This window comes from Patella vulgata, chromosome 4 (genome assembly GCF_932274485.2).
Source record: "Patella vulgata chromosome 4, xgPatVulg1.2, whole genome shotgun sequence".
Classification (NCBI taxonomy): Eukaryota; Metazoa; Mollusca; class Gastropoda; family Patellidae; genus Patella; species Patella vulgata.
The window spans coordinates 63,281,510-63,346,861 of NC_065882.2; the positions used below are offsets into that span (position 1 = coordinate 63,281,510).

Below are 65,352 nucleotides of genomic sequence, written 5' to 3' on the forward strand. Positions count from 1 at the left end.
AAATGAAATGAAATGAAATGGAGTTTAACGTCCTACTGTTCTGCTCCTAACCTGGGCTAATGAAGACGGGCATACGCCATACAGTGTTCTATGAGGGAAATTTTGCCCGGACAGCGGCACTACGGCCTGCTCTTATATCGAATTCCAACTGCGAGGGGATCTTTTACGGGACCTCGGTTTTTCGTCCCATCCGAACGACTAGACAGCTTTCCTTGTCAGCCCCTCCGTCCTGCATCACTGATAAGGGAGAACCACGCCGGAAAATCTTGATGAACTTTCTCGGCCAATGCAGGGATCGAACACCCGACCTCCAGGCTAGCGAGCTAGCGTCTTACCCACTTAGCCACGTGATCCCCCGATAGGAAAGTAATCGGAATTGTAGATCGTTTGTGCTAAATGGTAAGGTCATCTCAATTTTTCGTCATAGGTCATAAGATGTAAACATGGCTAGCGCTAATTCCACCCTAACCCTAACCATAGCCCCAATGCTTACCATAACCCTAACCTATAATCTCGCCAACAATCACGTGCCCTAACCTTATTTACATCTCAGCACCTTTGACAAAAATTGAGCTCGCCATAACAAATAGAATTAGCCTCACCGTTGTAGATGCAAAAAGTTTTGTCCTATACATACGCAGAAAATAGACGCCAGATGAAAGGTCGATAGTCAAAAATACCTTTGATCTTGTTTAAAACTCATTGTCTTATAAATGGGAAACAAAACCTGATATTCATATTAGGAGGCGATGGGTATCTTTATGTAAATCAGAACTACAGTTGGATTTTGAAAGAGATCAACTTTAAAGTGAAAGTCACTGGCTGTAGGAATCCAAGAACAAATTTAATGCGAACATTAAAGAAGAAAAAGGAACGGTACCGAAAGGGCGAATCACTTCTAACTTTATCTTATTCCTGGAAATCGTGTCTATACATGCATTCGGTATTTTAGAAACACAAAAGATGGTAGCCTCTTTTAATTTACAGAAAGTTATTCAACAACCAATTAATTGCCAATGTCTGAGATGTAACCGATTTTCTGTTTTACCAAACCCACAGTGATCACGCAGGTGGGTGGTACCGTATTCTGATAAAACGCGTTGATGCTAAGAAAAAATACACACATAAGAATTTATTAATATGCAAATATCAGCTGGTTTACAATATGTTCACGATGAAGATCATAGAAATGGCGATAATCAACCAGTCTTGGTATTTCACACCTTTCAACCCCATAAACAACTTTCTTGGAATAATTAACAAAATTGTTAGGTATTTTGGAGATTTTAAAACTTTGTTCTGGTTTTAGATAATGACCACCAATGTTGAAACATAGAGACACGATAAAGACGTACGAGCTGTCAACAATAACATTCTGGAAGATCAGAAGATTTAGAGGTGGATTTTAACAGATATTTCTTAGATAACCGGTGAATTATTTTGACATTATCACACTTGAAATATTGACCAGAAGATATGATAAGACTACTGATTGATAGTTCGTTTCTTATCAAACTCAACCCATGCAACTTGGTTTATTAATAATTGCATAAAATCAGTTCATGTATTAAACATTTTTATATAACCATACACGTGCACAATAACATCTAAACATTTCATTTATTAAACATTTTTATATAGCATCCAAACATTTTGTCAGGTACTGTTTTCAAAGTGCCATGCATCCTTTAAAATGTATTTGAAAAGTAGGTACTACTAAGCACCGACAAGAGCACTTCTTTGTCAGTAGCGCCCAAAGCATTGTAGCTATGACTGATAAGGAAAGATATGTTATTGATATGTACATTCTACACATCATATCCGTAATTTAAGTGATTTGCTAAAACATTATCGATTAGTGAAATGCTGGCACACTAGCACACAATGAAGCATATTATAATCGCGATGACTTTGTTGGAAGCTCTAACCTAGAGTAAGGGCTCATTAATCTTCTGTGTGATGTGCATGAATGACAATTTGCAGAAAAAATATCAGTTCACATAACTAACAAAATTTTGGCTGCCTAAGCGATTTATCCCATTAACAAGTTACATGATATGTATCATGTCTGACAGTTCATAGATCATCTTGAACAGGGTATAATTTAAGGAGCTACCGATTGTGCACGTTGGTGTCTAAAGAAGATGGATAAATTTGGGCTGAGTGACAAGCTTTGAAGAATGTAACATGTTAATCATGAAATTAGACAGAAATCATCCGAAATATTTCTACTGGAGGATATCAAAGTATTAACTAGTCAATTACCATCATTATTGATTTTTTATTATAAATATTAAAATAGCTTATGAATTGTGCTCCGGCATGGGCTCTAGAGGAATAGCATGAGTTATGTATGGGTTCGGTTCTGTGTTTTCATTGTAGAGTCAATTTGATATATAAGATTTGCTTCTCCCTTTTTCATCTTTAAGAACCCCCCCCCCCCTTGCTAGAGAGCTTCAACAGCAGTTTAATATGTAATTTAATTGATTCAGTTTTGTGTTTCTTTTTATTTCGTTTACTTACCAGTATTATGTCTCGGCCGATATGGGTCTTTTAACTATTTTCTATTGTGCTTGTCTACAATTTTACTTTCTTTTTGTATAATTAAAACATGTAACTGGGTAACAAGACGAACAGCGACAACTGGTTCGGTATGCCCTTCAAGTCGAATGAAAAGGAAATCATAAAACCGGTTAATCTTCTAGAAGATTATTGGTGTTAGATTTTAAGCTTCATTAAAGATTAGTTAAAACAAACATGTGCATGAAATGAAATGAAACGAAAACCTCTCATGGCACCATTGATCATAACTTCCGTCCCAATCCCCTGGTATTGGTGACGACTCGAGTGTATTCATTGATTGGCTACTAGCTGGTGAAATATAATCTCTAATCAAACATATTGTCTAGAGGAATTTTCATTAATAAAACCGTGAGTCATAAATTTGACACTTTCAGTTTTACGAAAATGGCAGGAAATCGCCTCTCTGTTCGAGTGTATTATTGCAATTATAATTTGGAACATGAACAAGTCAATATGGATTACAAGACATTTTAATTTGCACGGTGGAGCAGTGAATAAGACGCTGTGTTGGCAGAGAAAGCTCTCTTAGTATTTTTCAGCGTGGTTTCCTCCAGCGTCTAGTCGTTCGCATTGTACGAAAGACCGAGGTTCCATGTACTCGCTTCCATGCACTTAAAACAGCCATTGGCGGTTGAAATTCGACGAAGTTTAGGCGGAAACCCCGCGGTCCGGTCCAAATGTCCCACATAGCACACTGTTTGGCGTATGCATTAGCTAAGTATAGGTGCAGAAAAGTAAAACGTTAATCTCCGCTTCATTTCATTTCTTAATTTGCACATCATATGTTATAGCCATCGGCGGAACCAACATCCCTGCTTTGATCGTCACAGAAACTGGAGGCACACTTGCCATGAAAATGTAAATTCAGGCATCAATAACATAACACATCAATATTTGTCCAGCTTAATTAACCGTAAATCCATTATCACGTATAGATTACCTGTTCGATGATATCGTTATAAACTCGAATTTACAAGATCAATTAATTCAAAAGTATATCGATAATTGCTTTGTGTTTCCTTTTAGAGAGGAATATGTTTTGGTCATAAACTATTATTCCCCAGTGGTACGGCTATTTGGTATAATCAAAAGATGAATATATATATTCTTTTGGCGGATTAACAGCGGATGATGTCACGCGTAAGGCAAATGTTGTGTATCCTGAAAGCATTCCAGCACATGATTCATTTCTCATGCAATGAGACCATTTGCTTTATATACCCTAGTGTTGTTTTACCCGAACATAGGATTTTGTCTAATGGACGAATTCAATGGTAGGCCTACTTTTATTTTAAATTGTACCTTATAGAAATTCAACTATTGACAATAAGTTGTCTCTCCATTGATCAGTGCTGGTATTTGTGTCGACCTTCAGCACAAATATATTCACCAAAGTATAAAGGTCCCGGAAATGTCTTAAAGTTACAATTTCATATTTTTAAGTTATATTTTTAAAATGTATTAAAATAAAGCCCTAAAATAGATGGTATCTATAAACAGTCCTACCTTGTTAAAGAATAGTCCTATTAATCCTATAATTCACTATTGCCAGTTGAGAAATTGGCAAAAATATCATTTTTTAACTTCAAATTCAAACGTTTGAAGATAGCTATTTCATGGTGGGGAATAGGATATTATTTCCGGTGTAAATATTTTTAAGTGTGAGAAAGATAACCTATGATCGTATAATAGTGAGTTGACAACCTATTGACCAAAATACATAGAAATAATTATGTTTTGACTTTCTTAGAAAATATGAAATTATAACTTTAAACTGAACAGAGGTTCAATTGACTGGACTGGAATAGATCTTGAGGCGTGCAATTCTATACATCTTCAATAGAAGACTTGATCTCGCTTTAACTCCTTAAACGTAATACCCTATATTTTTCGTCATTAATTTCGATTGTTTAGTGACCCAGCTGGAGACCGCGCAGATTCCTCGAGAGAAAATGTCATTGCGAATACCAAGTCGCGGGTTTTCCAACTGAAATGTCTAGCTGTGATAATAGAGTTTCAAAGTTCAAGGTTTATTTAATGTCAAAGTTGCTGGAACTTTCTGATTTTCGACTATGATTATGCTATGACTCACTTCACATCATAGTCCAAACTTTTCAAAGGAAGATAATGTTTCAGACAAATCTAGCAACGGCTAAATGTTGTAAAACTCGCATTCGTTACTTCAGGAACATGAATTATATGTGACATTGGCTGCAACCTAGTTAGGTTTCGTCAATAAACTGAAATAGGGTTTTACTATATATTTAGTCAATCCGTTTCGGAAATGGCGTAATTATTTAAATGTATCCTCGATTCTAAACTTCTAAACAATTTCGTGTAGAGTGAGTAACAAGATTATATCTGGAGACAGACCACCAATAAACCCCCTATTTCAGCCCGAATGTTGTTCCTTTGAAAAATTGTGTCGGACATATATCTATAAAAATAGTGTACCGTCTAAAGTGGATTATGGAATTGTTGTGTTAAATCTGACCAATCCCTCTGCGAAGCAAACTATCTTCGTACACATACAATAATTGGATACTAATTGGATACTAATCCCACTGTGAACGCAGTTGGAAATGCGGATACGTTAAAACGAAACATGACCATTGACGAATCATTTGTATAGACGAGGATGGTAAATCACATGTTCTGATACCACTTTATAGAGCATAGACTGTAGACTTTCCAGATAATTGACTGACCATGAACCTTGATATCGTTTTGTATTTGGTAATATTGACTATCAACACTATCTCAGTTCCATTGTGGTGATATCAAATGAGAGATTTACCATCCAAATAGTTAATCTAATCCCAGGAATGAGATATAATGTTTACATTGGTTGGAATCAATTGGTTGTAGATTGTGTGATCAACTGGTAGAAAGTAATATATAATCAATTATTTACTTCAGATTCTCGTGTTAATCGAGAGCTATAAGACTAGTAAAATAAATGATAATAACACTTATGTCAGTATACATTTATTTACCTATTGTGTTAATCTGCAACTTGTAGAGATTAAAATTTGTTTAATGTTCTAAAATAAATCAGCGCGTACTTCAAATCACCAGATACATTAAGGAAGTTCATTTATCTCATTATGATATATATTAACAAAGTTTAAAGTTACGTATCATTAACTTATAGATGTGTCTAAATCACCATGGCAAATATGTTAACAAAACGACAAAAATGTTGTACTAAAGAAATAAAACCATAGCCAAACTTAATCAAAATCTATCTAAATTTATGGCCATTTAAAATTAAAATAGGTTTGTCCACGGTACCACCACACCCATTGCTCACGAAGTGTTTTTTTTTAATACCAGAATGCGCATAGTTTCTTGGTAACCCAACAATTGTTACATTAAGATAGTAGGCTACATATCTGAAATGAAATATAGCTGGCTTTCTGTGCCTGACAATTAACGAAACATATAGTTATAGCCCGGAGAAACACATTCTCTTTTCATATCCGAAAGAGATAAAGGATTATGGGTGTAATGTAACAATGAGAGTGTTGAGGAACAACTCACCCAAGTGTTAATAATCTTTTAATTACTAGTTCTAAGTTGTATATAGAACAGTTATTATCTTTTGCCCTCAGGGCAAGATTTCTGAAGATTTAAATCAACTCCTAAATTATCTGGTATTGCCTTATTTAGAATGGAAAGTGATAAATCTGTCGAATGTCCAAGGGTGGTGTTAAATTTATTGTTAAATTAAATAAACATTGTAGGAGTAACGATTAGTTAGTGGCATTAATTATAGAGTATTTATATCTGTCTTTACCGTGTTAACGTTCTAGAAGATTTAGCTGACGAATTGAAGCCACTACAGGTTATATAATGCAATTCTATGTAATTAAATCCTCACAGCCTTCATTTATTACCTATCATAGCCATTAAGTGTTGGCTCATTGGGAGCCACGGTGGCTAAGTGGGTATGACGCTGGCTGGCTAGATAGTCAGGTGGTCGCGGGTTCACTCCCTGTGTTGGCCGAGGCAGTTCACCGGGATTTTCTGGCGTTGTTTCCCCTTGCCAGCGTTGCAGGACGGAGAGCCTGTCAAGAACAGCTGTCTAGTTGCTCGGATGAGACGAAAAACTGAGGTCACGTGTACACATTGGCATGCGCGTAAAAGATCCTTGGCAGATGGGATTCAATATAAGAGTAGGCCTAAGCGCCGCTGTCCGGGCAAAATTCCCTCATAGCACACTGTAGAGCGTATGTCCGTCTTCATTAGCCAAGTCGGAACATCGGCTATAACCTTTTGGGAAGAGTTATATGGAATATTTAACCCCCGTCGTCTTGGTGTATAACCAATGTTTATCTTTAATCGTGTCTTGAAATCAACACGGTTGACAATAATAAGCAATAATAATCCCTAGTTACAATTTTACAGCCCAATTAAGATGCATTGGGCGGTTACTAATCAAATGATAGCTGGTCAGCTTAACAGTAACAAAAGCCTAAAACGAATAATCGTTTTATATCAACTGTCGTTCAATCAGAAACATTTCAGTTCCCTGTCTGTAAACGACAATATGTAGATATCTGGACAAACGATTTAGTAATTAACGTGGAAGTAGACGTTAAATAGCAATGACCAGAAGAAGTGTTTAACATAAAAATTATCCATTATTGAAGCCATTTTATCAACACCCCCGCAAACAAAATATTCCCTGTATACATACTGTATAATATAAAGTCGTTGACATTTGCTAATATCTGGTTATTCTCTATTTGGGATATCCTCAAGACAATCATTCTTCCTGTTTGTTCCAAGGAACGAATAGATCTATTATTCAATATTCAGTCACCATTACCAAAAGTAGTATTGTTATAAATATTCGTCTAGAGTTTGACGTCTTTTAATTATTTCAACGACAGATGCTATTTAATTACCTTGTTTAATTAACCCGTCAGAATGATGCCGTTCATCTGTCTGGCTATTTACAATCACTAATACATTTGCAAATCAATTGTGAATAGCCTATAGTTTCTCCAATGTCTTCGCCTTTGGTATTTTAACTGTTACCTTTACGAACTTAAAATTAGAATTTAAAAATCCTAGTTGTAATTTTCTTTAGTGTTATAGGGAGCCGCAGTGGTTCCTTGACTATGGAGTGGACTCACGAACCAAGAGGTATCGGGTTCGATGTTGTCCGAGAATGCTTCCTCCGGATTTGCCATCCTGGTTTCCTCTCTGCAGAAGAAACCTTCAGTTATCTGGATGGTTCGAGGCCCCGTGTATATGTTCGTAATGTCCATAAACGAATAAGAATAAAAAAGCTTCCATGAGTTCGGTCGAGATAGAAAAAATCAACCCCATTTTAATAATAGAGTGCGGCATTGTGTCCTTCTCATCAATTACAACTAGATTATTGATAAAAAAATTTGATTGTAGATAATCAATACTCAAGTAAACTTTGTGTATCAACAGCCAGGTGTATGTATAGTCACGTACGTCTTGAACTAATGTCCAATATTGACCATTCAACTGAACTTGCCTCTATCAATGACTAGTTATTGTTTGAAAAATTAAAATAACCAGATGAAGTCATGTTGTAAGTATAATGTATATCTAAAGCCAAGTGTTAAATGTGATAGCTTAGACATTATCTAAATTGTAATTCAAACCTGTTATTCGGACTGAAAGTCTGGATTCATATCCCTTGAGGAATCCAGATTACACCTATTGCAGATTGTCGGGAGCACTAACATGATTAATAAACAAGTTTACAGTAATATCGTGTGGTGTATGTGTATAGAATAATGAGATTGCATATTCAATAATTTTAGGCTGACCTACATGAAACCATACCCACGGGGTCCACTTGGGTTTTAAAAACAATTCTGACTTTAGTTCTTAAAGGGCCAATCCCGGTAATATTTTGGAGAATAAAACTGCTTAATTTTGTATTAAAATCACTTAGAGTCCTCTACCTTAGGGCCGAGCAACTAACTCAATATATGTGATGCGTTTTCAAACAACTTGAACCCGTCAGTCGTCATCTGGAAATGGAGACCGGTGTCCCAAGCTGTATTATGCGGTGCCTGGATAAAATCAGACTTTTATTTTATAAATATAATGTGTAGGTGAAATTTACCTTCCGTTATCAAGTACAGCACATGGGTCATTCACTGCATAAACCTCTAAGTGAACAGGAATCGATTATCAGGTCAACCAAGGAAAAAATTGACCCGATATCTTAAAAGGGTTATGTGTCCGGATAAGCAGTTTTGACGTTCACGTCCAAACGACTTAATATTTTGAGCTGAAATTTTGAGACAGGGTAAATACACCATTCCTCTATATTTTGGCGCTTAAATTTTATAGGTACTCAGAAGTTTATTTTTGAGACTCTGTTCAAATCGGGATAGTCCCTTTAACTCTTAGGATGATCACAATCGCCGCCTCGCAAACATTTATTGTGAACTTGCAAGAACAAAGTATGCAGACTTATTACTTGATTTGATTTGAAGCTAGATTAAGTTGAAGTGAAATAATGTTAGGTTAGTCCTGGGGCCGAAGTTGAGTGAGAGGCATAAATTGTATTCAAGTTCCTTGAAGTAGTCTAATATAAACGTTACATCACGATTAATCACACTTTTGTCGAGTCAGAAGCATCATGACCCCCCGAGGCTACACTTTGGTCTGTCAGAGAAATTATTTAGTACAGCAAATCAGCTGCACTCATCTTTCGTTATTTCAACTCGGTAAGTGATTGTTGGTACAAATAAGATCAAAGTTGGTCTCCGGAAATGAATGGATTAATGTTCATTTTGAGTATTTGTAATTAGGTGCAATAAAAACAGAAATAAACAGAAAAGTCGACATGGAATTATTGGGTGCTTAGTTGTCATATATTATTGGCTAACGGATTAAATATATTTATTATTAAACTTTCTAAGACAGGAAATTAAATACCCTGTTTTTGGACATATTAAAATTCACTAGTAAAAGTGAAAGTGAAATCAGGTGGAAACAAAAATTCATTGGAACATGTTTCTGTGGTTTAAGTAAACAGCTAAATATTGAGGTGCAGGTCAAATAAACTTAAACAGTTGCGGCGTGCTTTTTCCCTTGTCAGTGGTGCATGGCCTGTCAGTGACAGTGTTTAGGGAAGAATAAATAACCGAGGTCACGTGTATAACCATTGACAGATGGAATTCGAAATAAGGGTAGGCTAGTCTATATTGCCGATATCTAGGCTCAGAGTGAATTAAATTGCCTGAAATTTTCAGCATATTTTGTTTTCATTATCTATTTTTAACTATTATTGCCTGAACTGTCAGCTCTTTATATAATCTTAGCTAAGGCCGCTTTGAAGGGCGTATAGCCCTAATCTCTCGAACCTTTAAATAGACGAAATTAGGTCTAAAAGAACATATTAATGTAATATGAATGTATATAAGGTGATTTATATTCATTTTTAAAAACAAACATTGCAATCTGATTAAACTGCAGATCTATATTAAGATCTATATCTACAATATACACGAAGAGCTAACCACGTCTGTGTTATCTTTAACGTTTAATATTAGCTAGCGCATAGGCTAAAATCATTACTGCCCATCAAAGGTCCGTTTAAGTCAGTTGTTGTTACACGGTAATGTTATTGTAAAAAACATAAAACATGAAAAGGAAAGTTGTGTCTACTTTCCAATAGATCGCGGTTACTAATTTAGTTATGATTAATCTTACCGATTCTTGTATTTTTAAAACTATAGCTCTTGAGCAATTTTCAAAAAGAAAACACCCGACTTTATTACACACATCTTCCCACATTACCCTTACACTGATTTTCATTAACTTGGTTATATTTGGTTAATTAAACGTTAATCAGTGTACTCGGGGAAATTACCTGCGGTGCCTACAAGCATTGACCTTGCAGACTTTGGTTGAATACCACGAAACAATAGATTAACAAGTTAACTAAGCTTGAAACACCATCTGGCTTCAATAAATTCCCTTGAATTTTTATTGTTCGTGTGGTACTTATTAACCTATGTGTTTATGTGGAGTTAAAAGGCCGATTTAAGAGCAGTGTAGGTCTCTAGGCGGATATTCTTCTATTTCCTTTCACCGACAAACAAATTTAAGATACAGTCAATACCCAGGTTGATTCCGTCTGCAGATGTCTGGTTACCATTTATAAACTTTTCAGTCGTGTATCCTGTACAATTTGTCCCAACCAAGTCCAATAAGTATACTTGTAATTTACTAAAAATAAATCAGTGTTTTAGGTTAGTAATAATTAGTTATCGCTTCATTTAGCTACCCGTATAAATGTCGTGTACGAGACAGGGTATGGTGACTTATTTTATTATTTGTTTTATATCCTGATGTTTGCTGTATCCTTGTATTATTTTCTTCGAGGATAATAGCCAAGACACGAAGTTCATAATTAAGTATGAAAATATTGAGTATTAATATCAAACTTGTACAGATTTTGCCTCATCCTATTATAGCACATTACCGCATTACTTATCGAGCACGATCTGTCTGATAAAATAGAGACTATTTATTAGCCTCAATCCTTGTGTCATGTTGTAGGTAACATCAAAGAGAATAATAATCTCATCATCCATCGATTGACCGCTAAACAGGCTTTTAGCAAGTAATTAAATCATACTCAGTCAGGAATGGAAACAAATTAAGGACATTTTCTGGAGATCACTGCGACCACTTATATGTTTATATCAACAAATCCCACATTTGCCACCAGTAGATTAATCTCAAGGGATCAGTCAATATACCGCAAGGCTCTCTATGTGCAATTTATGCAACATCGAATATATAGTATCACACTTTCATCAAATTAGTTCTAAGTTCACAAGTTTATAAGTGGATGGCAAATACCGTATTGAAAGCAAGTCGTGTCATTTCCATGCAAATGTTTCGAGAAACATCGGTGTAAGATTTGATCATTTAGTAATACCATCAATATCCATCTGTTACAATTTTATCAAAGAGCTAAATGCGTGCGGACAGACTCCAAGTGAACCAATCATTAATTCCACTAAATCTGTTAAAATTCGCTTTACATCCGAATACTGCATTCCCAGAGAAAATATTAATTCTCTGTAATCAGATTGTACACGATCTCTCCCTTCAGGTGGGGACAGTTTTTGCCACTTTACAAAATGATAAATGTGTATTAAAGACGTAATTTAAGACTCGACAAATTGTAACCAGCATTCCATTATAGTCGGAGTAGAAGATATTGAGCGGTATCTATCGTAAATTAACGACATTCGTAGTCTTTGGCACTTCTGGTTTTGTATTTTTTTACCACTAAAATTTATCGGATGGGAAACACTGTCTGAATGTTCATCGATTGAAGACTAAAGCCGAGGTGATCTGTGATTAATTGAAAGCTTTTTGTGGAATTGATCGCTGAAAAGGCGAACAAACAAAATCCAATTTTACATCTTGAGGCTGTAAGTTGAACGAACGCGATGAATTAGCAAGTCAAATATCTCATGGCTTATTTCAATTTTAACTCAATTTACTTCTGAAGTAAATTCTACCAGAGGAAATGTACTTGAAATGCTATAGGATTATTCAAATGTCGAAATTTGGGTTCCACGATTTGAAGTAGATTATACCAACGACGTACTAACCTCTTGAGGGATGTTCATTGCGTCAAAAGAAGTTATTTTGCAGCTATGGAATAATAAGTGTTTGTTGACGTTCCTCTGGCACCAGAGGGGTTCTTGATGTTGTCTATCACTTGATAGATTATTATATCGATCCATTACTGGTTGATAAATGTTAGGGTTTCATCACTTGCTGTGTTAGTATATTGATTATGATTGATTGATAAAGATCGATATAGATAAGTGGTTTTATACACAAATTGTATTCATAAGTGATAAATGTATAGATTCACATATAAGGCATGATTTACATATTCAAGGTTATAGTATATAAGAAATAAACTAGTTAGCATCGGCTGATATAAAGTATTTACACGTAAATATTATGTGTATAATAAAAATTTGGCTTTTTAGATTTTCCAGTGTGTTAAATTATACCACAGTATCACACGTGTCAAACAGAACGGTCTGCAAAGCTTTGTTTTCCAATTGATTGGCAGTTAATGCATTAGTTCCGAATCGCTAAAGTCAGAAGAATTGCCAACCTTGGGTGTTCTCCGGGTCCCCAAGTTTCCCCCCACTGCTAAAAACCCCTACCTGCAAGCGAATTATTGAAATAAAATTGAACCATGTGTTAGTTCCGAAATGACCTAGTTTGTGTCGAGTGGACGTTAAACTCCATTTCTCTCTCTCTCTCTCTCTGCAGACGAATTATACTTCCAATGTGCAGTACTAGTTACTGCATGCAGACTGTATACACACCTGTGTTAATCATACTACTGATTGACATATTGTTTAAATGGCATTTTATAATTCAAGTGCGACACAAATGTCTAACTATTTAAACACCGATGTGAATGAAGGTTTTATTTCGAATTGAACTACTGACGGTACAAGTGCAGAAATTGTTTTTCTATTTAAATGTGTAGTACGTACAACATTTTCTACAGTTATCTGGTTTAGCCTGAGGTGTCAATAAGTATCATTTGATGTTCCCATTGAAAATCAATACCAACCATTGAAAGTAACAGGTGTAAAACGCGCCCATCACTCGGTATATAAAATGTGTTCCTCCCTTAAAGCAATCAATGCAAATGTCAGTATATGTCATACAAAACTTTGATCTTTGCTACAAAAAAGTAGAGAGTTCCCAATAGATGAACATAAAACAGATTGAACTATACTCTAATGTACGTGATCTATGAATTTGTGGTTTTGATGTCAGGTAAAACACATTAAATGCCAGTTAATTACAGGTTAGCCATGATCCCGACCTACAGTAGGCAACTGCTAGCGTAAAACGCCACTAACGGTACCTCTAAAGAAGAACGATACATCGATGCCCTTCATTTACCCACACGTGTGTGGCATCTATGATAAATACCATTTTCATTTGATTGGAGAGGGGGGGGGGGGGCACGCATCCACAGAGATGGCGTTTAATGTCATTTCGGAGTAACAAAGGTAAAACTGAGTTTCAACAAATCCCTTTCGTGTAGGGGTGTTGTGTAGCAGCGGGAGGAAGCCGGAGAACCGATGAAAACACACGAAGTTGGTAGAAGGCCCTACTGCTTGTCACGCATAATCTTGGGTTTGAATCCCCAATTAACATAATGACAGAAAACTCGACACCCCCCCTCCCCGCCCCTTCTTAATTGATTTGTGGTTTTATTCAGTTATAGAAGAGGGTTTTAGAAAAAAATGTTGATTTATACAAATGATTATAAATTTTTAAATGTCTCGAAATATCAACTGAACTATATTGTAAGCAAAATTGTATTTCAGGGGGAGATGAACTTTCAGTCACTGGTCACTAATATTTTAAAAACTGATTCGACATTTAGCCCACGGAAACCCTTTTCCACCACTGCTGATGTCCGATTACAGATGTTCAAGACAAGTAAGGGGATCGGATACCTACAAGTCAATTACAGAGATACTAATAAACATTTTATACCTTTACCACAGGTCTAGAAGTGTGCGTCCCAATCTGCTTTTAGTCTTCTAACCATCACAGCTGAGTCAACAAAAAGCAATCAGGAATGAATTGAAGGAGTCCAGTGTTTAATCCAATCAGCTACTGGAGTTGGTCTTCTCATATCTTTGATTAACTATTTCATTAAAACGATAGACTTGATAGGGGGTTACATTAGTCTGTAGGCATCTCAAGACGTCGCACTGACGTTAGGACGATGTCCTGTCCTCCTTAGTCAATCCTGAATCTTGTATTAAGTGGTCTCCCACGTTGATTAATATAACGAGCCTCATACTAAAACCTGATTAACTTTGCTATCAATACTAACTTGTCTATTTACGTTATCTAAATATCAGCATTCAATCTGAATTAAGTGCAAATGCGGTAGGATTTGTCACGGGTTATGGGAATAGATCATCTTAAGAAGTAATTATATGTATTGATGAAATGATACTTATTAAGGTAAGGATATACCGTTCGACTTATTTCCATACGTATAGTACAATAATCACAGTAGAAGAATACTTACAATTGAATTTATTGTTATCAGTAGTTATCGGGAGTGATGCGCCTTCATTATCATTTGTTTTCAAGATTTAATTATTTATTTTTTCAAAAATGTTTTGTTATATAAGATTATTGTTCATGTAACTCGCAATATAGGCAGCTATATTATGCATGTATTAGACAGTGTTACATAATATCTGGGAAGACTGTGCAGCCTTTCTGCATCTTTTGTTCTAATTCTGCTATGCCTGTAGTGAACGAGGTGGGGACATGGTTTAACGCGTTAGATCATATTGTCTGGTATTGAATCAAGTAGCATGCGTTCGATCCATCACTTGTACGTGACAAGGAGTTTGGTGTGGATATTTTGGGTTTTTTTCCCACAGCTAAAGAGCCCTACGCAAAAGCGAATTACTGAAATAAAATTGAAGCTTATGTTAGTCGAGTGGACGTTAAACCCAATTTCATAGAGTAACATCGGTTTGTTGTTCTCCCCAGTCCGATAATCATATCAAATGATTTAACTCATTGAAGACTCAACTTGTGGTAATATTATGTGACATTATGTAATTATTTATACAAGAAGTTAACTGGGATTTTGTGTTTAATGGCTTAACCATGTGAAAGTTAATCCCCGTGGCTACTGGGATGTTACTTAATGTATTAACCCAGACAACACTCTTTACTACACTGGTTTAATTATTAATCATGGACAAAATGTCTGGACTAATATCATCCTATCTAACCGTTACAACATGGACTATTTCAGGTAGAAGTTGTATTTATCTATCTAAAACAACTCTTTCTTATTCACTAAAGACATTCTTATTTGCTGGCACCATCTTCGTTAGTCCGGTCGCTGCAAAAAAAAAATCGAACGTTAAACCTCATTTCATTTATTTGCTGGCGCTATTCTTAAATATAATATATTTATATATATTTTACAGGAACAAATAAACCACAGATATTATGTTCTTCACCCATGTCTTACTTTTTTCGGTAGATTTACTTCTTTGGCCCAGTGAAGGTTATAAACGTCTGCATTCTTCGATAGTTTCAACAAAGCGTTAAATCCGAGACTTCAAGAAGATAAGAAAAGACTTCAAGATTCAATTAACGGCGATATGTAAAACTAACGCCAGGAACTGAAACACTGATAACAGTCACCTACATCTAGACAACATCTAATACATCACTGAAACCCCTCGAATTGTCTCCGGATAACTCAGTTTCGACGGCCCGTAAACGTAATCCAGCTTTACAATTTAGCTTAAAGTCGTCGATCAAGACAAGAACACCACCAGTTAATTCAACTTTTTGTATCATAAATGTTTATTTTCATATCATTGATAAATAAGCATAACGGATTATTCAATTAAATATGACAAAATATAGCATTATATAACAAAGATATAGTTGATCAGTGTAGTAGCCATGTTTTTGGTGAATATGGCGTAACATAAGTTCAATATTCAATAATTCATCAAATAGGAAGAATAAAACAGATAAATAGTGTTCATGTAAAATGTTTTACACGGATGCTAAATGCGTAACAGACAAACATGGTATCAAATACAGGGAATTATCGCAGCAAGCCAAGATCTCATTTTTAGCTCTAGAACCATTTATTTTCCATTGGCAAACGGCAAGAGCAGTTATAAGTGAATAAATACATACACAGGACCCAATTCTATAGAATAAAATTACTGTTAGCGACGTTTCAACAAAGAATCTCTTGTTTTTACTAAGCAATGATAAAATTGCAAAAACACAGTATCAAATCATTGGTTATAACTGACTCATTGATTGATAAAACTAGAGGAATCCTAGTTGAAATGTTGCACACTAGTAAAAACAGTAATTGTGTTACATTGAATGGTGTCTCGTGTATTCCAATGCAATCACTAAATACTAGAGAAACAAGCTGGATAAAGACACGTGCAAACAAAAACGACGACGATATATTATATCTGTTGATCCCACGGATTTGTCGTATATATCATTGACGATGCCAGTAAAAAGATAGTTGAGATTTAATTTTAATGCTTGCTTACAGAATGTATTGATCATTATTGTATATTTGGTTCTTTTTTACACGATTATTGTCAACAAATAGCACATAACCGTCACCGAATAAATATAATAGGATAGTATTTATAATAATGCTCATGAACCTCGTCTTTACATTTTTTAATACCGTTTTGGATGCTTCTCCATAGATTCCGCGTTCTTATATATAGGTTATGATATAGATTGATTTATGATCATTGTCTGATTTATTGTTCCCGCCAATCATGCTCAAAGATAAAGCTGATTAAGTACAATTATTGATTCCGGATATGAGGACACTACGGATAATGGACTTCTACTCTTCTATCCTGGCAAACATCACCTCTCTAGTATTGGACACGTGATAACACTAAGTTAGTCTCAAAATGATGGAAGTATTGTAATGACGAAACATTAATCAACTTTGATTTCTTCGTAAATTATCCCTTTTACCAATTATTCTTTGCGCCATGATATATGTGTCCATTGTCGCTGTCTACTTCACCTATTATGCAAATACTGCTATTTGGGAACGTGTCCCGGTGTTTTATTCAATCCACTGTATTTGAGTATTATCTAGTGAGAACCGCTGTGAACTAAAGTAAAAGTCACCTCTATACATGCATTACAAAAACATATCGACAATCCTTCAGTTGTCCCTTTTAAAATTTTGCTACAGGAGTTCACTATATTATCTTCGTCGTGTATAGAATTCTCCTGTGAACGGAATTCTCCCTATATTCATTTCTGGTTCTTTTCAATTTTCATTTAATTCCCACTGCCGCTTCCTACTTTAGAATAGCGTGACGTCTGGGTGAGCTAGATCTATCATAAAGCACAGACTGTAGACCTTTTCATTGAATAAAAGATATGTACCCCACATAATATTTAAAACACACTAGATATCATTATCGATACAATGACATCTTGATCAACAAAGAAGAAAAGGTCCGCTACACGTATAATGAATGATTCATGACCCTTTCTGGTCATAATTATTGCTTTCAGTATATATTCACTAAGTTCAACACTTGGAAAATATATTCATACCTGGGCAAGCCAGCACATGACGTCTATACTTTATACACACGTTGTAACACTATTTCAGAACTAAGTTTGTGTCTATTTGAAAGACTAGAATGATTAACTGGTTAGTTTCGAACTATATTGCTAATTGATTCCTATCCCTTGGTCACTTGGTATTCCTAATCACACATTCACATGGTATGGTTCTGCTCAAAAATTCTTTAAAATGTGACATTCCACACTCCGGGAAATCTCAATATTTACACTAATTCATTGCCTTAATTTCACGCCCACCATAAGTTAATCTATCCCTGAGAGTGACACCACACGCATACGTTTATACCAGTTAGTCCACATGTTTACATAGTTTTGAACTGTCGACAGTTTGCTTCTGAATCCTTAATCATACAACCTGTCATCTGTGTATTGTTGTAATAATTATTATTAACAGCAGTCTAATGACTACAGACACTGAAAGTTTATTGCACGAATTCGGTGTTTGCAGTGAACCGGAAGCTGAAAATTAAAGAACAAAATAAACGGAACGACAATGCATTAATATTATCAAGTTGACCATCGATAAAGTGGTTATAATCTAGACCTTTTAATAGAGTGACTTGATATCACTTCTCATTTTAAAATTCAAACCATGGCTACGTTTAGCTATATACTGAGATAGGTGCCCGGTATTAAGCAGGGTATGCTTACACCTAATACTGCCACTTTGTATTTTAGGGGTTACCCAACAAGCTTGATGTCGCCTTGTACTAAAGGTACACAAATACGTTTATCATGTATGCTACTACTGCCGAGACTCGGCTCTGTCTAAAAACCCACCTTGAATACAAGGAAAACGGTATAAAGGAAATGAAATGAAATGAAATGGGGTTTAACGTCCTACTGTTCTGCTCCTATGCTGGGCTAATGAAGACGGGCATACGCCATACAGTATGCTATGAGGGAAATTTTGCCCGGCAGCGGCACTATCGCCTACTCTTATATCGAATTCCAACTGCCAAGGGATCTTTTACGTGCATTCCAATGTATACACGGGACCTCGGTTTTTCGTCTCATCCGAAGGACTAGACAGCTGTCCTTGTCAGGCCCTCCGTCCTGCACCACTGACAAGGGGAACCACGCCGGAACGGTATAAAGGACTTCAGAATAGCTGCTGTTGAGCATGCACACTGCATTAGTAAAAACAGTATAAAGGACTTACTGTAAGCAGGTGAATACCCTCCTCTTTTTTCTTCCTTTAAATCTTCAAACACTGGAACTTAGAAAATTAGAAATAAAGTAATGCTTAAAGAAAAATACAACGAGTCGGATTGAACGTATGATTTTGTGATTTTGGTCATTAATATTTTTTTCTATTTACTATTTAAAAAAAAGAGTGAATTGATATGTCTACCGTCCTGTCAGTTGGTAAGCCTGATATTTAACTAAGGAAGATTTAGGCTTAATATTTAAAAAAAGAAAGAATACTCACTTCTTTTAACATGAACTGTATCACCTGAAAAAAAACAACCACACATAGATATTTATACAATATCAATTAAAAACAACAATAGTTGACTTTACTAAGCACCCTTACTTTGACGATCATGACATGTCGGTAATATTTGTTTCTCGATATGAATTGATTTGACTATACAGTTTAATTGTGCATGTACGTTATAAAATATCAGGATAGTACAGGATACATGTATACCCCTTGCAATTTAGAGTTTTCAAACCGTTCAGCCGAACACAATTTTTGCAACAAAATAAGGCAATCTCGAACCCTTCTCTTAACTTCGCTGCGCAACTGTCATTCCATAGAACAAAGATATATTCAAAATTAATACAGGATTCTTAATTCCATGTTCGGTCAAAAGAATGGGGTATTTTGGATTATAATATATACAAAACATTTATTTATATCAATATGTCGTTATCTTCCACAAAAAAACCGAAGCGGTTAAGCATAGTTATTATCTTTGTGCACAAATATGCAATGCACGGGTTCTTAACCAGAATAAGTCAATATACTAACCTATCTGAAGAAATATTTTCGCTTTAACTGTGTCCACTGTTTTACTTTTACATGTATAAACACCAGTATCAGAGAAAACACTTCTATCTACTATAAATTCTGTTATACTAGAATTGTTAACTTTAGATCTATATTTAGTTATTATAGCATGGGGGAATCCCCTACTTGTTATTGGATGTCCATCTTTATACCACGTGATATCTGTAGGTATATGGGGACCCCCCGTCACGTTACAAACAAAATAAATTCTTTCACCACGATCGATCGCTCTATCTCCTTTTATTGTAGTTTCTGAAAAAATAAATAAAGATTTTAATTTAAAGTATACGACTACACCTATAGGTGACTGGTCGTGATTAGAGAATTCAGTATGTTCTGCTTGGTGCACGAAAATCGCAATACATGAATGGTATTTATAAGAAATCGATCATTAATTCAAGTCGTTTTAATTAATAACACTACTTTAAATATGAAAAAAAATCCCCTATTTGTTATGGTGTTGTCGATACCAAACACACATCAGTTCATTATGATTGGAGATCTATTCTTGTGGAAAATACATTTTGTCATTACGTCTATATTTAGACGAAGTATGGCGAAGTGTAATGAATTGCCTGCCAACCGGACGATACATTAATAGATAAAAACCCCAGACCAAATGACGGAAAGAAATATGAACTCTCATCAGTAATGGCTGCATATATGAATACCCTTCAATCGCCTTAAACCATTTCCTATTAATTTATTTTCAGCTGTTGTGAATATTATATCATATATTAGATAGCTCAACGCTGTTGGGATTTCCAAATTATTAAAATTCAATCGAGTCGATAATGTCATCCATGTTTAAAATTAATGTTCTTCATAGGACTGAACCGTTGGCGTGAACGCTATAGCAATAAGCATACAACGTTTAAATATTCAGTTTTCATCGGATTCTAATAGATCGCTTATAAACAGTTGTGATTTACATGACTTCGTAGATGTCTGAGTTTGCCTGGCAAGGAAAAACGAACCCTTCACGGCTGGAAATCCAGGAAGAGTTGGCGGAAACGCCACTGTCCGGGAAAACATGCCCTTAGCCGGGTTGGTTCAGAACAGTAGGGCCTTAAACACCATGTCACCTCATTTTCATATTTGAGTTAGCTCGGCGTATTGTCTTTTCCGGATAATGGGCTATTAAGTTATTTAATGATGCGTAGGTCGAGACAGTAAAATATCATCTTGTAGAAGATCCTGGGTAATATACCATAAAAAACTAGTTAAACGTTATCAGCGAGGATTAATGTCTGAGTGAAATATATAGCCAGGAATAATTTGTCTATATAATTTAATATTTGTTATAAATGTATTATGATAACTATCCTATTTAACAAGATGGCCATATCATATTGCCTTTAATTATCCCGGAATCTACACTTAGCACCAATTTCATACAGGAAATTGTATGTGGGAGTTTCCAGTTAGAGAACCAAGCTAAATTATTTGAAAATGTGCTATAATTTGAATTAAAAGCTCGATATACTTATTAGTGGGAGGTATGAGCCCCTCGCCCCTCTTCACCATCTTGTTTACGATAGCAGTCGTCACCAAGCAACAGGTAACTATTTTTAACATGAGAGCATTACCGTCGCTCCTTACTCCATTAACTTTACATGGAAATATGATCTACATGGAATGAAACAAATAAAACTAATGGATTCTCATAAACAATTTGCGGCTAGCAAATTCAATAAACCGTTAAAACTTACCTAATATGTTAAGTTGAACTCTTCTAGTTAAATCAACAGTTGATGTTATCTGACACTCGTACATGCCACCATTTATAAATTCTGTATTTTTAATTAACAAATCCCAATTAGTAATATTATCATCTTGGGATAAATGTTCTAATATAATTTTATCACTTTTAAACCAAGTCTTTTTACCAATTGTTAAAAACTTATCTTCATCTACAAACCTCCACACCACCTGAAAATACAATTTTAAAAATATTCCATTAAAGGACGCTAACTCAATATCATCCACTGTGTTCGACATTGCAAAACTGGCGTATTTATCAGTTTAAATCAACATCGATGTTGTTATCTTACTGTGAAAAGATGGGCTTCTGATTTACAATATTTAAGACAGAATGACAATTTTAAAATTGGCACACGAATCGCGTGCCAGCCAGTGTAGACTGGGTGTAGACTGGAATAACCAGACCTCAAAGATTTCCATTCAATTTGAACTTTTCGCGTATTTCGCCGAACACAACTGATTAGAAATTACTCAGTACAAACAGAAACGATTAAATCTAAATCAGTTTATATACATTATTATATTCGTTGCGACCCATTTGTGTCCATTTCTAGGTGCCAAAGAATAGCGATTTAGCTCTTTTAAATATTATTGTTCCATAGTCTTGACAAATTGTCGTAGGGTTGGATTGGACTGGATATACACAGGTCTTTTAACAAACAACAACAATGACATCAAAACGAATATGAAATAAATAGTATATCAGACTTTCTTTTTTAATCCAACACGTAATTATATATATACACGGATATATAAATGTATAAATGATCCTAGCTCTGTGACAAAATAAGAATCCTGTGGGTGAATTTGGCATAATCGAGTAAGAGGAAGATAACAATCCAGACACGATAATTTCTTATAATTGTATAGCGGATTCAGTTGTTCTACAAACAGTAAGCTCATCCTGTCAGACAAGCCATACTATTCATTATTAAAACACCTGAATCCTTTGGTTTGAGCTTAATAATAGTTTAAAATGAAATATGGAATATCTGATGTATATAATTCAAAAGCCTTCTGTTTGATGCTATATATTGTGATGCTGAATTCGGCCGAGATTTAATTACAGCCTCTCTAACGTCTTGTCAGGGTTCGATAGAGTGGTTGAACATTAAGTTGTCTGCAAGGTCTGGAGTGCTAGGATTAAACGTCTCATTGAAACTAGGCATTATTCGTGCAGATGTAAAACTTTTAATATCTTAAATAATCTTGGATGATCTTACAGTGGGTTAAGTTTAAATAAATTTCTATTAAGTTTTTTGGTGGATACAGTGTGGGCTCGTACATTTTTATAGATAATACAGAACTGTATTCTAATAGGATCGAGAATTCCCGCAAGCTAAAGATTATAAGCTGTGAATGGATCAGTCGTCTGGTTAAACATAATCCATTCAAAAAAATGTCCACATACTTTGCATAATAAGATATTATACCGACTATTTGCATCCGTACATATAGATCTGTTGAGAATACAAGAGTATAGCAATCATAGTTAATTATGTGGTACAATGTGTCCAAGAAAACAACCATTGTTAGTTATGTGGTAAAGTGTGCCCTAGAAAACAACCATTGTTGGTTATGCCGTAAAATGTGTTTTAGGAAACAACCATTGTTTATGTAGTTTACGAAACAACCATTGTTTATGTAGTTTAGGAAAGTAAGTATACACAATCTCTCTGGTTCAATTTTAGACTTTTGAATTAAAATGCCATAAGGGCATCATCATATCAATGGCAGTTGGGTATTCAATGAACTGAATTTAAATTTAATAAAATTATTTGAATCGGGATTACACAATGTAGGCTTGGAAGAAGGTGGTTCTGAAGAAACTTTGTCAAAATAACCAGAAACATCAATGCCGCTAAGTCGCTATTAAGAATAAAAACAAAGTGATCTTCAGTGAACCATTCGTAACAATGGAGAAGATGACAATGAATGTATGTACTGACGTGGGGAAAAACAGTTAAATAACAAGTTTACTACTTGAAACAAGACTTTATAACACCGCCATATTTAATTTTCATTTATTTTACCTATAAAGGTGATAGATGTCACAGCTAAAAAAAATCATATCAATTAATTCAGCTTGAATGACGCAACTGTCAAATTCGATTTAATAACGTGACATATTTGATGGAATGACCGACAAATCCGATTCAATAATGTGTCATCTTTAAATACGAAGAGAAAAGTAAGTACACAATTTCTCTTTTTCGTATATACAAAGCATTAAAGAACAAGACATTCGCAAAGATTTACTGGCGGAAAATAAAAGACCAAACAAAATGCAAATCTTGTATTTAATTACAATACTGTCGTCTTCAACAACGTGATTAATAATAACATCATAAATAAATATTAATAATTAAATAAGTAACATTTCTTTGCGGGATATAATTACTTCTCTTAGATGACTTATAGATAAACCCGAGTCACTCACATAAACCTTAACATATCTTAACGAATTTACACTTAATGCAGTTAGAACGATGATATTTAGATAGCATAAATAGACAAGTTAGTCTTAATAGGAAAGGTAATCAGGTTTTATTATGATACTCGCCATACTAATCAGACCTGGAAACCGCTTAATGAAAGGTCTTGGGCGGATAAGAAGGACATAATATCAGTCTAACGTCACTGCGATTTCCGATGACGGTAGAATACTAATGCGACCACTTAAATCCAGCCAATCGCATTAATGAAATAGTTAATCAGAGTATAACCAAAAGTCTATAAAATGATTGAATTATACACGCCAATACTTAAATTCACCCTTGATTGCGTTTTGTTGACTCAGCTGTGATGGTTAGAAGACTCAAAGCAGATTGGGTGACGGAGCAGTAGATCTACGGTTAAGGTGCATTCACATTAGTATCTCAGTAATTGACTCATGGGTATCCAACCCATACAGATGTCTTGAAACATCTGTGTTCAAAGACATCAATGTGTAAAATGGCTTCTATAGGTTAAAGTTCGGATCAGTTGTTAAAATATCCATCAACCAGAGGTCAGTTCCGGAAAACCAATCGATGTGATTACAAGATTATAGCTCAGTCACGAGTTCAAGTTAATCGTATTAACTACAATCTTTAGGTGAATCAATATTTATTAAAGTTAATTACTCCTGTAAATAATTATTATCAAATTGAATTGTCACATCAGTACTAGCCGTCCAGAGATATACAGGGACATCAGCATGACGAATATTTTGGTGTGGGAATCATAATCGTCATCCTTGGATTGTGAAAACATAGATATACAGAGAAATAAAAATCGCAAAAAACGTGTTTCTTTTTCATTGCTTTTTGTGTACTGGTTCTTATAGATTAAAGATGCATTATGTAAGATTTAGATACGGTGCTTGCCGTTCTTGCTATAATAGTTCAAAAATAGATAATGCATAATGAATATATTGAAAAGTTCATCCAAATTACTTTATTCTGAGCGGAGTTATCACTGATTGTAGTTTTGACAAGATGTGTGCGCTGACTGTTTGTTATCGTAACCACGCGGCAGGTTATTCGGGACTTAGACATGTTTCTCCATTTTTGCATTAAATCCTTAAATGGTCGAACCGTTTTAATCTACTTAAAATCGGTGCCACACGATGATTAGAGAGTCTGGTCATGTTAATAAATGTCTAATTAATTCAAGGCCTAAAGAAAGACCTGTAATAGACCGATTTAGCTGTTGAATAATGTATCCTTTATAAAAATGTATGGTCTTAACGATAAACTAACAGTCATATTTTATAGAAGGAGACACAATGTTGTCAGGAATATGGTCTCGGGTTCGAACTCGGTATTGGCTGAGAAAGTTATACGGTAGTTACAGTCTGGTTTCCCTTTGTCAGTGGTGCAGGACAAAATACCTCGAAAGGAAATGGGTCTAGTCGTTCGAGTGGGGGCAAAAAAGGGAGATGGCGTGATTACTATAGGCAGCATATCAAAGGCCACCTGCCAGTTGGAAATTTGATTTAGCGGTTGTGCCCCTGCAATTTCCCATAACACCCATTAGCTCCTTTTGTTTTATGCAGAACAGTAAGACATTAAACCCCATTTAATTTTGTAGCCAATAAATCAGAATTGGCAAATAAAAGTGCACCGTACATAGTTTTTTTTGTAAACCAGCAAACGAAAGGTGAATTAATAGATCACACAGATATACCGTACAAATCTATTTTGTTTTTATCTATTGGGAACTAACATCCTTTTATTGAAAAGATCAAAGTTGTATATAAGAGTATCTGACATTTGTACTAATTGTGTTTAGGGAGGAACATACTCTCCGTACCGAGTGATGGACACGTTTTTCACCTGCTTGAACTTTGTTTGTATTTAATATCATTATAAGTACATGGAACTGTACCTTGGGGTTTTAAGAACACCATCTCGGTCTTGAATAAAAGATTTCACTCCAATTACATGATTTTCGGAGAATATATTCATTTGAACCTTTGAGATTTATATGTCTGCCACATGCATCTCAGGTTTAAAGAGAATTCAATATGTGACAGATAAGAAATTCCAACCTCTAGCCTAACATACCACAATAATTGTTCAGGCATCCTTTTATCTGTATGCTTGTAGTTTATGACGATTTTACATCAATAGTAAGATAATATACATGACTGTATTGTAAACATACAGAACACATTAACTGTAATTATACTCACATGTACGTGCAAATATACTCTCTTTATATATATCATACTGTATATTTATGTGCGTGTAATATAATAGATATACTTTCAGATATACTTTAAATGTGTTTACGTTCTCTTTCTCAATATACGTTGTAACGTTTGTGTATTTGTTTTAATTGAAAAGCTTCGAGATGACAACATCATCACCCTTCTATTAATATAAAATCTCCCAATAAATCCCCTGTTCTGTTGCGATTACGATGTCCAATGTCATATGTAAACTAAACGCATTGAAAATAACGTATACGGAAACGTGCTATATAAAATGAAACCAACTTTTAGTGTCTACATACTGAACAAGTAAACAAACATTACTAGAATTAATGACCTATCTGGTTTATCTTGTAGGTGTTGTATAAAACAGGGTAAAACTTACTTGTTTATCTTGTAGGTATTGTATATAATACGTTAAAACTTACTTGTTTATCTTGTAGATATTGTATAGAACAGGGTAAAACAGCCAACGACCCTCTTTTAACAGTAATATTAGTTACTGATGGTAGGAAGACTGGATTATTAAACGATCTATTAGTGAATTGGTCTTCATTTTCTGGAATGAAAGGAATTAATTTAAAGGCTAGATTAAAAAATAATGCTAATTTCACACGATAAAAATTGTTTTTTTTATAAATTGTTTTAACAGGACAATAAAACATAGTATGTGTAGATATCTTCTTGTATTACAGAACCATCTGTTTATTGTTGCAGTACGTATAATCTTGTCAGACATACCGAAGGGGGGTTCGGTGGCCGAATGGATCATAAGGTCTGCCATGAAGTCAAGTGGGGTGACAAGAAGTAGAGTCGCCTGTCCATGCAACCTTGTGGGTTTTCTCGGGGTCCTCCGGTTCCCTCCCATCACTAAAGACACCTGCGAAATAGAACTGAACCATACGTTAGTCCCGAAATAACCTAGACTGTGTTAAGTGGACGTTAAAACCCGTTGCTCTCTTTCTCAAAACATGCCGAACAACTTTCATCAGACAGTAAACTATTTTGCCAACTAAGAACATGTGAACATTATTTCTACGTGAGAGAAACAATTGCACTGAACTGACTTGTGGATGAACTGTTTACCGATTCCGTTTCAGTTTGAAATCTGAAGACGTGTGTTCTGTTTTGAGTCGGTGTTTCACTTGGTATCTAGTTTGGTTCGTTTCCCTTCGCATGGGTCTCGAGTAAAACTGTACAACTTAAGTATATATTTGGCACCCGCTTCATATCGGAACCGAATTGTTTGCTGGAGGGCTTTTCAGCAAGCCAAATATCTATTATTTCTATACATTTTGATTTTATTTTGTATTTCTTGTCCATTTACATACTTATCTGCCCTTATATTACTATTAAATATCTGTTGGTATATTAGAATGATATACGTATATTACATTATCCAGACTATCTTGAAGTTTTGAAGTCTACGAAGCTCATGGATTAATATTAAATCAGTTTAAGACAAAATGAAGAATGAAAAGTATTTTAAGAAAATATTTCAATATATAGAGAATCTTCCACGAGTCTTTTTATATTAAAATATATCAACGTACGTCGATAAATTAAAAAACCCCATAAAACGAGGGTTTGCTGAGTTTTTTCTTTACCGACGAGTGTTGATATTTTTTGATATCAAAAAAGACGAGTAGGAGATTTTGTTTATCACCCAACCCATTGTTACGCACACAAATAAGTAAATATAATTCTTTGCTATAGATTTAATTTTACTGAACCTGATTACATTACGGTGCAGTGATACATCATTTTTGACAGCAAGTCACCCGTTGCAAAGTCCTATTAAGCCGGTATTTCCTTTAGGGTTATGGGGAATATTGAAATTTTTTATAGTAATTGAGAACTTTTCCCCAACAATATTACTGGATCCAAACAGTAGTTTCTTTTTTTAAAAAAAAAGAAGTTTCTTTTTAATAAAAAAAGAAGTTCCCTTTTAATACAAAAATAAGTACCTTTTCAATTGACCAGTCAAATTCAGTAGATAGCGATATCTACTGTAGAATGTGTTACTGGGTGATAAAATGATAGTAAAGGCAATTTTTGAACTTAATGACAAAGCAGCCCCGTTTCAATATCACAAGCAATGTGTATTGTGTACCATTTTTAAAAATACTACCAAGAGGCTCAAATCGCGTAGAGGGTCAAGCAAGTTACGATTTGAACGTCATCGTTAAAATAATTATGGTAAAATGTAACTTATTAGAAGTAATTTGAGTTGGAAGTGAAAACATCATTATCTATTTCAAATGCTAGATAACCGTGTTTATACAACTTCTAGTCTTGTGTTTTTCCACACTCTTTATTCATCATTTTCGAAAAAACTTTCAAATAATCACGGATGAACTTATTTTCATTTTTATTCAGACAGAAGTTACCATTCGACAGATTCTATCTAGTCGGGTAAAAAAAGGCCAAAAACTGCAAATGTCGTTAATTTGCGATAAACGTCGTTCAATAATTTCTAGCCCAAGTGTAATGGAATTATGGGTGCAATTTGTCGATTCTTAAATCTCTTCTCTTATTCACATTTATCAATTGCAAATTGGCAAAAATTGTCTTCACCTGAAGGAAGAGATCATCTGCAATCTGGTTACACATAATTATTATTTTCTGTGGGAATTCTACGGATTTTAACGGATTTAGTGGAGCGTATCATTGGATACAGAGGTGAGTGTTTCTGCACTTTTCATTTTTTAGAAAACTAATGAAAACAGAGTTTTCAATGCTTGATATCAACACCGTGTTTTATACTCACATTTAAAAATTGTTGACGACGAATTAAGTTTTTAAAGGATTGGTGTTGCAAATAAGAAGGAAGCGTATTTGAATGGTGTTTCTCTTTCCGTTAGGTTTTATCATCTACGTTGGCAAATATTAAACTATCGATGATAATTATCGTCCAGGTATGGCTGTAAAGTATGGTGTTATTAGTTGCTAAAGGTGTGTTTATCGGATAATGGATTAATGTTGATACTATTGCACTCTTTGATGTAACAATGGCATGTGATACGAGTAACGAACCACGGCGGCTCAGGAGGTAAGACACTGGCTTGCTAACCAGGGGATCTAACCAGTGGTTTCGCTTGTCAGTTGTGGAGGACAGCATTTAGTCCTTCGTGGCGCGTTAATCGGCCCATGACTTTGACTGTAGGAAATCGAAATAAATAAGCGTTGGCCGTAGCGCCTACTGGATGGCGTATGTTGTCTTCATTAGCCACGCCGGTGCATAAATGTAGGACGCTAAACTTCATTTCATTTCTCACACAAAGATCTAGACAGAAGGTGATTTTCAGCTCAATAAGGATAAAATAAATACCCGTTATAATTAAAGTAAGGGATTATCCAAACAGGTATTAAAAGTAAACTGATCAGCTTACTATTAAAGAAGTAGTTGCATCGATTAGTAACAAAGAATGCCTTTTGTGTTCTGCGGACATACTTTATAATTCGATTATTTGGCTATGTGGGAACTGATATCTCGTATGCATGAAGACACAAGTATCATACAAACTTCATAATCTTGAAAAAGGACATTCTTTCATTTTATAATCTGTTGAATCTTATCAAAGCGGATATAGATTATAGTCCATCTATCTTTTCCAGACATCTTCAGATGAGATCAACGTAGTTTTTCCTTTATATCTTAAATCTGATTGTCAGTAAAAGGAAATAGACGAATTTCCGTCTAGAGACCTACATTGCTCTTAAACCGGACAACCCAGTCTTTTAACTTTACATAAACCCCTGCTATAATCTGTTATTCGGCCGAACTTAACGTTACATATAGCCAGGGACAAATCGGTCCCTGTTAATTTACTAATTCATTACTCAAATCTATAGAGCTAAATATACCGTTGCTAGGCAACCAAAATACGTCCACCAGCATGATGTTGAAGGTGGGCTTTTAAGTTTTCAGATTCACAGCAAATAAATACACCTAAAATCGATGTACCACTCTCAATATTATTTTTAAAAAATGAAAATGGTTGACCCAGCAATCGCATTCAAAGCTTTAGTAAAAGGTACAGTAACCCTGTTAAACATATATGCACGACTCTTGAATTTCGATTAGTTTCCTCCTTATGACAAGTTGGAAAAAAGAAATCTTAAACAGCCTGACCTGTAGACCGCTTAAAGGATTGCTGACTAGCAGATCGGAGTGACGACAATATGCTTCCACATACAATGTAGGTATGTAAAAAGTGTAACCTCAAAGTGACGTAGGGTGTCCTATATGCATACAGAGATAAGGCATGACGACACGATCTATGAGCTTCCATTATATAATTAAATACATTTATATGCATTACATCAATTGTTTAATCTGGTGATATAAGGGTTGTCAAAGTGCCAGAAGAAATTTTAAATACAGGTATTATTACAGAATAAAATATAACACAGAGAGCATGGTATATAATCAGAAAGACATAACAAACACTGTATAATGTATCTTATATAACATATAAATAGTAGAGATAGCCATTTCGTGGTTGGCATGCTCTACAATAACATACAATCCGACTGATACCTTCCCTTATCGTCTTATCTAAGGTTGTAAAAGTTCCTTACACGCCCAAATACCTGTTTGGCACTTTCTGCAATAACTTAAAACCACATAGATATAGCTTATCTTGTCGTATCAAATCTGTGAAACGCCTCACCCCACCCAGATTCATAAAGTATGGAACTATTAGCTTAAATGCGCGCATTCAGTTATATAAAAGTAATGGCCAGAGGGATAGGGTTGAAGGCAAAGTCGTTTAGCAAATAAACGAAACACAACGATCCGATACCAAATTTAAATAGTAGAATTTAGCAAATAAAAAGTGGTATCGTGTGTTCTAGAAAGTGTAAGTATATCGTATACGACACAAATCACGTCTTAAAGAGCTATATGAAACGATGATTTCGGGATGAAATTGATATATCGATGCAACTTTGCATGCAATTAAAGTGTTGGCCACCATCAGAGTCACCAACCAAAGTGTTTAAATTACAAGATTACAATAAAAACAAATAGTTCGGCAAACTTGCCAAAATAAAGCGAAAAGTGACATTAATTGCAGCCGCGAGTTCTGACTTTGTGAGAGAACGTGAATTTATTTCTTTTCATATACCCGGCTCTCTGGCTAATCTCGCGTGTACATGATCGTCAAAGTTACGTGATATATATTCAACTTTTCAAGAAACAGCGTGGTACTATTGCACTAGCATACTTTATTAGTTTATGTAAATGTGTTCATGGCCCAAAACGTTTTTTTTTCTATTTTCGCAAAGAAAAGTGATAGGTACTGGGCCTTAAGGGATTTGCTCTCAGAAACCAACACATTTTTAAGATATAGTTACACTTTTCGGCACATTTGTTCTTATTGTATATCAGTATACGGTTGATTAGTCAAGTTTTGTTTTCCCCAGCCTAATGAATGTCTTACATTGATATTCTCTAGGGAAATATGCGAAGACTAAGATACTCATTTACATACTGAGGATTTCAGTCCAATATAAGTTGGCTTAAATTACATTAAGAAATAAACTAGAATTTTAGCTTGTTTTTGTATCATATCTTTACAACTGTAATGAATAAAATATTGTTTAACCCAAACTAGGCAATGAAGCTTAGGTAAAGTCAACCCTATTTCAGGATCTCGGGATTTTCCAGCCTTGTTTCCTATAGTCAGTGATGCAGGGTGGAGAAGAAAAAACGAGGACCCGTGTATACAATTGTAGCCCGTTAATGGTCCCCTGACAGTTGAAACTCCCGCCATGGTACACTGCAGGACGCATGCCAGTCTTCTACAGCCTAGTTGGTGAGGAAAAGTATGATGTTAAACTCTATTTAACTTCTGTAATTCACATGATATTTCATTATACACCTTATCTAGAGCCACAATTGAGCTCGGAATCTTCAGATAAACCTATCTCCCGAGAGGCTGTGCTATAATTATGATATATATTGTAAATTATAGATATTCCAATATTCACCTGTAATGAAGAGAATAGCACGGAGCCTATTTATCACGTCAGTATTGGCAATCTTTACAGCAGCAATAAATTATCAGACTAGATTTTTCAGACTTACGTCCTTTAACTAAGTATTGAATATAGATAATCAAAGATGGTGAATATATACAGTAACATCTAATATATATAACATCGTAGTGGGAGTATAATTAACACCCCTGCGGGTAACGCATTGTCTGCGGTATCACTACTGTCGAAGCAGACGTTGACCTCTTTGTCGCCCAAGCTTTAAGAGGGTAGCGCCCCATGATCTATATTTGTCAGCTTGTGCCCATTCCAAAATTGTAGTTTAAAAAATATTTTTTGCACAAGACGGAAATTAATATGATTTCCTTTTAGCGAGTTACGTGTTGATAATTGAAATACACATAAATTGTGAAGTACACCCTTTAACATTTTTCTGTTTAGTAATTGTATGTTGGGATTAGAAATAAAACGTTTATAGTTATACCAATATATAAGCTACATGTAGCAAGAAATTGTGTTTCATATACAGCTTTAATTCTAAAATTGTGAAATAAAATGAGGATAACATCAAACTTTTCCGCGTTATGTGGGCTACTGAAGATGAGTAAACGTCATGCAGTGTGTTATGTGGGAATGTATGCCCACGCAGAGGCGTTAAGGCCTATCAACTGTCCATGCTATATACGGGACATTGGTTTTCGTCTCATCCAAGCGACTAGATCTATTAACGTGCCAGGCTTCCCATTCTGCACCACTGACAACCAAACTGTAAACTTGAATCTTCCTGGTTTATTAGCTAGTGCCATAGCCTCCTCACGGATCCTTCTGAACTGTAGATGAAAGATTTGCAATGTGAGTCTGGTTATTGTATCAAATATATCCCCTGTGTTTACTGATACCAGGACTACTGTAATTTAACGACATTTATTCTACTAAACTGAGATGTTTGTGATCTGAGACATGATTAGAACCGAATGATCATCCGTCTTGGTCATTTGGCTTTTGTTCCTGTTAAACTGACCACTGGTTCAACAGTGGTCATTTGATCTGAAAATGTCAAACTTAATGAATCTTAATTTGGTGACCAATATTATGGTAATTCCCTGATGTATCCTTTAGCCCGTGCTATTGGTTTCAGGATTAGATTAAAGATAAACATGTGTTACAAAACCAGGTCGATCGACCTCCAAAGTTCTACATATTACATGTTTAAGTATGGGTATTGAAAATACAGATTGAAAGGGTGTCCATATATAATAAACATGATTCACGTGATTCATTGCGGATTCATGTTTCTCTGTGTTACGCAGCTTAAATCTGCCACAAGGTTAGCACGCACGATACAGATAGATTTATAACTAGAGTAACTCACAACTCTATAATTAACGACACTAACCAATTATTACTCCTACAATGTTTATTTAATTCAACAATAAACTTAACCTAACCTTAGACATGCGACATATTTATCACTTTCACTTGTATACAAAGAATTACGACCTATTTAAGAGTGCATTTTCACCCAGACCCGCGTACAGCTTGTATTTTAACGAAATATACAAAAGCTTATTTATTTCATTACACAGTGTGTTTTATGTAATTGGCATGGTGCGTGTACTATAGTGGGAGCTGGTCACGGCTCTAATGGAGGTTTGGTGGGATATAAGCCCACGGCAATATATTACTAAATTTTGGCCATGGGTCGGTTGGTTCAGGAAACTTATTACATGACGGTTTACGGGGAAGGATCTGTTTTACATCTCAGTTGAAGCTGACAAAAATTGCCGATCACATAGTTTCTCTAACGCAGATTACTGTTATAGTACATTTGATTTTCATCACTAACTTCATAAGATCTGGAAGTGGGCGTGACCTGCGTGTGTTTTTGTTACCCCTAAGCGATCGCCATGGGAAAAAAAGTGTGGCGGTCGTTTAGGGTGTTTCCTTTTTTTTTATTTAATTATTTCTGTAGTTTTGTAATCGGAGTTCAGCTTTAACCACTTCAGTGGTTTGTCTCTTTCAGTTGGACACAGCCCACAAAATATATTTATCTTCAATTTATCGATAATCTATTCTTTTTTTTATTATGAGTGACCACCAGCTACTGTAAGAAATCATAGTCCAGAGTCAATGACACGACAAAAAAATCATCTATAACATTTATTAACACTTTCATCTGAGTTATTGATGGTGGTGATATTGCATATATAGCGTCAAAGCTTGTATAACATACGGGATTATAACATATCACCAACATACGATTTGATTATTTACACACTATCCTTTTATTCTCTTCATTTATTTAAGATGTTTCTATTTTCTTGAAGTTCTTCGGGGACGTGTGTTATTGGGTTGTTTTGATTCCAAGTTTGTATGTGCCAAGGAGTAGTGGCCGCTTTCCGACCTCGATTGTTTTCTAAGGGTAGATCGGTTTCCTCCCACTTCTAAAAAAATACAGTTGTACCATGTGTTAGTCCCGAAATACCCTAATTTGTGTCGAGTGGACATTACACCTCCCCCACCTCAGAATTTTAATTGGCTATCAACATTAGGGACAGGTAAGAAGGGCATACATCCCAAATGTTATACTTTTCATGGTACCTACTGATCACCACATAGAGGGTATCGAATCTAATTTATACCCATGACTCAATGTATTAATGAAAACTCCTCCAGATAATATGTTGGATTAGAGATTATATTTCACCAGACAGTCGCCATGCAATGAATGCGCTTGTGTCGTCACCAATACCAAGAGAGGTTTGTATTTCACTTCATTCCCCAGTGCGTCTCAACGAATCTTTAATGAGACTGAAATTCTAATACATGTATCAATAATCCAATCCGATTAATCAATTTTATTATTTCCGACGTGCTCATGATTAAATATTAAATAATAACCCTCGGAATACAAATCACTTCTCTAACTTTTATTTAAAATAACAAAAGTCATCAATGACACTTGACTTAAATGCAGTATTTTCATGTCCACCACAAACACTATGTCGGCTTATTTTTCTCTTGGGTTGAATAACTGAATTCATAATGATCATAAAATTTGTTACTTCGCTACAATGTATTGTGTTTTCTATTTGACTTGATCCAACCCTTGTGACTTGGCTCGGTTTTATTAATTATATTATAGCCCAGTCCTCCAATTTAACGACATGAGTACAAAAGTTACGTTTTCATAATCTGGTGAATATGATGATTTGTGATATGTCAATTCAGTCATTGTTTAAATCAAAGTTACACTATTTCTTTTCTATCACGCAGACTCCGAATATTGAGGTGTCGGTATCACATCTCCCGAATTAATAACGTGTTCATTTTGAACGGAAAAGTTGTATCCGACAGTCGTGGGTGAGACAACATGAGGAATCTGAAAATTACAGAGCTGGAACTATGATAAGAACCTCGTCTGGTGTATGTCTGTTATTTTATTATCATAGATAAAATGAGTAATGTGTAAGAATATTTATTATATGGCCAAGAGGCGAAATAATTATGAGTAATTCTATAAACGATTCGAGTAAAATTAGAAATTCTATAAACTATTCGTGTAAAATTAGAAATTATCTGAATTTGGTCAAAAACAAACTGTCAGCCAGTCTTCTTAATGTCAATGTTTCAAGTTTGATAATGTCAAAACAGCAGTTATCAAAGAAATATCTCTTCTTTATCACTCTTGAATCAGGTTAGTTTCGAGAATGCGATTTGTCTTTTATACAGAACTATTTTTTCATCGTGTCTTCATGGTTCAAAAGAAATGGTCATTATCTAAACTATAGCAATGATTTATTCTTGGAGATGACCAATATTGTTGTAAGTTTGTTACTATCTATATCAGAGATACAAGCGGCTATGACTGCACTGTATATTCTTAAGAATATTCTGTCCAGGGAATTACAATCAAGGTATACTATGCGTATGTATTTATACCACAAATACTGGCTTTAAAATTAGGCCAAATTCCCGGTCAAAGACAATCCATTCGAACAAGAGATACAATAATTTACACGTGCAAGGATGTATTTGTAAAGATGGACTACCACATTCTACGAAAATGTCTTAGCTATGTGAACTCTTCAAATGAAAAGTAACATCAGGTATTCAAGAAAGAGAAAGTCTATAATGTCTTGTGGATTTCAGAAGCCAAAAGCCGAGAGACACTAGATCAATAAGTTAAGAAAAATAAACCAAGTTCAACTAGGGTTTAAAATCATGTACATGTATGTAACTATGTTTTAATATTTAGTTATCTTTATTCAGTTATGGCACTGAAGAAACATTTCAAGGAATGCGAATCTATCGAAATATTGTTTTTGACTGTATGAATATTCTCAAATAGGGTATATGTCTGATTATTAACATGATGAAATCCTCTAAAATACACGTAACTTAAATACATCTGAATTTTACACGGTGTGTGTTGTACAGACAGTGAAAACCAGATATTAAAACTACATGAAAGCACTAACAGATGTCGTAACTCGTTTTCTTATATGTGTTTGAATCGTGCGATAAATAAGACACTACTCGAAGTGCCATAAATATTCCACTTAGATAGAATTCTTTTTTTTGTAATAACAGCACCTGGACGCTTGCTACACAAACATACAAATTTACAAACGATGATAAGCTTAAAAAAAAGTTGTCCACAAAAACTAACTTGGTGAGCTATTCAGGTAAAAAGTAAGCTTGAAGCACATGGCTGTTGGAGGTTTTGCTTATGTGTTTACTGACTATCAGAAAGAAGTTCGTTTAAGTACACGTGAAATTTATCCTTTATAGTGTTACACACAACTGCATCTCTTGCCACTGCCATGCAAATAGAAAGTAGGTTAGAATGTTCGATGGCAAGTAATTAAGATATGTCTTCTTCATTACACCATCATCACTACCATTAGCGCCGATAAGACCTAGACAAACTAACCCGGTCATTGAATAGTAAGGTATTAAGCTATTTATTATTGTGTACGTACTGTCAAGTTGTAGTATATTGATTGTGATAATAAATCTTTTAAAGATCACTTTAACCATATTACAGGAAGATCACTTTAACCATATTACAGACTTTAACCATATTACAGGAAGATCACTTTAACCATATTACAGGAAACATAATAATCTGATATCGAAGAAAATTTGACTATGGATTATACAAGTAATTTCAAAATTAGAATTACGTTGTTGCAGCATAACACTTCTTTTACAGTGTAACTTAAGACTACCAATGTACCCACCATTGTGGGATGTTAATATAAATTGTGTTACTGCAGCATTGCACATCTTTACAGTACATTGCCAACCATCCTTGGATGTTAATGTAAATCTTTTACAGTGTAGTGTATAGGCTACTAATCTACCAACAAACGAGGGATGTTTATATTGCGTAAGAAAAGAACGAACAGGCCACCAACATGTTTTGGTATTTTATATATCTCTGTGATGGTATTTTTGTTATCCCTAGTAAGAACAATACAATTTTGATCTGACTTGGTGCACTGGTATATTGTATCTGACACTATTCCTATGTTGGCTTATAACCTGGTATATTATTATATCCACATCTATGCCTCTGTTAGTTTTGTACTTGGTATTACCTCCGTGGACGATTACAAAACTTTACTTCTTCCAGAAATGTTACAACAATAATGAAAATGTGATATAGTGCACGTATTTTGTGAAGTCAAATATCGATACAGCCAGAATTTCAAATTCGACAAAATTGTTATAAATTTTCATAGAAAGCCGTAAGCATAGACTATATGATACCTGTAACAGTAGTCGTTCGAACGTAGTTGCATATCGACGGAATTTCCCTTAATTCTATGCGCTAAGTTGTTAGGGGTCACGTGACTAAGAGATCATCATTTTTCGAGTCTGCAAACACGCATGGTAGCCGAATATTACTTAGTGTAGGTATTACCGGATCTAGGGGGGGGGGGGCAAAGTGGGACAAATGTCCCGGGGACCCCACATTTAGCCCCCCCCCTACAATTCTGGGTCATACTAATATTTTATCCCGGACTGAGCTAACCAGTACCTAGGCTGAGGGGGCGAGGATTGGGGCCTTGGGCAGTAAGTGATATTGGGGGCCCCGGGACTGGTAGGTACCAACAGATTTTCGAGGGCCCAGGAAATCGCTGCCTAAATTGTGTCAGATGCACTGAAATTAATCCTAATTTTAAAAAAAAAGTTCCTGGAGGAAAACACTCCAAGCACTCAAGGGGGCGGAGCACATACTAGTACGATCCGCGGTCAGTACGAACAATTTGAACAAACAACAATGGGTCCCTCGCACAGTTGGTATGTTCCGCCCCCCCCCCCCCCGCACAAGGTTAATCCGGCACTGAGTGTAGGCACATGGAGGTATGTTTGTACAGTTTATTGAATCAAACTGCTTTCGGTATATTCGCTAACGTTCGATAATCATTTTAGTGTATGTATTAGATATTAAGTAACTTTTTCGCTCGTATATTTTCATTGTTCGCGTCTGAGAGAGTTCGGATAGCCCGAGATCGTCATTTCATAATCTACGATGATACGTTCGATTACACTACGTATGCATTGAATGATGATTGATGTATTATTGTTGTTGACTTCGTCCATTAACATGTCATAGTTATTAGTCGAGACATCCATGTTTTTTTTCGTTCGATAAAGCCCATAATGACAGTCGCTGTCCTGGCTGCTACCATGGTGCATTTCTTCATTACCATTCGTTTGGCAGTGGCTGTCGTTACAAAAAAAAAATACATGGGGTTTAACGTCTAATCGACACAAACTAGGTCATTTCGGCACTAATACATGGTTCAATTTTATTTAATCGATTCTCTTGTTCGTAGGGGTTTTTAGCAGTGGGAGGAAACCGGAGTACCCGGAGAAAACCCACGAGGTTGGACAGGCGAACCTACTACTTGTCACGTACAACCGGGGTCGGATGTCGTTACAACACTAGTATCTAACTATAGGTAACACAATAATACTATTATAAATATTGTGAGTTTGTAATAGATAATCTAAAATAAAATAAGTACCTAGGGCTTACCTGTTATAACGTGTGTTAATAAACACATTATTCCTAATATAGATAAACGTGATGCCGGGAATATCAATATATCCATTATGGTTGTCATTATTATATATTTAACATCTTAGCAATACACTTGTTGATTGGAATGTAATGTTTTCTTCATAAAATAATCACTGGAAAGGGATTTAGTTTCACTCAAATACAAATTACTCAGATTCTGTATTCTGGGATTATAGTCACTGCCACAGAAACAATAATGTCAGCATCACATTTTCAAGGATCTTACGGTAGAGCGCTACTGAATCTGAAACAAGAATAAATATATTCATTTTAATGTATAAACGTACTAAAAAGTCATAATCGTTTATATATATGCAATACAAATGGTTATAATACAAAATCGACAATGCTGCTTTTTTTTAAAAAAAAAAGTGTAGTCAACGGTGATATATAAGAGACAAAAAGGCAAGTATCTATATTTTGAAGACATCTGGAAATTCGTTTCAAAAATAGTATTGTTTTGGGTAACGGTAAAGCACGTCGGCAATTATAAGATTCCCAGCATTTGATTGTTTCTATATTTAGTTCATTAAAAGAAAAAGGGAATTGCTCGTTCTTAAATTGTTAAACATTTTTTTCTGAAACATAATCCATTCTGAAAACATAGCAGAGGTAAATGAGCTATTATGTACATTGTGGCTTAAATAGTCTGATAGATTAGTAAAATAGATGAAAACCAGAATGAAAAGATGCTAAACTTTTATACCTTGAAGTATGCCACTAATTGTAAATTCTACTAGAAAATCGTTACTATAGTAAACTAGTCTGATTGATTTGATTACCCAGATTTCTTGCCGCCAGCCATATTTAGTCAAATAATTATAGAACGAACATAGAAGGAAATTGGGTTTTCGTATACCAAGAATGTGTGATATTTGACGAGTGTTACCGTTCCACATTTCTGTTTAAGATTGATTTATCGGTTCCAGCTTTTGTCAATGCAAATAATTTCTGCTCTAGATAAGATTATACTATGGGAGCTATGATGATTTGGTGCCAGATTGTAGAATTATGTGAACTTCGAAACGACAAGCACGGTCTAGTGTTTTTCGTTTGTAACAAATTGCAAGAATGCGTGAAATAACACGATAAGCACACGCATTTCTAGAACACATAAAGTTAGCACGTGTCATCTCCGCCTCTATCTTCAGCACTATCCGGGCTAATGAAGACAAGACGAGCCTGGACAAGCCGAATTTATAGTTTGTGTCAGTCCTTCCGCCCTGTACTATGACAAGGGGTAACCGCGCTGGCTAATCCCGAGGATGAACCCCAGGACCTACTCACCGATCTACCTTGGCCCCTTCCCTGTAACGAACTCAGAACAGCTTTCTCATTTATGATATAATAGTACTAATAATATTGCTATTACTGATACTATAAGGGTTATTAATAACACCAGATATCACTCCACGTCCATAGTTTTAGTATGTATTTGTAGGTCACATGTCAGTGCAGTATGTCTAGATGGTCTAAAAAACGTAGTTCCAAGTGTATGTCTTGGTTCTATACACATGCAAACAGATCCCGTATAAACATAATGAAGGAGAGATAAACCAGATATACACAACTGTTTGGTTCTTTCTTTTTGGTGTTGCACTGTCGAGTGATCAAGTGTGTGCAGTGTAGATCAGAAGGTCTTTTGTTCATGCATATCGGGGATTCGATTCCAGGCCTGAACATGTACGTGCTGTGGAACAAAGTCTTCTCAGGTCACTTAGATTGCTCCCCAACCTCCAACGACCCCCCCCCCTCCCCGGGAACTTGGTGGAAGCTACCCCCACCCCCCTTTTCCTGAATCTTTAAATTCCACTCTATCCTAACATCATGCAATTGGTCTTATTCCTAGATGACGATATACACAGTAAAGTTACAGTAAATGTTTGTGCACTAAAATAAGCCTTTTATTCAATACCAAATAGCTCTGAATGGGTACAAATCTGTGTCCTCCATTTTTCAATTTATTTACCTAATATTAAATAGATGTGAAAATAGTTGTTGTATCTTGTTTATCTCGGGAATATATCCCTATATCCATAAACACTATTTCCAATATCTGATTAAAGAATTCCCAAATGCCAGGTGAAGAGCTTGGGATGTCAATCAAGTGTAAAATTTACATTGTTGTATATAATCAATGTCAAGACAATAGCTATGTAAGGATATCAACAACAGTGACAGCATAGGACAATATGGGAACAATATATACTAGGTTCTACAGGTAATAATATAACATTAGCATCCAGAGACTAGATTCTACTGGTATCAATGGAACATTAGCGTTGTTTTGGTATATTTACATATTTTATTTTGAATTTCTACATTCATCGTGTGGGGCTGAAGCAATGTGTGGAATACAAGGAAATAGACAGAACCTACGGGTGTATACCACATTCGTAAAATACAAGGTATATACAAAAGAAAAAAACAAACATATGTGAAAATATCTCAGATCAATAGTTTTAAATATATGCACGAGCACGAGATGGGCATTTCCGCCCCATTCCATAAGTGCGTGATTCGTGTGGGGTACTACAACACATGTTAAACTTGAAGTGGGTGCGGTTGTGGTACCAATGGGAGCAACAAATAAGTACAACCAAAGGTCATTTTGAATGCAATCTACGTACAAACCGAGGTCCCTTAATGCAGTATAAGTACAGACTGGGTCTTTCTTTATACAAACTAAGTACAACTACAACCAGATGAGCAGATGTTAAAAAGGGTACAAACTTTACCATTTTACCAGAACAGATCGAAATAATAAACACAGATTGGACAAAATGGTATGTGTGGTCAATACATCCGTTAGCGGCCTAAGCTAGAAATGTAACATGTTTTCAGAATTTGAATAGGGCCATGCCGGTATAATTTCGGGAGGCACGTCCTTTTATCTGGCAATATGATTTTTTATAATACATATGGTGCAGCGTAATGGCACCATACGGTTCTATAGCTTTGTAATGTTCCCGATAAAATACTGTTTTATTCACAAAGAATACAAATGGTCAATTGTAAGCTCAGTATCAACAATAATATACCATTTTATTCTAAATAATCACGAACCATGTTTTGTATTGTTATAATCAAGTATAGATTATATAGCATTTTATGAACAGATTGCGTGACAAACTTGATATATGAATGTTCAAAATGATCGAACTTATCGATATTTATGAACAGCGTCGTAAATCTCATCACAACGCAATATACCATTTTATCCGACGACATACAAATAACCCATTATTGGATATAACGACTATATTATTTTTAGCTAGAAGTTCAAGAATGAAATGTCGATTAAAGGGGTATACAAAACTTATGTTTAGGAACTCATATTCCAAACCCATACAAATTAGAAAATAAAATGGGGTTTAAAGTATACCCAGTGAGCTGATGATGACGGACATACACCATACAGTGAGCTATAAGGCACATTTTGCCCGGGTAGCGTTGCTACGGCCTTACTCACTGACACACCATGCACTACACTATCCATATATTTATTTGGATAGATTTGTGTTCGCTGCCCAAGAATCGGCACGTTCTGGTTTATGGTTATACAATACATTACTATATTTGACGAAGAATCAGGTAACTAAGGAACACAAAGGGGGCATGCACGTGAAGGGAGAAACGCCACCTCCCGGTATGTAATTTCCCTCATTTAATTTCACTAAATATGTCGTTCACTGTATGTCACGTTAGCTTCTGTTGAATTCTGGCTCACTAACCTTGAGATCCCGTGTTCGATCTCAGTGTTCGGTGTGATTTTACGGCGTGCCTAGGGACAACGTATAGTCGTTCCGATAAGACGAAAAACAAAGGTTCCGTGTACACATCGGCGTGCACGTAAAATAACACTTGACATTTGGAATTTGTAATAAGAGTAGGCCGCAGTGCATCTGACGTGACCCCCCCCCCCATAACACACTGTATGGAGAACAGTAGGATGTTAAACCCCATTTCATTTCATTTTCTGTTCTACTCGGACTATAGATAGTTATAGACTACCAGCGTTCGTGTAATTGAGGTCGAATAGCTGCATAAGAACTGCCGTTGGCTTTCCGATCATGGTTATACCATGGACCTTATAATACATTATAAATTCCACGGTTACACATGCAAAGTGAAAAAGAAGAGTTTCCAGAGAAATTTAAGCACAGATGTATACGGATCTCATGGGCATATGATCGCGGTATTTGATACTAGAAACTATTCTGAATATACGCAAAACATTGACACACTAATAACCCTTACGGGAGGACTTCAACAATCGATTTACAGCTACTGGTCATCGTAACAATAGAGCACAAGACAATCTATTGTTGCAATATTGTATGTTAAAGACTACAGCTAATGATATCACGTAATGATAACCCGCTGAGATAATAATCAACTCCAACATCATAGCATCGATCAAACTAATCGACAGGATTCTATTATTATGTAATTGAACGATTCGACGGGGTTTGTATTAGAGCACAAAGAATTAGAAAGTATTGACGTTTACAGTTCAGCTACTTGATTCCTTTACAATACTACACATTACCAGATGATAACCTAAGATCAGATAACAGACACACGCTGATATCTCCGTCTTCCTATTAGAGCTGGTAAAACTGAAGAGTTACATCTGTACAATACAGCAGTTGAACAAATAAAAACAAGAAGTTTATGTGATCAAAATAACCAGAAATGCTTTTCCCTATCTGATACGTATGGTGGGCTCATTTACACGCGTTTCCAATATTCTCGATTGTAACACAGGGAGAGAGAGTGAGTTGTGCGTTGGGGTTGTTACCGGTTCGGGTTATTCAGAGGACAAGAAGAAACCCACGAGGTTTGAAGGCAACCCTGCGTCTTGTCGCGTGAAAGCCTTGGACATAAACCACGTCTCATAACCTGCCTATTGATCGGAAGTCACATGTTGGACTACTGTTCGATTGCAATATTTCTCGATATAATTCTTTAAATTAAAATCGGGTTCGCAGCGTCAGAATATTGCTTTGGTGTTAATTCAATATTCAAAATGTCAATTTAGTAATCGTCATATCTAAATATTATGATGAAAGGGTGGATACCTTTAGAAGATGAGGTGGCAGGTTACCACATCCTCTCTAAAAACACTTTAATGCATTTTTTAGTTACCAGTGTTAATATATAAAAGTCACTTTGGCGTGGGTGGGTAGCATTTGGCTTATAATGTTCAATTCCTATTTTAATCTTTATAAGCTTACCTGTTGAACTAAAGGCATCATGTGGGCCTACTGTGTTTATTGTTTTGTATGTATATAATCAGTTTATATAAAGCATACTTATACATAAATGTATCTTATCTATCACTAACACATTCCCGAAACCGTTTCTTGCATTCCTCAACAGTTTGGTCAGTATGTTATACTTCCCAAGAAAAACAAACCATTTTATTACTCTGTCAGATTCGCTTCTATACAGTTAAATTTCCACTAATTATATTACACTCATATATCCAGTTTTTAGTACAACGGGGGTTATCTTAATCCACTGTCAGAAAATAAATGGAAACAATCCTTTAATATTAATAAGCGGTAGACGTTCCATAATATAAAACACAACAGGTAGATTCCGCCACACCTGACGTGATGAAAAGACTTCCCAACATTGATAGCATGGCACTCTATACTCTCTACAAGAAACCAAACACGTGCTGTGTGATTCCACCTGTCAAATATGATCTGTAACTAATCAAAACCAACCCCCAAATATCATTGACCAATAACAGTTTGGTAGGCGGAGCTTCTATTTGATCAATGAATGCATTTTACTACTTCAGCAAGACTGATACTGACAATCGTATAAATATAGACGCACAACCAAATGATGGCTTCGTCTACCATAGATCAAATGAATTTCTTTTAATGTCGCGGGATGAGCCGGTTTCCTGTGCACAGAAAGGTGGCGCAGAATTAGTTACGTATTTATTTCGTTCCGCATAATTATATGGCATGCTGAACCTATTTTATAGATTATAACAGCCAAGAATTCATGTATCACTTTTATTTTCATTTTCGTATTGACACACCACTAGCACAATCTTATACTTAAAAGGTCTACCTGAGTCTCACGTTTATTTTCATTTTCGTTGGGGACACACCACTAGCACACATCTTACGTTAACTTAAAAGATCTACCCTGATATGCTCACTGGTGTATTGGTTATTCTGCATGGCTACATTTTACTTGCAAAAATGTCAAAACTAAAATCAAGTCGGATACTGAGTCGGTCACACCCGGCGTCCACTTCGTACACAATTATCTTTTAAGCCTAAAATCAGCATTCCATTCATTTCCTGATATTAATGTCTTGTTTTGCAATTATCTGTCCACTCCGCAATAAACAAAACAAATGTTTATGGATACTTTAACTGATTTTTGCGAATTTAAAAACCGTTTCCCATGTTAACCGAGGCGAGTAAATATGTATAATAATGCGTGTCAGATCCACTATAAGCTTGGGTTTACTTACTTTAACATCAAACATGGTGCAGGGGATTTACAAGAGACTAGAACAGACTGGGTTCAGCAATGGCGCTTGCCAAAGGGGTCTTAGTTATCTAATATAGGTGAACACGGGAACTAAGAAGGAGAATCAATAGCGAAGTCCTTGTTTAAAGAACACATCAACACTATCCAATCTAATCGATAGATCACGACAAGATTAAAGGATGAGAAAAAACCATTCTTGTATCTTATTAAGCTAACAATCTATAAAGCTATTTGATTCTTTCATTATTAGCTTTTATCAGTGTCATTTATAACAAGCTAGTCTTTGATGTGTGTAATAAAAAACCGATCGACTTACTGATTTATACGAAGAATAATAAGGATAACCTTTGATATTAGCCCAACTAAGTGATTAATTTGTTAATAGGGTAAACAGTCTTTATAAAACGATGAATAATAAAACGAAACGCAAATTATCGATAACCGTTCAGAATTTCTAGCATGTACCAATTAATCGACGTATAGAGCATGTCCACAAATGGTTTCAAAACTTCTATTTCTAATTCAATTTTTCTAGAAAACAAGATTAAATTAACGGGTTTAATAAAATCCAAGGAATTCTCGTTCCATGTTTCTGCCATGACTCATTTCATTTAATTCACAATTCATGGGTTTTCCCATGTTTATTAGCCGTACCTTTCATCTGCAAAAAACCCCGATCCGAATCGATCGCAGCCTGAAATTGATCATGGATAATCCGATAGCAATTATTAATCAATCATTTAAACCTTTGTGTTGATGAAATAAAAATTAAAGTTGCGAAACTCTTCTAGCATGTGCTTTGCAATTTGATATGTTATTAGCTTGCCTGGTCAGGTATCCATGTCATTTGAGTTAGGTACAATATGCGTTGTGGTAAGACCGAGTTCAACTTGACAAGTGTAAGTACTTACCATTGAACATGGCAATGTCCTGCAATAAACACCGATTTCCGAAGCTGAAGTTACTGGACAGTTGTTTTACTTGTTTAAACATGCATTATGCAAGAGCTAAATCTGCCTATCGCAGAGGTCTTTCTTTAGGCCTGAGATCTTATCTAAATTATTAATTAGACATTAATTAACTTATCCAGACCATAATCAACTCTCGATGTCAAGGCTAGCCTTCGATATCGACTGGATTAGAATCATATATGCTGCAAACGCTCATTGATAATTAAATCAAAACAATGGATAATCGAGACTATGCTTTTTAACGTACTAACTTTAGTAATGATGAACGAGGCTAGGCGGAAATTTACCAAGCTGATATCTCGGTTCATAGTGGACCAATTTGACTGAAATTTTCAACAAATTACCTTTACATTATCTAGTTGTTAACTATTATAGCGAGAACTGTCAGCTCTTTATCTAATCTCCCATAATGTATCTTTAAATAATACAAGACATAACCTTGGAATAGAACCTAACAGTGAAATGAGAACATGATTTGGCCCAATTTAATATCTTAACGTTTAATGGTAGATATAAAGCTATCGATGTACCTCATCGATTGACAACTACTATCACCTCCAGGTAGATGCTGATAGGACCACGTTACAGTAAATCTTCATGATTAACTGAAGACGTGTTGATAGAAGATGAATCATGATGATAAATGTAGTTGTTGAAAGATCACACTATGGACAATCTGTTAATATTCTCAAATAACTCCATCAAATATCAATCTAGATGATAATCAAGTAGATGTATAGATATATTATCTCTTGTTATAAGTAGTTTGATAGCATACAGATTTACAGGCCTGATTTTCCGCTTTATTATTTACATATACCGGCAAACGAAGCTTTACTTCCGAATATACAACATTATGACAAGTAAGTATAAGCAAGATGTTAATGATGAACTTATGTCAATAAAACGACGCTACTCTTCCATGGCTCACTACATATGTACAATAGGTTTCAAATTATAAATTAAAATAAACATATGAAATTAGAGTTAAGACAACAACACAATAATAGGTAAGAAACTAATGGCGAGATTATAAAAATGGTATGCATCTGTGAGTTTCAGTATGCTATGGGTCGTATACAACGAATATAACATAAAGACAACTGACAAAATGGTCGTCAATCTACCGGTATTCATTCCTATGTTAAAAGAAAAGCAATGTTATGTAAATCAATTAACTGTGTACATACACCAGTCCTTTCCTAGATAACAGGGGCGGATCCAGATATTTTTGCAGGAGGGCTTTTGCCAGGTTTCTGAGAAAATGTATCCCCCCCCCCCCCCTCGGCTTGAAATTTTTTGAGAAATACATGGTCTATATCGTCATTTTGGCGTATATACATACACATTGATCTTTTTAGACAGAGAAATCCAACATCCTGTTTGAAGTCAATTTTTATTGTGAATTCATACGATGACATTGTGATTCAATGCTATTGATGCAAAGCATTAATTGTGATATCACATATGTCTATATCATTATCTCGCGCTTTGAGTGCCCATCCTGTCGCACCATCTGACGATAAAGTATAAAGCAGAATTATGACACTTTTCTCATCAAAAAGGTTGTTTTACAAAAAAATATTATGTAGCTGAGCAGGGGGGGGGGGACTCCACCCCCCTCTCTGTATCCGCGACTGGATAACCGAGACCTATCTCCTTTTTGAATATTGAGGGATCTGCAGAACTAGATAATCTAGATTATTTTAATCCCTTTAACATTTGGCCGAATTCCGTCACATAAAACAACCTGGTGGGTATAAGCTATACATGTAGTTTTTATTATAATTTTTGATCTAGACCAGATACATTGATAGCATAAAGATAACAAGTTTAGCAGACAGCAGTGTAACTGACATGATAGACGTTGGTCATCACGGGGAACTGATCATGTTACTAGTTGGTTGAGTTGAACTAACGGCCATCTCATGACAAGTGAAAAATGAATTCATTCCAATTCACCGCTTGTTTAATGTAATGTGATCTGATGGAATCTTCTTTAAGTACACGTAAAACATTCATAGCACTAACATCTGTATTTTACTTTTTTTATGTTCTTAATATTGACATAGATATCAATTTCAACCCATGTGATGTTTTAACATATTTGTCATAATTTAGAATGTAATCTTCAAGTCGAATGTATGCATGGAAGGATAATAAGTATATATAATGATATCCTTGATAAAAAGATACGATGGCTCAACATAAAATAAGCTATAAAATGAAATGAAATGGGGTTTAACGTTGTATGCCATGCATAGTGCTATAAGGGACATTTTACCCACACAGGGACGTTTGCGAATGCGCTTCATGGAATTCCAACTGCCAAGGGTTGTTTTACGTACACGCCAACGTGTACACATGACTTTCGCTTGCCCCCCTCCCCCTAAATAAAAGAAAAAAAAACCGATTTCACAACTGGCACGGGGACCAACACCAGGCCTGAACCTAAACCCAGTGAGCTCACGTAGCGCCTTACCCACCGTGCGTCACAAATACAATTAAGCGGAACAGTTTTATAATATAATTTGTATACACATCCTTTAAAATGTGTATACAAAATAAAAGTACTACAAAGAGAAATATTTATTTTTATTGTTAGACTTTGACTACACACGTCTTCAGAATTTTGTTTTATGATAGTTGTAGTATTTAATATGAATTCAGATTTGTCAGTTATCTGTTTGATCTGCTTCACAGTCTTTAGACGCGATTGATGATTGTCTCTTAAAAGCATTTTCAGGCAATATGTTGTCATCCACGGTTTGCAGTTCTAACCGAATGCTTGAAGAATATAAAAAATGTGGTCGATTTATCCCGGCGGGTATTAATTAAAGTTCTTCAGGAAAAAAGGTGTGATTAGTCATAATGATGCAATGGGGGAAGACAGAGACTTAAGATACAGGACATGTCGTGTTCAGATAACTGACTGGGGATTTTTACTTCTCCGGAATAATTAATGGAATGAAGACAATACCTGTGCCACCACCTGCTAACAGGACATTTTTATATTACACCAATTACTGGAGTTTTTCTCTCATTTCTTTACTATTATAAAAACAGACACATTACTTTAGCACGATTGAAAGGCTCCGTGTATTTTTTCTTAAGGTTTCCCTAGACGTGAAATAATGAGCTCTGCTAGATTTATTTCCGTATAACTCTTCCATTTGATTCGTAATGGAAGACATAAGTCAATTTATTTCATTAATTTATATATATGTATATATATTTTTTTAAAACATAAAGCATTGTTATACCTTTTTATTTTTAACATTTCTTTAACAACCGGTTGATGTACTACCGGGAGCAGCGATGACCCACAGAGTATGACGCCATCTCATTACACAGTGAAAACAAATATTGTGTGAAAACTAATATACACAAACTTGTGTTCTTTTCTAATATCGGAAAACCGAGGTCCCCTGGAAACATTGGCGTGCATGTAAAAGATCCCTTGTCCGTCTTCATTACCAAATCGGGGTAGGGCGTTAAACCCCATTTCATTTCATTTCATTTCTTTTCTAAAACATATACACAAACCCGGAGTATTCCAACCTGGTTTTCTCTGGTGAAGGCCATAGAGCCTGGTAAGGAAGTGTGTCCAAGTTATACCGGTGGGACATAAGATTTAAATTGACTGGACGAACTTTTAAATCATGTTTTATATAACACTATCTGCACTGTTTGGTTATCCAACTTATTATATAATTAATACACCGCTGTATACAGTCATATCATTGTGAGCTACCCACTAATAGCCCGTTCAGACGCTTATTTTTAAACCAGTTTATAATCGCTGGGGTTTTTAAGACAGCATCGTGTTGCGTTCACACGTACTATAAGCCAAACCAGTTTAACTATTCTGACCTCTTCGGTCGGAGGTTAAAGTTAACTGCGCATGGGTAGCTTCATATTCTTTATTCGATTCTCGCACGCTTTCGATAACATTGGCATTGTCTGACCCCAATATTTTCACAGGAATGTAACTAACTGCGTACTGCGCATGCTCGAAGCAAGCTGGAGCTGGGGTTTTTAAGCCAACCCGTTCAGACGGCTAAGATGAACCAGTTTAAAATAAAAAGCCTTTTCGAAGACAGGTCGCGAGCAGGGTTTTTTAAACTGGTTTATTTGCGTTCAGACGCTTAAAAGTTAAACTGGTTTAACGATCCCTGGGGTTTTTAAACCAGTTCAACTTAAGCGTCTGAACGGGCTATTGGATTCAGTTTTTAATAATACTACTATACTTGATTAATTTGTGACAGGATTTAATAGCGGAAACAAAGACTCAAATTACCCCGAATGTAATGTTTTAATCGTTACTGTATATTTCTTTAATACCTTCATGCCTTTCCATGGCATGGCTGTTTACTCAGCGATAAGAGTGTAAATAACACCTTCAATAACTACAAGACCGCATGTCACGGAAATCAACTTCTTAACACTACACGTGGCATCGAATAACGAACGTCCCCTGGGTGTTGTTTTTAATTATGACGTATCTCTTTCAAGGACCGTGGGTCAAAATGTTTTATATTTATTGGCAACTTGATACAAAAATCATTAAATTTGTTTGATCAGTAATTTAACCATTTGGATGAAATGTTATATATGACAATCTAGGTCATAAGGAGGGCTTGCATTCGAAAGGGCATGCATGATAAATTCTAGCATATAATATAAGACCTAAATAGTTTTGCATATTCGGTAAAGTGCATTGTGAGTTGTGTACAGTTTGGATCCCACATTAATTAAATTTAAGAATCGCGGCGTACTGCTACAATCGGGAGCATATTAACCCGAAGTATCAAGGTATTAAAAGAGAAATCGCCGGTATACGAATTCAACCGTTCGGAAATGATCTCCAATTGCATAAGTGACTAATTAATTATCGCAGTGCATGACCAAAATAACAGGTACCTTTGGAATTGACGAACTAATGGTCAACCCTACGCGGAAACTAAAAGTTCGTATTTATTCCAGAAAGTATCATAGAGCTTCCGCAAGTTGTACAGGACTAGGATAAGCGTTTGTAATTCTCTTCCTGTCCGAATTAACCTGTTTCAGTCAATTATTGATTTATTCATGTAGTTAAATAAAAAGCTAGCGTACCTTCTTTTCGTTGCATTAAAAATTTATTTTCTATTTTTATGTTCCAACCGAACACAATTTGTCTTTCATCACTTTTACTTTGTTTATATTTTTAACTCTCAAAGGTAACAGGTTTTACACATGTTACGTCATTCTTCCCTTTTATTTCATTCCAAGCATATAAGTATCGTAAGTAATCTTGGTGCTAAGACGATATAGTCATAACAAGCTTTATTTTCTTCTATTATTAACAACATCTTTTAACAATTATAACCGAATAATCTTCTCGGAAAAACATGCTACATTGATTAAGATCCAAACTGTGTCAAGTAAATATAAAGTCTTACGTACAGAGGGTTTCATAAAAACATCAAAGACGCCGACTCAGATTTCAAGGTATTTTACCTGATGAATTTATTATATAAGAAAACAAACCAACTGACTTCAAAGCTACTAGTACAAACTAATTTCAGAGTTAGATGATGTCTCATCAGATTTCTTTTATATGTCTTAAGCGACAGCACCTGTAGATATATCTTGACTAACGGTATTGATATTTATCTAGACGAACCAGACATTAATATTTAAATTTATTCAAAATGATCCGATCATTCATCGTTATGATTAAAAATGCAACATATCAGGTGATATGTTTTAGTTACCCAAGATTGATTCGTGAATTACTCACTACATGTATTATTACAAAAAGTTCACCCAGAGCATGTTACATTCCTTGAGGAGAAATGGTATTAGGTGTTATATGTTTAAAATATGGATTGTGATTAGTATGTTTTACTTCCCAGATAGCTTCGCCATTCAGTCACTAATATACAAAATGTTCAACAAAATGGTATCGGGTGTTATACGGTTAAAATAATTATTGTCCATGCGTTTGAATTCGTATCAACCTTATGATAGAAAAATTTTGACATGACAATATTTAAATCTAGCAAGATCTCGGGTCATAGAGGCTGCATATTGGTAGTAAATGGTTGAATTGCTGTTAAATATCGAAGTTTAATATTTGTATATTTGGCTTCATGAGATGTAATTTCAATCCATATTATTTACTGGTATTCATCTAGCTACATTCGGGTAAATAAATCAAGATCTCGCCATTTCTTGGGTCAGTGAGAATGTAGAGTGAGTGAGTGTTTAGAATGGGTGAGTTGTTATAAACGGCGAATGAAGCTGAACAAGAAGTGGACTAGCTATAACAGTTATACATTTTCCATTCATCATCAATATTTTGAGGATTGACCGACTTTAAACTACCTTTTCTTGTAATTAGGAATTAATTGGACGTGAAATACAAGCCGAGATATTCACTCAGCTCTTAGATCTTCGGGTATGTTGACTCTAGAATCCATTTCATGTCCGATTAACACCACCACCGTTACAATATACTGTTCTTTTAGATGTTATTTTCGTTTATTCTGCTGGTTCGCATTAATAACATGAAAAGACATGTTTTAAAGAAAAGTCCGTTTTGGATATGTAACGAAGCATGCTATATGACTACATGTGACCTAGATTAAACAGTCAGTCAAATAGCTCGATGGCAAAACTTTTCACGGAAATTCCTGTTCCCGGAATATGGTTTGTAGGTGGATCTAGAAACGACAAATCACACGTTGTGTTGTGCTGAACGCATCCTATAAGTATCTTTATACCAAGATGAATTGGAGTACACTACCAAAAGAATACGAAACGTGACCACATTTTGGTATAATTTCGAATTAGATGACAGTTAAAAGTAATTCATTCTTTGTCTTTTTATAAAACTAGGAGCTTTTTTTTAAAACTAAAAAGGGGAATAATCTTTCAAATTAGCACGGAAGCTTTTCGGTGTTTAACTGGGGTACATTTTTACTCTCTGTGTTATCACGAAGTAATAGATATCTACGTTATGATTAAGGGAGATATAAGGGAGGTAAATATAAAATTTTGTGGAAGGTAAAGGGTGAGATTAAGATGATAGAAAAGTAAAGAAAATACATTATCTATGGAAGTTGTAAAATCTGATCGTACAGGTAAAAACAAAGTAGGTGTAATGTAAATATCTCTAGGATTCGTTTAGATTAACATATGTTCTTACTTTCTACCTGAAAACATACTTCATTTATTTTATACCATCCAGGAAACAACAATAGCATTTATACTATACAGAGAAATAACAGATTTTTTGTGTATACGAAAATCATTTCGAAAGGTGGTGCGGGTCACTGTTAGTGGCAGTATTGTAGACAAACATATTTCTTAGTATCAGAATAAGATTTTCTTCAAAACCGTAAAAAAGGAAAGTATGTGAGTTCAGGAACCGACGTCCAAATTCTCCAAAGTGAAGGCGAACCTATACAAACATAATATGACGCTTTTGTAAGATGCTTCCTGGCATTTCAAAATAAAAACTCCAAGCCATACTCCACCCCACCCACTCTCTTTCCGTTGATATATGCTCTGGTGGTGTAACACGTCTTCCAAAAGACTATTGGTAATGTTTAGTCACCCCAGATACTTAGGATTGTATGTGTTAAATTTATATTTAAATTACATATACATTATGGGAGATTAGATAAAGAACTGGCAGTTTTCACTATAATAGTTAAAAACTAGATACTGTAAAGGGAATTTGCTGAAAATTTCAGTCAAATTGATCCTCTACGAACCGAGATTTTAGCGATTGAATTTTCTTTCTAGCCTCGATCATCATTACTAAAGTCGGTAGGATCAAAAACATAGTCTCGATTATCCATTTCATGATTTAATTATGAAGGAAAGTCGAACAGCAAATCGGAACCTAATTCAATAAACATTGCAGTCTAGCGATGTCATCGAGAGTTTATTATGGTCTGGATGAGATAATTAATGTCCAATTAATAATTTAGATAACATTTCAGGCCTAAAGAAAGACCTGCAATAGGCAGATTTAGCTCTTGCATAATGTATGTTTAATATGACACTTTAAATAGTATAATCTCTGAAAGGGTCAGAACAATAAAGTATAATAAGTATTCCCGTAGTTAACAAACCTGCTGTGACTCTGGGTGTTTGTGTGTGTGTTATTATTGGTATCGTCGCTTATGCTATGGTGACAAACATCTTAAATTATTTTATTTTTCTAAAAAAAAATAGTATCTGTAATTCTCTATTTGTATCGTCGCTTATGCTATGGTGACAAGCATCTGACATTTTTTTACAAATACAATTAATATCTGTACTTCTCTCTGTGTATATCAAAGGGAGGGTTTTAATATTTAATGAAGCTGAAATTTGCTTTGAAGATATGTTTGATTAAACAAGTTGAAACAAGACAGAGTCTGGTGCGCAAGTCCTGTTTTTTATTGAGGAGTTATTTTTTGTTACACACTCTTGGTGATCGATATTCTATAAGAGAATTGTACTTTCTTGAACATGGATAAATAAATTTATAGTACCAGGACCCACCAATTTTACATGTGGTAGAATTGGTATAAATAGAATCCAAATTCGTTTCGTTTATTATACTTTCGATGGCCTACCCTATATGAAGATCTGGCCGGTTGTAGTGATAGGTCTCGTCAGAGGTCATGCCATCGGCTTTTGACCCTAGGACGTCAGACATTTGATTAACTAATCAGCATTGATGTTTCTAGTGGATTACCCACAGTTCTGTGCACTACACACCAAAAGCTCGCTGTAACAGACCGTTCATTGGCTAAACCATCACATCATCCAGAACACGTCAATGATAACAACTTCTCCAGATCCTAGGTAATAAAGACAAATAAAACGAAATTTTGAACAATAAAAAACGAAACGAAGTGGGATCTGTGTTGTAATCAGATTGGGATTATCTGGGTGATCTCTGATCAATTTCGCTCAACACCATCTTTTATTACCCCTTTATTTCTGTAGGTTATAGACTGACCTTGGCGTTAATTTCCTTCTCAAATATGGAATAAACATCCCAATTCTCCCAAGACCAGGAGGTGGGGGAGAACACTACCCTATTTGGCCTACCAAACACATGTCATAAACAGATGGAATATGATGGATATTTTGACAACGGTAAGGATTTTACCTAAATATCAGTGGTTTTTTTATATATATAAATATATCATTCACTTTCATTAGTCTGTGGGATTTGACTCTATAGAAAGTGTGAACCAATAATTAGTTAAAGATACACTAGTGTGGTCTTAAGGACCAAAGTATTACAAATGCCATTTATAAAGAATCAATAGTACAATGAATCATTTATCTGTGTAGGAGGTATAAACCAATTAAAATGCAATAAATCGTTGATAAACTGGTTAACATTCCTTTCTATATAGTTATTATCTACCCATTAATTATCAGAAGAATTAATTTTATAGCATGTGTATTCTTCGATCTTGAGGCCTTGAAGTCGTTGAACAATTGTAAAATATGGTATTGGGGTATAAGGTTGTGGAAGTCGGTCATTCATTGTTAATGAAATAACAGAAATAAGGCGGTAAATGGATGAGTTGACGTTGAGGGTAGATGTTTACAAGTATAGCATCTACTTCAATATAACATCTACTTGTTTTGAGTGGGCGATATAGTGACGACACCAATAGCCTACTAAGACCAACTATTTCTAAAACATTTCCTCCTCGTTGCACCCATTGTACACTAATTGTTATATTACATACTACCTGTTGAGTATTATTTTTAGCAATCATTAAAATGTTGAAGAACTACATAACGTTGTCGCTGATACGCTACTTTAAATCTTGATAATCGATTTTAGCGACACCAAGTGAAGTGGAATGAGTGCACCCCGTGTCAATGATTTTCTTTAGTTCGTTTAGCACTTAATTACATGGGGTAATTAACTAATTAGCCCTGTCGTGAGAGCGATAGCGTATGAAGACCGGAACAAATCAATGGCGACTCTAATACGGTCAAGCTTAAAGATAAAGAAGATCGATGTCTTTAACCGCACCAATTCAATGGATCTATTTTATACAATAATTGTGAACAACTATTATAGGTAACACAGACTAGCCGCAAATTGTATTTCAAACCCTGGTCATATGAATATGAAGCATTGACTTATTATCGAGCCGATACTGCTCTTTAATAAATGATCATCCTAAAAAATATCACGAAAACTGTGATAATGAAAAATCAATTTGCCAAGAAGTTAAATGTACAAATTTTCAAAACATCCCATTATCACTCTAAGCCAATTCCCCAGTTTATATCACTCATAATAATTTCTTATTAATGATGTCGCATTAGCAGAGGGAGTTTAGAACATCAAATTAAGAAATAAAATAGGTTGTTTATTGAAGGGCACCACCTCATCACAGGTGTTGTGTATCAATACGAATTGTGAGACAAACATAATATAACTACACTTTGTGCAAGAATATACAAATGTACGAATACTAATAAATAAACATACAATTTCCGGTCATTTCAAGAATAGCTTATAACATTATAAACTATATTGACTAGCCAAGACCATACTATGTTGTTAATGAAAGGGCGTTTTCCATTCGTTAATCCGAACTACTTTGATTCAGCATAACAATCATTCAGAAAAGAGTTCCGGTCATCATAAGAATATGACATTAGTTATTCCCATTTAAATAGAATAGCACCGAAGCGTAAAAACTAGACTATTTTGTATGTCATACAATTCAGTTTCCAATTTAAAACTACATTTCCTGTCATTTCGGGACAATGAAATGAAGTTGTTGTTATTTATCACAGATTTAACGTCCAAAACAATAAATATGATATCATGGACAGGTTGATTTAATTAAATTATTTATACTTAAATGGTTGAAAATTGGTAAAAACACAAAATAATAAAAAAAATCCTTGTATATAAAAAGTCACCTTAACTACACTTATAAAATCGCTGTCGTGAGGAGAGAGGGCGGGACATCTTCTCCCTTTGTCATAATAAAAAAAAAGTTAAAATAGAAGGTCCAGCTGACTGATGTTTGGCGTCATCAGTGTGAATAGAAAAAAAAGAAGTCGCTTGCTTTATGTGGAAAAGCGAAGTGCTCGCTGTAAAAACCACATAGCTGGACAAGTGGATTATCTACACATCAAAAACTGTTCGTCCAATAAGTTCCATATGGTTAGGGGGGGGGGTGGCCTAATGGTTAGCACGTGCGCGCTCTACCGTAAGGCCTGTCATTGAGTCAACTGGTGTGGTTTCGAATCCCCGGTTGTACGTGATAAGGAGTAGGGTCGCATGTCCAACCTCGTTAGTTTCCTCCCACTGCTAAAGACCCCTACGCAAGCGAATTATTGAAAAAAATAAACCAAATGTTAGTCCCGAAATGACCTAGTTTGTGTCGAGTGGACGTTAAACCCCATCTCTCTCTCTCTCTCTCTCTCTCTCTCTTCATATGGTTCAAATGAAGTTCACAATGTTATAAGATCTGAACTTCATTCATTACTCTGATTAAGGTCTGTAAATAAAGCAATCCGAAACGTTGGAAATCAAGTGCGTATTTATGAACTATTGATCAGAACGTAAATCTGGGCTGATTAGAAAACGCTTCTCACGTACGTCAATGTACCTTACCATCAATCACGGCTCATTTCACTGATCAGTTGATTTAGTAGATAGAGAAAAGCTGATTATTACAATTAGTGTAGAGAAGATGACTAGTTAGATGAAGATAAACCCAATTAATTGACAGGACAACGTATAGTAGCGTAATGATATCACAGATGTGACACCATATTTTTGCTGACTGCTCATACATAGAATGATGTTATTAGACCGTTGTTGCGAGACTGGTTATACAAGAGAGCCAATTGTCACATTTAAATTGGTCCAATGGTCACTAGACTTGACATGGACACAATAAATAAACAAATAAATAAATAGTATCACGAGAAAAACAGAAAACAATATAACAATAATTATGTAGAAATGTATATAACACTAGGGAACGTTTGGGGCGGGATTTTATCGTCTAAGGTTGTATCCTAGTTTGAATTTGTACCTCGACATCCATGGATATTGTGGGTTAGTCTGATCTATTGTAACCCGTGAACTGTGTAGGAGAACTGCACACAAATTTAAAGACAAGACATATAGTTATGCACTTTAACCAGTATTTGCCTATTTTATTATTGGCAGTGATCAGTTGTCACTAATGAATGATTTGTGGTTTAAAGTCCTATTTTTCTGCTCCAACCGGTAGTAGTCGCTAGGACGAGATACTAATCTTTGTTATCAACCATATGTACACGAAATTAACACCAATTGGAAAAAGGTTAATAACAACTACGTGACAATGTGACAATGTCGTTCTGGATATTTTAATTGGAATCTAAACTTCCTGGTAATTGTGCGAGATTCTTAACCTGAACCCGATATCAATTAGTACTGTCGTAGCAATACAATCAAGGTCTTAGAGTTGAAGGTCAAGGGGGACAACATCGACCAGATTGATCTATTATAAACTTTGACACTCATATGTTAGCATTCTTACTACTTCCATAGTTAATTTACTTTAATTAGCAGATTGAGATTTAACATTTTCGTCAATATACAATACTTCGGTTATTTTGAGACTAACATAATATTGTTATGGTTGGGTGAGCTATGCAGGGTGGGATAATTTTGCTCGTACACTGAATCATTCGCAACTCTTCTTCGATTTCCAATCTGTACACTGGCGGTTCAAAACAACCGTGCTCGAAACATCTGGAAGACACTGTTATAGTGGAACGAGAAAGGAATTGAGTTTAATATCTCCTAATTTTGAGACTAACAAACGGGATTTTGATATGCATCAAAGTATATACTGATCGTCTGCCATTAATGGGCGTCTTTAGATGCGTCCGTACACATTTATGTGGGTATAGGGATGTACGCGCCAACTGATTTTTTCTCTAAACGCCGAGGTATCTGTTACGAAACCAACCAAGTTGTGCCTGGAATTTGCGTGCAAAACTCTGTAGCATGTCATTATTTTTTTAGTAAAATCAATGTTATGTAATAAAGAATAAATCCAAAATTACACCAATCTTCGGATTAGCATAGATGTAATTCATATCTCTAGTGTCTGTTAAAAACATTGAAGATCAGGAAATTGTCATGCGCCATTCTTTAATTTAATGTTGGGATTAAGTAAGGGTTGTTTTATGATTTATAAAAGAAAGGAATTACAGGTATGTCGATATCTTGATGTGAAGAACACAGTTTTTCAATCAGCAGAAGATAGACACATGAAATATCTTCCGTTTACACATGGTGTCTATTATATTATTGATCTTTATTAATTAAACATTGAAATAAGAAAAATGGAAGTCTCACAAGATCCATTTCATGTACATTTCCCATCGATCACATAACTATAAGCTTCTGATAACTATAATTGCCATGCAGGATCGAAGTCTGTGAAGATGCGTGCATATGATTTCAATAAAAAAAATCCGACCAAGATAGATATTACAGCCTTAGTATGATAGTATGCATATTGTTATTCGTTATAAGGGTCTAAACTTCGACAGCGAAATATGGATCTAGGGTCGTTATCTATCACGGATTACTACAATTCAGCAAACAAAGAATTGTTATTGCGAACATGTACTTTCCCTCGGATTGCTTAAGCTTGGCTTACCTATATGCCAATCAGATCTGTAGGGTAAATTCCTCCGTTAATTAATCAATTGTAGTTCCGAATACGAACGTAAATGGCCGCTAGGGATTGGTTGCATGGATTGATTATAGCGACAGAACACAATAGATCTGAACATATCATCGTACAGATGATAATTTGAGTTTAAAATCACATGCCGATTTTTTTGGGTCCTATGTAAAATTAGTCAGTTTAGAACCGACGCGCGCGTTTTCACCGAATGTTTAAATTTTAAATATCCAGAGATTTCGTGTGCGACATATCATTGGGTACAAAGTGTTTCAAGAGAAATTGGATGCAGTTATTATTATTATTATTATTTAGTATTATGATGAGCGTTATATTGACATCTTGTTGTAACTTCAAGTAGTACTATAGAAGAACGGGTGATATAAATATAGACTTGGAAGACCGTCTTGACACCATCAATACTAATATTATACATTATTGACAAGCTAGTGAACATAACACACTCACATAGAGTCAATTATTAATATCTCAATCTAAATCAAGACTTAACATAAACTAATCAATTACTTGAGCAGTTTGATTTGCATCATAGCTCTCACGTGGGTTTCTAAATATTTCCGTGGGAAAGGGAAGGAAGTGAAAGGGGCTTAGCGTCTTATTAACACAATACCCCAGTCATGTTGAGACTAGCATACGAACATTATTGTTTCTATAGTTCAGTATGCAATGACAGGGAGGATAATTTTGCACGGAAATACGCCTATACTCTTCGTCGAATTTCAACAATGATTCTTTCGCCAATGAACCTGGAGTTTTGTCCCATCCGAAGGAAAAAGACTAGACAAAACCTTATGTTTTATCCCCACAGGCACCGCACCTGACAATTGGGAAACCAGCTTAAAAAAAACCCAAAGATTCTTCTCGCCCATGTCCCTTTACGCAAGAATATTGCTATCCCATGCTCAGCAGTGAGTAATGTTTTTTTTTTTTAAATTAGCATCTTTTTGTTTCTTAAGGGAATATTTAAAAGTCATGTTTTTATATGAAAAGATTGTGAACTGAAAGTGCATCGGTCTCAATGTTAGTCGGGTATAGACGAAATGAAATTAAATGGGGTTAATATAACGTCCTACTGTTCTGCTCCTAAACTGGGCTAATGAAGACGGACAGCGGCACTACGGCCTACTCTTATATCGAATTCCAACTGCCAAGGGATCTTTTACGTGCACTCCAATGTGTACACGGGTTCTCGGTTTTTCGTCCCATCCGAACGACTAGACAGCTGTCCTTGTCAGGCCCTCCGTCCTGCATCACTGACAAGAGTGAAAACCACGCTGGAAAATCTGGATGAACTTTCTCGGCCAATGCAGGGATCGAACACCCGATCTCCAGGCTAGCCACGTGTCTGGTATAGACATGTGAACACATTTAGTACATATGTGTAAAAATATTACAGCTCACAACTTGATATGTATTGAACATTCCATAGTTTTCTACAAAATTATGTTACTTATTTTATAATTCATATAACAAATATGTTACTGAAAACAAACATACACATGAAAAGTGAAAAAATATGTTTAATCTCAGCTTGTCATTGATCTGGATAAGGTAACGCCTAAAGAAGGTGCACAGGTGATGACCTTATGTCATAAATTTTATATAACTATGTGAACTCCTTATTCCTATCTCATAGTATGTATCGATAGCGGTATGGTCAAATTGCATTGTTTCAATTTCCCATACAGTTTTTTCGAACTGTCATGAAACCATAGTTTATTTCTTTAAGTAGGTCCGCGACCCATCGTTAAAAGATATAAAATCTCATTACGTACAGCAGTGATTTAAAGAAAACCTTAAAAAAGTAGACATGTGAATATAAATTTAATACTTAGAGATGTGTATTATTTCATAACCAGATTCTAATGTTATAACATAATCTATGAATAGCGGTAACACATCAAATGAAATAAATGTGTACATTTCGCTTTCAAATGTCAGTAACACGTAATATCAATGTCTCAAGTAGAAGCTCGGCTTTATAATTAAATGTGGCGTGATTCCATCAAGATATGGTTGAATTAAAAGAACGATTTTCGTGACTGATTTAAGTCAACATGGTTATTTTTGCTTCTCACTTACAAGAGATGAAAGAAGTAGTTATTATACTGTTAAAGATAACTTAACGGAATCCTTTTGAATCGGCCTTTTCCATGTCGACTGACACACAAGAATGAATAGAGACCCTTCCGACGCATAGATATTTTCGTAATGTGTTCTTGGGGTTTAGTTTTGTTTAATTTGTCCGTTGTATGTTCTTGGCTGTTATTATGATTATTTGTTTACTTTATCACTGGGCTCTTTCCAATTAAAGAAATTGTTTATCCGAAAACTAACAATAGCCTATCGCCAAGAGAAAACAATTTTATAGTATGCCGCACCGTTGCTACGGAAAGTATTTAAAGGCATATAGAGTTGCTATAATTCGTTTCCCAAGACTCTCCATAGTAGTCGCGTTCTTTGGCCCCAACCCCTTTCCACTTGAAAAAGGTTAATTCATTGTACAAAGTAAGGGATCTTTAGCATTCTGCATAATATGGTATAAACCGGACTTCGTACCGACAAGGTAAATCAGAAGGCCCGCCATCCCCACCACCCTCTCCTGTGAAAAAATTGTCGACCATAAAAATAACAGATATACATTGTCTGTCAATTTTACGGCACGCCCGCACCCCCGAGAACACTTCCCGCCCCCTTGTTGCTCTAAGCTAGTTACTGCCCTGTAAATCAGGCTGGAAAATCGCGAGGAACTTTATGGAACCCGAAGATAATCTTGTTGTGAACATATACATTAGAATTAATGATGTCTCTAGAATTTGAGAAATTGTTCTATAAAATACTTCATTAAATGAAATTGTCGGCGCGTTCAAAACATGGTTGTTTGTGTAAACTCAACTTAATCGCAATCGATAATGATAGCCTAAAAGATGCGATGCCAAATGTTCTTGTTATTTTGAATCAATCTTCCGGATAAAGATATAGTTTTGGTGTTACTACCTAAACATTATGCTGACAATTACTGAAACGTTGTTATTATGTAAATAGGTAGTTCTATGAGTTCATTCTCGTTAATTACATTAGACATCTAGAGGACCGGAATGATGGACGGTGGAGTTAAGAGTCATATTCCAGTGACTTTAATTGACCAGTATTTGGTTAAGAAAATAGCTGTTGGCTAGCTGCCTAAATAAAGACCTCACGTGAATCCACCTGTCATACACGAACTAAACTATAGGTTACTCCAACAGCAGATAGTGCGTGACTGACCGAGGTATGGACGCTTTCGAGCAACAGGACTAAGACTATAACAATTACGTCCCCTCATTTGTGCAATTTGCCACTGAAAAGGGGAATTGCTTTAAATAGAGGAACTACAAATCGTACCGAGATAAGGAAACTAATCACTTGTCTGAGATCACATTTGAAATTCTCATATCGGTGGCAGTTCCCTGTCTCCAAAGAATTGCCGAATCTCCAGTTACATGGTGGCATATGGGGATGGGACATGAGTGTAACTGTTTTGTAATGAAAGTAAATGTAACATATTAATTATGCATCTATGAAGTTTATTGTTATACATTTATTAATGGCAATAGGAATCTAAACTAAACTGTTGTGAGTAGTATTATGCGCATCTAAACAGGCAATATTTTCCTAGGCTTCACAGTAAACATTTGTCACAGAATATCATGAACTCATTTTATTCACCACACTAATTTCACAAAAAAAAACACAATCTGTATATCGAATCAAAGTTGAAACTGATAAAATTGCAATACAATCAAATTTAATATCAGTTTATCAGATGAATCAATGGTGAAGTTTATAGTGGTTACAGCTCTTCGTCTGAATAAAACGTACATAAATGTCTACAGGATGTCCACAGTTCTATTGATATTGATAATATGGACGATAAAGATTATAATGGCGATAGGTATACGAGATCCAAAATCAACAAAAAGCGGATGACAGACTAGAAACTCGTCCGCATCTATAGTTACTAATGATTTTCATATCAAGATAGTGCTGCTTTATACATTCAGGTGTTTAAAGGCTTTGATGCCTGTTTATACATAATAAAAGACAAGTTTACTATTTGGTACAAGAGACGCCCGTTTTTACTCCAAAGAGCACTAAATATCAATATTTACGCGCAGTGAGTTATGTCCTCCAATCTCATATGGTTATCGCAAAACGTACCTTTTTTAATATTAAATTAAGTACATTGAAAATCCCCTACCCCCGCAACTCGAGCTTTTGGGAAGTTCTGCACCCAACATTGAATTACCAATGTAGCACTACCTTGTTACACATCTTTTGTTACGGGTTGATACTCTCGGACTTCACGTTTTTTGTTTAATGACGGCAACCCAAATCAGATATATATTCTGCCACAGTGATCTATCTTATGTTCTTCAAAAAACGTGTTTATATCAAAAATAGGAAACAACAGTTTACACAGCATACAAATTCATATAGAAACAGATTACTCAATTTTAAGCTATAGTCTACATATACTTCAAAATAACATTTCCTTCCCTCAACTCCACCCAACTCGCAGAGTGCGTCAGCTGATGGAACTATCACATCATTGTTTCTCTCAAAATTCAAATGGCATCTGATTTTGTAAGCCCAAGTTCTGCCATTTATATCCCCGGATTTCTCGTATCCATTATTGGATTGGTTAATTACGTACAAAGACGTCAAGA

The 65,352-nt window shown here is 35.3% G+C and overlaps 1 protein-coding gene across 2 annotated transcripts; it reads right to left on the reverse strand.

Annotated features, from left to right (window-relative positions):
- Nucleotides 1–15,683: 15,683 nt before the first annotated feature.
- LOC126818405 (hemicentin-2) lies at nucleotides 15,684–45,050 on the reverse strand. 2 transcript variants are annotated; one of them, XM_050545817.1, is made up of 8 exons: nucleotides 44,634–45,050; nucleotides 39,349–39,637; nucleotides 26,720–26,850; nucleotides 21,541–21,760; nucleotides 19,790–20,080; nucleotides 19,244–19,267; nucleotides 18,974–19,024; nucleotides 15,684–18,270 (listed from the first exon to the last, which is right to left on the reverse strand). In XM_050545817.1, exons 2-8 carry the CDS (start codon nucleotides 39,434–39,436, stop codon nucleotides 18,170–18,172), a joined length of 906 nt encoding a protein of 301 aa, XP_050401774.1. In that variant the 5' UTR covers nucleotides 39,437–39,637; nucleotides 44,634–45,050; the 3' UTR covers nucleotides 15,684–18,169. The 2 variants fall into 2 exon arrangements, with proteins under 2 accessions (XP_050401774.1, XP_050401772.1); XM_050545815.1 differs by having other exon boundaries at nucleotides 18,974–19,030.
- Nucleotides 45,051–65,352: the final 20,302 nt, after the last annotated feature.

What these genes read in the sequence shown, in the direction of transcription:
- LOC126818405 (XM_050545815.1), bottom strand. Translation starts at nt 39,436, where the DNA reads ATGACAACCATAATGGATATATTGATATTCCCGGCATCACGTTTATCT. An exon ending in ATTAACACACGTTATAACAG is followed by an intron (nt 26,851 to 39,348) that starts GTAAGCCCTAGG and finishes CTTTCATTCCAG; the next exon opens with AAAATGAAGACCAATTCACT. An exon ending in GAAAATATTTCTTCAGATAG is followed by an intron (nt 19,268 to 19,789) that starts GTTAGTATATTG and finishes GTTTTTTTTCAG; the next exon opens with GTGATACAGTTCATGTTAAA.